The sequence below is a fragment of the Aegilops tauschii genome, chromosome 7 (genome assembly GCF_002575655.3).
Source record: "Aegilops tauschii subsp. strangulata cultivar AL8/78 chromosome 7, Aet v6.0, whole genome shotgun sequence".
Taxonomy (NCBI): Eukaryota; Viridiplantae; Streptophyta; class Magnoliopsida; order Poales; family Poaceae; genus Aegilops; species Aegilops tauschii.
Window position 1 is genome coordinate 182,065,427 of NC_053041.3, and position 71,690 is coordinate 182,137,116.

Below are 71,690 nucleotides of genomic sequence, written 5' to 3' on the forward strand. Positions count from 1 at the left end.
GGTGCATGCGTACACACCATTCATGCATGCATGTACACTTGCGAACTGCTGCCTTCATACATAAACATAAGGCGTACATAAATATAAGACGATTTGAATATGTCAATAGGAACTATGTACAGACTAGAAAGAATAAACAAACACATTAAAACACTTGTGGCATTGGTATTACACTTTCAGAAGAAAAAAAGCTAAAACAAAATCAAAATAATGAAGTTTTCTAAGAAAGAATGAAACCCTTTAAAAGAAAGAAAATGAAAATGAAAAAACTTTCAAAACTTGCACGCAGTTTGCACTGGTATTTCACTTTTTGAAGTATGCACACAATTTTTTGCATTCTACTAATTTCCACAGAGTGTAACTAAAATAATGTATTTCCTTTAAGAAGAAAGAAAACTAAAAAAACTTGCGCACAACTTTGCACTGAAATTGCACTTTATCGTAATATGCAAAAATAATCATATAATCATGAAATTTTGGCACATGTTATATAGTATTTGTTTGTATATAATTACGCTCAGCCAAAAACCCACAAAAAACAAAAATAACCAATAAAGGAAAGGAAAAGGGAAAAAGAAAAACCATAGAAACAGAAATAAAAAATGAAGCAAAAATACCCTTAAATAGGAAAGAAAATGATATAAAAAATGAAAACAAAATAATGACAAAATTTGCACAAGAATAAACACATAATAGTGAATTTTTTCGCAAAAATAAAATTTTCTAAAGAAAGAATGAGTTAGTGGCATCAGTATTTGATCCATGGTGTCTCCACTTCTCCGGATCAAAATAATGAATTAGTGGTATCGGTATTGCCATTTAAGAAGAAAGAAAAGTAAAAAAAAACAATAATGACAAATTTGCACGCGGTTTGAATAGAAATTGCGCTTTTTAATAATATGCAAGAATAAGCACAAATAGTGAAATTTCACAATAAAAAATCCTAAGTAGGAATGAATTAGAGGTATTGGTATTACCCTTAAAGAATAAAGAAAATGAAATAAAAACTTAAAAAATAAAATAGTGAACTTTTCTAAGAAACAATGAATTAGTGTCACTGGTTTCCCGTTAGGAATAAAGGAACTGAAAATAATAAAACAAATAGAAATATTTTGCAAACAATTTGCACAGAAGTTGCACATTTTTATAATATACAGGAATAAGAATATAATATTGTAATTTTCACAAAAAGGAAGTTTCCTGAGAAGAAATGAATTTGCGGCATTGGTGTTATCATTAAAGAATAAAGGAAATAAAATAATACTAAAAAACTAAAATACCAAAGTTTTCAAGAAAGAATGAATTAGTGGCTTAGATTTTACTCTTTAAGAAAAAATGAAATGAAATAAAAACTAGAACACAATCAAAATAATGAGGTTTTCTAAGAAAGAATAAATTATTAACATTGGTATTACCCTTTAAGAATAAAAAACAAAATAGAAACAAAAACAAAAACAAAATAATAATTTTTTGTAAGAAAAAATAAATTAGTGTCATTAATATTACCCTTTAAGAAGAATCAAAAATAAATAAATAAATAAATATAAGGAAGAAAGAATTAGTAGCATTATTATTACCCATCAAGGAATAACAAAAAAATGTTTGCAAAACTTGTACACAACTTCGTTATTAAATTACACTTTTTTAGTACACAAACAATAATCATATAGTAGTGTAATTTTCGCACATATTGCAAATTATTTATGTGTGTACATTACACTCACCCAACATCTCAAAAATATCCATATAATAAAAATAAAAACAAACTAACAAAGAGAAACATACAAACAAAAGCAAAAGCACGTAAAAACAAAAAAATATTTAAAAACGAAGGGAGAGAAAGGAGGGCTAGATCACACAGTTAATGAGCTTCAGACCGAAAGGAAATCAACTGACCCAAATAAGGAGTCGGTCAAAAATAGAAAGAAGCCCACACAACAAACAACACAAGTCAGGAATAAGAACACAACACGAATCTCAAAGAAAATCCAATGGCCACAAAATCGACTGACCCAAAAGTGAAATTTCAACTTACTGAAATGTAGCTAAAGTGGTTACTAGTACTGTATTTTAGAGGGGATTGAGACATGAACAAAAACATTTGGGGAAATTTCTAGATGGTCTGATGCCCTCCTACCCTCTCTGTTGCTACTCATTTCTTGTGCGCATCTTACATTTTTAGTTCCTATAGAACTATATATATATCTGATCACGTCAGTACACACACAAACAGAAATGCACGTTTGGGATTGTCTAAACAACGATGGATTCACGTGCCATCTACAGGCTTGGATCGATTTGCAGCTACCACCAAGCGTGCAAGAGGACAGAGTCGGTGAGCAACATAGGCAGGCCAAGTACTGCCTCCTCGGTCTGGTGTGTTGCCATATTCCTCGATGCCTTCCAAACATAGACGTGAACTGTGCTCTACTGCCGTGGCTGCCCAAATCTCACATCCATTAGCAAGACAATCTACATGAACTTGCATAAATTATCAGTATGGTCTGCATGAGTGCCAAAGTCCAGGAAAGGTCAATTTCTCTCCGTTGTTGAACCACCAGCTCTCCATCGTCGACTATAAATAAGGAAATCGTCTCATCTCTCCTCTGTCGACTTTAAATAAGAGAATAGTCTTTAACTGCATCTAGTCCGCTCCAACAACCAAGGAAAGGATGCAGCAATGTGAAAAGATATCGACGTACTGATTTATATACTATCATGTCATCGTTTGGCATCAACTGTGGTCTGGGGCGAGCAGTCAGGAGAGTGGTTTTTGACACCCAGCTCAGTGCACCCCCGCAAGAGAACATAAAAAAAAATTCAAAAAAATCTTAACTTTATGAGAATAATAATGAACAAATCCCTCTATAGTTGACGCACGGCTGACTACAAGCGCGTTGAGGCCATCGAACACCCATGTTTCTCTGACGTGTGGGTCCTAGTGTGTATAATGCTTCAATACGTAGTTGTTTGATGGGCCTGATTTTTGTCGGCATTGTTCCGTGGCCTGTGAGGTGCTTGGGTGAGAATCATGCGGTGGTATTTTATCTCTTTGCTCTCCCTCTTGCTACATGCTACCGGTTGAAGGCATCTACAATACTGAACCTTAAATTTGCTCTCACATCTGTCCGTGGATACTGATGTCGAAGCCGGTCATCCAACACTAGCCGCATACAATTGAAACAAGATTTGGACAGACCGGACAAAATTCAAAGATCGGATGGATTTCATATCAAGCGAAGAAAATTCATTATATTTTGGACATATTTTAACTAAATCCGACTCTAAACCTAATCTAAATGATCGCTGGCATCCGTCTGGGCGTGAGCACCGTGAAATGAAGCTCCAGCTCCGCCTTTACAGTCTTCAGCTCCGCCTTTACAATCTTCAGCTCCGCCTCGGCAGTCTCCAGCTCTGCTTTTGCGGCCTGGGCGGCTAATCGGACGACGATGTTGAGCTCACCAAGCTGGCGAGGGCGGCGCTCTCGGCTGGTGCGCCATTTCAATGTCGAATTGCGGTGAGAGGTTGCGTCGCTCTGAGTCGGCATGAATGCAACACTGGTGCTCTGCAGCGGCGCTGACCTTCTCGGGCGAGAAAGCGCGCAGGCACAGGAGGGTTTTTTGGTGGGTCGGGATATTCAAGAGCGGACGTGACAGTGGTCCGTACGCCTGCAAAGCCCCCGCGGTTTCTCTACAGTTTGTGGGAAAAAGCACGTCTAGACTGGCCTGCAGGCCGATACATGCCAATGTTGGATGGCAAAACTCGTTCGGACCGTGTAGTCCGAACGATTGTGGAGGGTTTAAGGGCCAGCGTTGGAGATGCCCTTAACATTTGTTTTAAAGAAGTACTACCGGTTCAGGCCCCTAAGAACTTAAAATACATCCCTCTAAATATTTTACAATTGTTTTTTGAGAAAATGTTTTACAGTGGTAGATTACTAGCAAATCCCTTGCAAGCTTACACCGGACTAATGACCCGTTTGCTCAGGGCCTTTTCTGGCATTCACGCGTTGTCAACTATCACATTGTAACCCCTCCAGTTTACGTTGGACTAAGAGCATCTACATCGAGACTTTGCAAGTCCGGTCCCTCACGCGCCTGCGGACACGTCCGAGCGCATCTACGGACAGGGACGAAGCCAGAAAATAGAGATGGGGGGGGGGGGGGGGGGGGGGGGGGCAAGAACGAAAAACATCAAAATCTTTGGATACATAGTCACATAACTTAGTAAATATTGGAAGATAAAAATAGTCAATGTACGTATGTTGCTCCATAATAAGAATAAAAATTACATATCTATTAATTTGAAGTCGGATTTACGAGCACCAGTATCAAATATCTCAATAATATCGTCGGAGCTAAACTTGGCTGCTATTTCCTTCTCAATGTAGACTATAGTGCAATGACGAAGAAAATCATCTCCCAATTTACTTCGAAGACGTGTCTTGACAAGTTTCATTGCGGAAAAGGCTCGCTCTGCTGTTGCAGTTGACACCGGAAGAGTTATTACTAATCGTAACAACCTCTCAACCATAGGATAATCAGAAGACTTGCCAGTTTTAATTATCCCTTTTGTCATATCAGCAAGTGATTTGCAATTTTTGATCTCTGGATGGTTCAATGTATCAAGCTGAAAATGTGGTAATTCACACTCCAACCGATCTCTTTCTTGACTAGTAAAATCAGTAGGATAAAAAATTTCCACTAGAGTGCATATCTTTGACTTGTCGAAGGCATCATGTCTAGGGTCCAATGATGAACAAAGATTTAGAAGCTCCGTAACTTGAGAACTGAATCGATCATTCAACTCTATCACTTGTTGATCTATTGCAACATTAAACACATCTACTTTGTAATGATGGATAACGGTGGTGTTGTGATGCTTATTTCTTGATTTTGTTACATCAACATACCTATAATTGCAATATATATGAAAAACATGAATTAGTTGCATGATTTAGACAATAATGAGTAAGTTTGTAAGTGACTAAATCTCTACATTGGCATTTAATGAACATAGAGATAGGGAAAGAGACATACCTTTGATCCATGTCCGGGATATCAATCTCATGTTTCACACAAAATGATTTGACATCTTCAAAAAGACTTTCCCATCCATCTTGTCTCAGTTCAGCAAGCAACGACTTTGTGTTAGAAACACAATCCAGTGCATTAGCAATATCCAAACTTTTATTTTGAAGTTTAACACACAAGATATCCGTGATTTTCATAATTCTTTCCATTAGGTGCAGAATGAAGACAAAATCAAATGTGTTTAATATCTTCAGGGCACCTGCAGCGTCTCCTCTTGAATTCCTTGTAGCTGAGCGATCAGTTGCTACACTTCTTAGAACTGAAATAGTTGCAGCAAACATCTTGAGCAAACTTTTGATTGACTTATAGTGTGAACTCTATCTCGTGTCCCTGGCCCTTTGTAAAGATCCTATTTGATTAGCCCCTCTTCCAGTGTCAAGCTCTCCCAACTCAATCTCTCTAGCAATTTGAGCTGCCTGGTTTTCTAGTAACTCATCATTACGTTTGGGAGATGCACTAACTGTATTCACAACAAAATTTGCATGTTGGAAAAAATTGTGAACCTCATTTACCTCCCTTGAAGCGGCAACCAAAGCCAATTTGAGTTGATGAGCTAGACAATGGATATAATAAGCATAAGGACACTCTTGGAGAATTAGAGCCTTTAGCCCATTCCACTCCACTCTCATATTACTTGCTCCATCGTACCCTTGGCCTCTAATATCTTGCACATTCAACCCATTATCAACTAGGACAGCAATGATTTTATTCTTGAGAGTCAAAGCACAAGTGTCACTAACATGAACAAGATCAAGGAAACGCTCCCTTATCAACCCTTCTATGTTCACAAACCGAACAACTACTGCCATCTGCTCTTTTTTAGACTCATCCCGACATTCATCAACCAGTATTGCAAACTTGCTGTTACCCATTTCTTCTTTAATTGAGGTTTGCACTTTTCGTGAAATTATGCTAGCAATTTCCTTCTGAATAGTTGAGGAGGTGTACTTTGCATTTTTAGGAGCATTCTGTACAACTTCTTGTACATCCTTATTATAAGAAGCCAAAAGCTTAATCATTTCCTTGAAATTACCTTGATTCTTGGAATCCTCAGATTCATCATTTCCTCTAAATGGACATGCTTGAAACATTAACCACCTGATGCAATCAATAGAGAATAATTATTAGATGTAATGTATTAAGAAAATTGTCTTAAATTAAATATATGTTTCTTACCTCATGGCATCAATAGAAGTCTTAAGCCTCAGTCTTGCATCAAGAACCATTTGCTTAGTTTGCTTTTTCATCACCTTGTCAATATGAATTGGATTATTTTTCAGATTTTCGTAACACCGAACTGCAAAGTTATGAGCAGAGCTGGGAGTAGTGCCCATATGTTTGAGAAAAGCACATTCTTTTCCATTGTTAACCTTCTTCCACTTATCAAATCCTTTGACAGTGAATGTGTCCGAACCACACTTCCCAACTGGCTTCTTCGAAAAGAGAAAACAAGGCAAGCAATAGGCACATTTTGTATCAGTCGAATATTCCAACCGCCAAAAATTTGTGTACCAATCTTTTTGGAATCGCCGACGAACAGCACTTCTATCATTATATTCATAATTATCCAATTCGGGCTGATAGGCCCCCTCACATATGTAAAAACGCCTAGCATCATCTTGCTTTTCTGGAGGGAGTTGCCAAATTTGAGGGCGCCTCCCTGGGTCTCGATCATATTTTGTGGTTATGACTGTAGCTTCTTCTGTAACTTCTGGCACTGGAACATCCTGAGCATCACCTTCGGCATGACTAGGGTTGTTCTCTTCGCTAGGCTGCACATCATTTGTATTAGCACCATCACCATGTTCAGATGGCTGGGAGATTGGACCAATTGGCTTGAAATAAGTATGGATTGATTGAGCTCTCTTCCTCTTCATGTCTACAGAACACAATTTTGGACAATAAAAAAAATTCTAATTAGTTTTTAATGTCTATATTCTTACAATTACATTCCAAGGCAGAAATTATTCTAATGCTGGTGCTGCAAAAAAACTAACCTTTCTTCCTTGTTTGGTCGCTCATCAGTGTGGCCGGCCAGAATACGCCGGGCCGCAGGGGAGTGTGGCTGTCTGGGTCTCAGGGACGATCGGACGGAGGCCTTCCCTTCTGAACGGAACGGATGGAGAGATTACATAGAGGATAGACTATAGAGGCGGCCGGCGGCAGCGAGCAAGTTTTTCGGATCGCAAGAACGAGCAGATTGAAAAGGAAGCAGAAGACCTGGTACACGCCGCTGCGGCGCTGCGTAGGTCGTGCGTATTGCTTCCAACTCCTTGTCTTCCATCCACGGACCACGGTGGGCTGTGTTTTCTTTTCCCTTTTGCTGATATATTTGGGCCTTTGGTGTTGTGTGTACCGTGTATGTACATGCGGCCTGCGTACATGACTCTGGGCCTCTGCCTATGAGAGCGCGGGGGGGGGGGGGGGGGGCGAGACAACTAGAAATTGTGTGTGTACGAGGAAAAATATCGCTCCTAACTAATCGCTATCAAGGGATAACGAGATCGTTGGGGGGGGGGGGGGGGGGGGGGGTCTGGCCCCCCCTTAAAATCGTCCCTGCCGTGTATGTACATGCGGCCTGCGTACATGACTCTGGGCCTCTGCCTATGAGAGCATGGGGGGGCGAGACAACTAGAAATTGTGTGTGTACGAGGAAAAATATCGCTCCTAACTAATCGCTATCAAGGGATAACGAGATCGTTGGGGGGGGGGGGGTCTAGTCCCCCCTGGCCCCCTCCTTAAAATTGTCCCTGTCTACGGATACTGACGGTCGAGCCTTAAATTTATCTTTTCATAACCGAACACCTTAATTATCATATCTTAAATCCATACAAACTCATGCAATTACGTTGATGTATTACACACATCGTCTGGCTACTCCATCACTACTAACATGCCATCGGACTATTAAAATTTAACATGTCTGGCTATGGTGGAGATCATCCACGGCTGCCCTTGCCCTTGCCATCTTTCTCGCGGAAGTACCGGTCAAAGATGCAGTAGGGATCGAGCCGGATCTACTCGCCGCTGGAGCTATCCTCGCGTCGTTGCCCTTCTTCGATGGCAGTCCGGCCATGGCACGGACCGTCCGATTCTACTCTCCGACGAGGGTGCGCGTGTTCCTCCGATGTTGTTTCTTCATAATGCGGGCGCGGATGGCTTCCTCCACTGCGGCCGCCCGTGCCACCGCATTTGCTGCCTCTACCATCGCCATTTCCACCGCGATACGGGCCTCGGCGACCCTTATCCTCTCCTTTCCATGGCGAGCACACCGGTCCTGGTGGGACTCATAGTCTGCCCGACTAATGATGGGGAAGGAGAGGTTCTCCGCCTACCAGGACCGCGATGATCCAGTCCTGGAGAGCCCGAGCGCCCGTTGAGCCAACACTATGGAGTCGCGCCGTACAGATCCTGCCGTCGGTCGGGCGCTATTCTCCGGAGAGCGGTGGAGTGTAATGCGGACCGCCCTCCTCCAACCCGCGCGGGATGACACCCCAGTCGATGGATCCGGACTGGTCAGTCAGATCCACTGCACGTCATGCCGGAGACGGCCGAAAATCGACGAAAGTGAGCTTGGGTGGCGGAGGGAGTGGAGGAGAGTGGAGTGTGAAGTGGCTAGGATTTGATCTGGCGAGCGGATGGGAAAGAATATAAGTGGGGTCGGATGGACCAGTGTGGACCGAGTCCGATGTGACGGGCGCGCCCGGGCGCCTTCATATCCGCCTCATATTTGGGCTAGCTATAAGGGGTGCCGATCAGCCCGGATGTTTGCGGCCCGTTTAAGACGCTCGTCTGGGTCGAAATTTTATGACCGGTCAGTGATCGAGCGACCCATCCGGAAGTATGAGACGGGTTTAGGACGCTCGGCTCTAACGACCTACCTGATGAGTGCTTCTTCCAACATGACCGGTTATCAATTGTCAGACTAGGAGCCGTTTGAACTGTTTGTTTCGACCGATGAAATTGGTTTCTGTGTTACTCTATCTTTCCTCAAATTTCTAAGTGCCGGCCGGCCCGGTGCTTCGCCTGCAGTCGAACGACTAGGACATGAATAAGCCAGTCTACCAATGCAAACCAATGATGAATGACCTAAGTCCACCTAAAACCACATGCGAAGAATTCGGCTACGTACAAAGAAAACAAAATTACTCAAAATGTATGTGCATTGTTTGAGCAGAATCTGAAACTTTTTTTTTGTATGTGCAGTTGGGGGTCGACGACGATGGATGCTCTCCCCCTGACCCTATCACAACGTAACTGAGATGACTCCACCACTCGCAGCTCACAGCACCATGCTCACTCAGGTTGTGGTAACATTGCACCTGCTCTAATGCCATTTGTTGAGACTTGAGGATATTGGTGGTAGGATTTGAGAGGAGGGACACGAAGAACATTTGGGAGCATTCCTATGGTATGTTGGTATGTTGCCCGCCTCCTCTCTCAGCTTGCATTTTAGTCCCTATCGAACTATATTTCCTCGCACCACACCAACAAGAGGGTAGAAGCAGCAAGCAACATGAACAGGCGAAGCACTGCCTTGTGTACGATGAGCGGTTAGTGTTCCCATATTCCTCGATGCTTCCCAAACATAAGACATGAAGGGCGTGTTTGGTTGCCTGCATAAAGCCCAACCAGGCCCGCGCGGGAAGGGAACGGGCTGTTTGAACGCCTGGTTTTACTATTGGGTCTGCACAGCACGAAACTTAAAGCACCTCTGGGCCTGGCTCACTGTAAACGCACGAATGGGCAGTTTCTCCAGGGCCAGGCCCGAGCGGTGCACGTGGGCGGCGGCGGCTGCACGCGTGCGGCCACGCTCGAGAAACCGCGTTGCTTCCCGAAGCGCCGGCAGTTATTAGCCTCACCGCCCCTCACCGCTCCCTCTCCCCACTCTTCCCCACTCTCCCAACTCTCACCGGCGGTGGCGGATCGAAGCAGAGGAAGAAGACCACCTGACTCCATCACCGGCGAGCGGATCAGTAGTTGGCCCGCGGCAATGGCGGTAAGCACTTCTCTCTCTTCGACATGCACGCTAGATTCGATCCACGGCGGAGGGGAATGGGGAATAGAGGTAGATAAGCATAGGGGTAGTTCATACTAGTTCATAGCAGTTCATATGAGTTCATATGAGTTCATAGTTGCAAGATCGGAATGCAGAAGGGGGATTGGGGGATAGGGGGATAGGGGATACACAACGGACACCGGCTGACCGCGGCGGCCGTCACCGGCGTGCGGAGCGGCTGGTCGAGCCGCTGGCCTTCATCTTCTTCTTCATCGCCGTGCGGGCCGACGGCTCGTTGTCGTTGTCCTCGGCGGAGTCGAGGTCGATCTGCCAGGTATGACGGCCTGGTTCTGGCACCCTCGCTGCCATCTGCACTGCTTCTTCTTCCTCCTCCTTAGGCTCCCCACCGATGACCGCCGACAGCGCGATAGGCGTCTCCCAGTACACTGCGGCACGGCGGTCATTAGGAGCCCAGTAGGTCTTGTAATTGCGCCACTTCTTCCTCTGTTTTGCGTCGTCGGAGACGGCCTGATTCATGGCCCAGCGAATGATGTCAACTTCCATCGCGTCCTTCGCAGGGTCAGGAATCAGTGTCTTCAGCTCTTCTTTAGTGGCCTTCATGAGCACTGCATTGGATTCGTTCTGCATGTCAGGCATGGAGCCGAAGTTCGAGCACACCTCCATGGTGTTCTCGAACTTGGTGCGGTCACCAGCCGACCACCTGAGGAAGAAGGCCCTCCAGCCAATACCCCAAGGGAAGGGGTTGGCGTTGGAGTTGGAGCTAGAGCTCATGGCGATGGGGAGGAGGAAGTTGACAGTGAGAGAAGAGAGGGGGTGGGTAAGTAGTGGTGGGCAGGGTGAGTAAATATAGGAGGGGATGGAGAGGAGGAGAAGAGTGACAGTCATGCCGTTTTAACTACATGCTCTTCAATTAGCCATGAACTCCGTGTTGTGCTTGACTCCATGAATTGTGTGCAGATCGAGAAGAGCAATGAGATGGGCACAGAGGTGCTCCCGACCATTGACAACAAGGGCAAGCAGCCCCTTCACCCAATGTCCGACGAGGTTGTGCTGCCGCCCACCGCCAAGGAAGACCCGAAGACGCCTGAGGGTGGCGACGACGAGGGCATGGAGGAGCCCCCCAGCAACAAGCGCCGCAACTACGACCACTACCATCAGGAGGATGGCACAACTCACTTCTGCAAGGTCATCCTTGCACCAAAGCTTGAGTGCATCCCCATGCCCCTGGACTTCACCAAGCACTTCGTCGCGGTGCCGACAAAGTTCAAGCTCGGGAACAACACCGGCTGCTCCTGGAAGGTGATGATGAAGCTGATGAATGGCAGGGTGACCCTGGATCAGGGTTGGGCCACCTACGCAGCCGTTCATCAGATCAAAATCGGCTACATGGTGACGTTCAAGCTCCTCACTCCCGACACCCTCAAGGTCATCATCTTCGACGACGATGGAATTAAGGTCGTCAACAAGTGCGGGAAGCACGACGAAGCCTTCGCCGCCAAGGAGTAGGGCCGAGGCCTCCCTAAGTACTATCAAGTCTGCTTTGAACTGTTTATGTTTATGGTTTATGCGTAGAACTGTTATGAAGTGTGGTACTGCTTATCTGAAATATGTTGTTAAGTAGTTGATCCTCTGTTTATACTTTGCTCTGCTTATGATGTGTGCTACTGGTTGTGCCAAAGTGTGCTGGTAACCTCACCAACTAGCCAAAGAGGTTACCACACACCAGGCGTTGCATATAACCAAACACCATGCCTTGGGTTTGTGCACTAACATGCAAGCAACCAAACACCAGGCAGTGTGGTTCTGCCCATGCAGGCAAGAGGGCATGCAGGCAACCAAACAACATGCAGATGGTGCATTTGAGGCTGCATTTGCATAACCAGGTTGGGTGGAGAAATGTATGCAATGCGGGTACTGTAGCGCACGGCAACCAAACACGCCCGAATGTTCTCTACTGCCACACCATGGCTGCTCAACCTCACAAGTCACAACCAGGGACGATTTTAAGGGGGGGCAGGGGGGCTAGACCCCCCCCCCCCAACAATTCGTTATCCCTTGATAGCGATTAGTTAGGAGCGATATTTTTCCTCGTACACATACAATTTCTAGTTGTCTCGCCCCCCCCCCCATGCTCTCATAGGCAGAGGCCCAGAGTCATGTACGCAGGCCGCATGTACATACACGGTACACACAACACCAAAGGCCCAAATATATCAGCAAAAGGGAAAAGAAAACACAGCCCACCGTGGTCCGTGGATGGAAGACAAGGAATTGGAAGCAATACGCACGACCTACGCAGCGCCGCAGCGGCGTGTACCAGGTCTTCTGCTTCCTTTTCAATCTGCTCGTTCTTGCTATCCGAAAAACTTGCTCGCTGCCGCCGGCCGCCTCTATAGTCTATCCTCTATGTAATCTCTTCATCCGTTCCGTTCAGAAGGGAAGGCCTCCGTCCGATCGTCCCTGAGACCCAGACGGCCACACTCCCCTGCGGCCCGGCGTATTCTGGCCGGCCACACTGATGAGCGACCAAACAAGGAAGAAAGGTTAGTTTTTTTGCAGCACCAGCATTAGAATAATTTCTGCCTTGGAATGTAATTGTAAGAATATAGACATTAAAAACTAATTAGAATTTTTTTTATTGTCCAAAATTGTGTTCTGTAGACATGAAGAGGAAGAGAGCTCAATCAATCCATACTTATTTCAAGCCAATTGGTCCAATCTCCCAGCCATCTGAACATGGTGATGGTGCTAATACAAATGATGTGCAGCCTAGCGAAGAGAACAACCCTAGTCATGCTGAAGGTGATGCTCAAGATGTTCCAGTGCCAGAAGTTACAGAAGAAGCTACAGTCATAACCACAAAATATGATCGAGACCCAGGGAGGCGCCCTCAAATTTGGAAACTCCCTCCAGAAAAGCAAGATGATGCTAGGCGTTTTTACATATGTGAGGGGGCCTATCAGCCCGAATTGGATAATTATGAATATAATGATAGAAGTGCTGTTCGTCGGCGATTCCAAAAAGATTGGTACACAAATTTTTGGCGGTTGGAATATTCGACTGATACAAAATGTGCCTATTGCTTGCCTTGTTTTCTCTTTTCGAAGAAGCCAGTTGGGAAGTGTGGTTCGGACACATTCACTGTCAAAGGATTTGATAAGTGGAAGAAGGTTAACAATGGAAAAGAATGTGCTTTTCTCAAACATATGGGCACTACTCCCAGCTCTGCTCATAACTTTGCAGTTCGGTGTTACGAAAATCTGAAAAATAATCCAATTCATATTGACAAGGTGATGAAAAAGCAAACTAAGCAAATGGTTCTTGATGCAAGACTGAGGCTTAAGACTTCTATTGATGCCATGAGGTAAGAAACATATATTTAATTTAAGACAATTTTCTTAATACATGACATCTAATAATTATTCTCTATTGATTGCATCAGGTGGTTAATGTTTCAAGCATGTCCATTTAGAGGAAATGATGAATCTGAGGATTCCAAGAATCAAGGTAATTTCAAGGAAATGATTAAGCTTTTGGCTTCTTATAATAAGGATGTACAAGAAGTTGTACAGAATGCTCCTAAAAATGCAAAGTACACCTCCTCAACTATTCAGAAGGAAATTGCTAGCATAATTTCACGAAAAGTGCAAACCTCAATTAAAGAAGAAATGGGTAACAGCAAGTTTGCAATACTGGTTGATGAATGTCGGGATGAGTCTAAAAAAGAGCAGATGGCAGTAGTTGTTCGGTTTGTGAACATAGAAGGGTTGATAAGGGAGCGTTTCCTTGATCTTGTTCATGTTAGTGACACTTGTGCTTTGACTCTCAAGAATAAAATCATTGCTGTCCTAGTTGATAATGGGTTGAATGTGCAAGATATTAGAGGCCAAGGGTATGATGGAGCAAGTAATATGAGAGGGGAGTGGAATGGGCTAAAGGCTCTAATTCTCCAAGAGTGTCCTTATGCTTATTATATCCATTGTCTAGCTCATCAACTCCAATTGGCTTTGGTTGCCGCTTCAAGGGAGGTAAATGAGGTTCACAATTTTTTCTAACATGCAAATTTTGTTGTGAATACAGTTAGTGCATCTCCCAAACGTAATGATGAGTTACTAGAAAACCAGGCAGCTCAAATTGCTAGAGAGATTGAGTTGGGAGAGCTTGACACTGGAAGAGGGGCTAATCAAATAGGATCTTTACAAAGGGCCGGGGACACGAGATGGAGTTCACACCATAAGTCAATCAAAAGTTTGCTCAAGATGTCTGCTGCAACTATTTCAGTTCTAAGAAGTGTAGCAACTGATCGCTCAGCTACAAGGAATTCAAGAGGAGACGCTGCAGGTGCCCTGAAGATATTAAACACATTTGATTTTGTCTTCATTCTGCACCTAATGGAAAGAATTATGAAAATCACGGATATCTTGTGTGTTAAACTTCAAAATAAAAGTTTGGATATTGCTAATGCACTGGATTGTGTTTCTAACACAAAGTCGTTGCTTGCTGAACTGAGACAAGATGGATGGGAAAGTCTTTTTGAAGATGTCAAATCATTTTGTGCGAAACATGAGATTGATATCCCGGACATGGATCAAAGGTCCCTATCTCTATGTTCATTAAATGCCAATGTAGAGATTTAGTCACTTACAAACTTACTCATTATTGTCTAAATCATGCAACTAATTCATGTTTTTCATATATATTGCAATTATAGGTATGTTGATGTACCAAAATCAAGAAATAAGCATGAAAACACCACCGTTATCCATCATTACAAAGTAGATGTGTTTAATGTTGCAATAGATCAACAAATGATAGAGTTGAATGATCGATTCAGTTCTCAAGTTACGGAGCTTCTAGATCTTTGTTCATCATTGGACCCTAGACATGATGCCTTCGACAAGTCAAAGATATGCACTCTAGTGGAAAAATTCTATCCTGCTGATTTTACTAGTCAAGAAAGAGATCGGTTGGAGTGTGAATTACCACATTTTCAGCTTGATACATTGAACCATCCAGAGATCAAAAATTGCAAATCACTTGCTGATATGACAAAAGGGATAATTAAAACTGGCAAGTCTTCTGATTATCCTATGGTTGAGAGGTTGTTACGATTAGTAATAACTCTTCCGGTGTCAACTGCAACAGCAGAGCAAGCCTTTTCCGCAATGAAACTTGTCAAGACACGTCTTCGAAGTAAATTGGGAGATGATTTTCTTCGTCATTGCACTATAGTCTACATTGAGAAGGAAATAGCAGCCAAGTTTAGCTCCAACGATATTATTGAGATATTTGATACTGGTGCTCGTAAATCCGACTTCAAATTAATAGATATGTAATTTTTATTCTTATTATGGAGCAACATACGTACATTGACTATTTTTATCTTCCAATATTTACTAAGTTATGTGACTATGTATCCAAAGATTTTGATGTTTTTTGTTCTTGCCCCCCCTATCTCTATTTTCTGGCTTCGTCCCTGGTCACAACCATGAAAAAGACAATGTACATGAACTTGTAAAGATGATTGATTGGTATGGTATAGATGAATATGCACCTCTTCAATGACAAAGTCCAGGTAAGGTTAATTTCTATCGGCTGTTGAACCACCAGCTCTCCTTTGTCATCTTTAAATAAAGGCAGTCTTTAAGTGAATCTGATCCAATCCAAGTATCCAACCATGCAAATGATGCACCAATGTGAAAAAATGGCGTACTGATTTATGAGCTATCATGTCATCAATTGGCATCAAATGCGGCGATCACTCAATAGTCCTTTCTCCTTTGCCCAAGAATATGCTAGTTTACAAGTCAGATAGTATAAACCAACAATCAGTGACCTCTAAACCAAGCCACTAAAACTTTCTTTAAATTTTACATTATTTGCTGCGGCAGGATACATTTGCAAAGAAACAAAAGGGTGGCCACTTGAATCGACCACGGGATTTTATGATGACATTAGCAGCTTAAGAATGCTACAAAATGTTAGTGGCAAAAAAAAAACTATGGGTGTATATAATCTGGTAAGTTGCCCGTCATCTGTGTTTTCTATACAGCTGCTGACGGTGACCCATAAAAGAATGAAGCGCAGAGAGATGTTGCTCATCTGCGTGTATATCCTCTCTTTTATGGGGGATTATGGAGAAATACAGCAAAAAATACAACTCAAAAGACATGAGCGCATGCGCACATGTTTTATATGCTTATTAGTTGTGACCAGCTGTCCTTTCACGCATGGAGGCCCATCATCATCAAAAAGCATTGCCGGGAATTATCGGCAGCAGCTAGGCACACATAAGCAGTTGAATAAATACTGACTGCTCATTCTTACCACTGATCCACTCTGAATTTTGTGCACGAGCTTGAAATTGACCTTTGTTATTCGGAGCCTGTGCAACTTTCAACATTGCATCTGTGACAGCTGATCACTTAATGCCATTCAATGGGTTCCGCATTTTTGTTAGTTTTTCCCTTTGGTCGACCAAACTTTTTGACATTTTTACCCGTCAGATACTTCAGTGCACGCTCAAGTGTAACCTTCTTTGGGTCGTGAGTCTGCCATCAGTCATTTTCAAGGCATTGTTAGACTTGCAATGAGAAAGTCCAAACTGAGAACTGTATAAATGTAACTGCATATGATTTTTATTATAGAAAATTGTAACCAATTGACAACAATGCCACCAACATGGGAATCCCATTTCATATTGTGTCTGGCATAAATGATAAAAACCTTATAATAATACAACAACACATACCTTTGGCACTGGAGCAAGGCTTCTCCTGTGCCGGATGCTAAATCCAGCTTTAGAATGTGTCATAAGTACAGGATGCTCATCATCAGGATGTTTCCCCTGTTAACAACGATATTGTCATGATTCAACTGAACAACGCGTACAGAATGTTAAAATCTATAGAAAAGCATACCAGAACTTTTGGATACTGCAATAGCTCAATTGCATCTTCGATGGTGATAGAGTTAATATCTTTGACCTGAAAAGTAGTTTAAAAGATATTTGCGGTAAGTTTATGGAAGGACAATTTTCAAAGTACCGTAATAATTACCTCGGAAATAGGAGCCCTTTTCTGGGACGCTCCTTTCCTATCCTCTCCAACCTGGATGTAGTAACCATAAGGACCTTGTTTTAAGAAGACCTGTAGAACGAGCAAAAATGTTATACACTTGGTTCCTGAGAAATAAATAAAGCCAGATACCATACAGAATGAAAAAAACCTTTTCGTTTGTATCAGGCTTGACACCAAGTAACCGAGGTTCAAAAGACTTCGGAGTTTCCTCGGAGGTTTCATTTTCGTCATCTTCATCTGATAATGTGCGGGCGATGTACCTATCATAGTTAGTTTAGTCATTAGGTATGATTGCATTATCCTCATACAAAAGATATGATGAAACTCTATTATAATCAAGAAACTGCAGTGGGAACTACAACTTGTAACAAGAGAAAACAAGAATTGCAGCAGGTATTGAGCTCCAACTTCAAGGCATTTAATTCATTAGTAGGGATAAAAAGATCATACTTGCATTTCGGATGTCGGTCACAGCCTATAAAATAGCCTTCACCGTACCTACTAACTTTAAATCTCAGGGTCCCTTCAGAACAACTGCAGATATTCAGCAAGCATGTTAAGTACTTGTATTAAGGAAGAAACATGGTTAATACATTGCATAATAGGGTAACATCCTATTTCCCGTGCCAAATGAACATGTACGAATTGTGCAAACATTTATGTTTGGGAAATGGCCAGCATTAATATTTGAACTTCCTAAACAGCATAAAATACATTCAAGGTACGATGATGGTACGCATTACCTAGGGCAAACCCTACTATCGGTGTCAAGGTCAGGAAAGAGGATAGGAAGGAATTTCTCTTCAAGCATTCTCTCTACCTGCAACGAGGTTGGTAATTCAAATCCAGATTCAAATTTCAATACTTAGAAGTAACAGTAAGATAATATGGTAACATATTATTTGCTAAACACTAACAATGATCTCTATCAAAAGGATTAGACATGCTAAAATGGGTGGGATGATGTCAGGTGGGATTCAGCAACCTACTGGGGGTTCAGCAATCCCAGCTAGGACCAGTATGCCATTTACCTGGGGTGGTCAGTGAGCTGACTACATCTTACTTTGTACATCTATAAGCCTGTTACCATAATATTATAATGAGCACTGGAAAAATGGCAATTACGTAATATAAATGAATTTTTGTTTGGACAAGAATAATCTATAACTGTGATTTACTTGGGTGATAGAAACGAAAGTGCTGTTCTGACCCGAGCTCGGGTGTTCAGTAAAATAAAATAAAAATGATTTTGTTTTGGAGCATCGTTTTTTTTTTCCCACGTTTTCCACAAATGCCATCTGGTGATGAAACTTTGTAACCAATCAAAACATTTGTCAAAGTTCGGTACAAAAAAAATCAGATTTTTTTTTTTATTTTACAACTCAGGATCAGAACAGCCGCGTCCGTGATAGAAAGCATTTCATCCGATAATGAAAACTATCCATCCAAAATAAGATGCACCCGTAGGTATAGAGAATGATCTCAGCCCAAAACTTATCATTTATATATCCCTGGAAGAAACGCAAAATTTGCTACATTCAGGAAATGTAACGAAAGGAGAGAGTGGCTACGAGATAGAAAAAACATTGAGCAATAGCACCATGCAAGTAGTTATTCTAGGTGAAAAAACTTAGTGCCAGGGTGCAGATTTTCCCAGAAACCACAAATAAAATTACCTTTCTAACATCCCATTGACTAGCATCTGTGCAGTATTTGCTGAATCGTTCCCAGTAATCTGTCAGGAGGCCCTTCCATTCAGTTGAACCAGCAGAGACATTGTCTAGCTGTTTATGTGCAGAAAAAGAAACAGTAAGAGGATTAGTACAACAACTGAATTCTCATATGCTTAGTTACTTACTGTTAACAACAGAAAGAAAAAACTTTATATTCCCACATCTATTCGGCAAATCATCCCCGTACTCATCTTTAAGGAAAAGGGCAATCCAGTTAAGAATCATAGCCTTAAGGTAGAATTCCATCTTGACTCTGTACCCTCAGTTCCATTATGAATTTATGATTATAATCCTCTTTAAGGAAAAAGGCTATCCGGTTAGGCTCCGTTTGGGAAACCATAAAACTTGCAAACCTGTAAATCACATGCCCCAGTATTTTACTGAGCACCAACAAAAACTAGTGTATACATTTGTATTCCTTTGCCCATGTAAATGTCGTTTGGATACAAGGTATTTAGTTCGCTTGTAAATGGGAATCCCGAGTTAAACATGGAACTAAGTGAGCTCAGACATGAATACAGCAACAGGGGGACAAATAGAAGTCTCAGTATTCAACAAACAACAGGTGTGTGCTCTGAAAACACCAAAATTTAACCTAAACAACTCTGAATGTACACACGTACAAGAAGTTTAGTATCTGAATCCAAGAATATTCAAGACACGGAGCAACAAATTTGGCAACCTAAATCCTAGTATCAAAAGCGATCAAGATGCTCAGACTGAGTGACACATCTGACAATTATAACACCCCGCAGATCTTACTGGCGGAGGTCAAGCATTGAGGAGCTGGGGAGGGAGTTGTCCGTGAGAGCGGCAGATAGAGAAGACATGGTCAGATCAAGCGACGTAGAGAAGGCTCTGTGCCGTCGGTGAAGGAGACTCGGACGGCGACAGTGGAAGGGTGGAGGAGCAGCTCAGTGCCGCCGGTGAGGGTTGGGAGAAGGGTGGCGCTCGAGCAGTGAGGAGAGTACATGGCCATCGACAGCCGGAGAAACAACGAAGGAGGGGAGCTTGTGGCGGACGGCGTCTACCTCAATACCTCATTGCCTGTGGTGATCAGCAGCTGCATCTCACTCTGCCCCCGATATTTGTCATATTTATATCCAGACGTACCTCTACCTACCAAATTATTACTTTCCTGATGTATCGAGGACATATGGCGGACCAGGGCTCGACTAAAACAGGGGATCCAATCAAATTTTGAAAGGCCCGGACTAATTTATTCACGGGCCTGTAATTTAAGCCTTTATTAGGATCAAAGTTGGGCTTCCAGACGGGGATTTATAAATCATAGCCCTAGGGTAGAATTCCATCATGACTCTGTAGCCTTGCCATAACAAGTTTTCTTATATGGATTCAGAATCACAATTCCAAAATTATTCATTCTGCAGCCATATTGCTGGCTGAACCTGAGGTAACAGCAGGCCAAAACCACTCAATTTTGCATATTTTGAACCAGTTACACGTTTCTAAATAATAATGTTGATAGTATTATTTAAAGCAACAAAAGAACTATGAGCATGGTGTAACCTTTCTTTCAAAGTATGTGGATCTCACTTTCTACTGAAATCAACCTGCAGATTTCCTGGAATTTCATATTTGCCTAAGCCGCTACATAAGCTGGTTTCTGAAACCATGGTAAAGAACAAGCACATACAAAATGTACAGATAAGCTATAGGTTGGAAAGTGTTTAGTACCTCTGTCTCCATGTTAGCAGTAAAGCTGTAATCGGCAATCTCAGAGAAAAGATGTGAAAGAAATGCTGAGACCTGAAAAAACATATGGTTGAGCATATTTAAAATTAAAAGACACAAGAAAGCTGAAATATCAGACACAAGAAAACTGAAATAGTGCAACCTCAGCTAGGTGAACTGAAAGAATGCCCTAAAACACAGTCTAAAACAATATGCAACAAAATTAAACAGCAGAAAAATGAAATAACAGGTGAAGTGTACTTGAGCATTTGCAAAACCATGAAATGTATAACGTTGTAATGAGCAAATGGTTTGCAGAGCAATATGTGTACGTTTTAGTGAGTTAATCCATCTTTGTCATCTTAAAGACATAAAAAAGAGTAATAAAGGTACAATGACAAGATGAGTAGATGACGCGTTGGTAAAATGCATACAGATGCACTGGAAGTGGAGATAATATGATACAAAAACAATGCACTTAACTGTCAGACATTATTTCTATGCAAATCAACATAATGGTTTCAGATGGCAATCAGAACAGAGGTTGTTTTGACAAAACGGGATCTTTGTAGAAGGGTGAAGATGGCATCAGGAACAAGAACATACCATTCGACCACGAAACTCAGGGTGCAGAACTCGACTTTTTATTGTCACGTATTTCCGGTCCTGGATGGCACAAGTATGGCAAAAACTCTTATCCACTCGCACAAGTAGTTGATAATGATAATGAATTAAGAAAGTACCGCCGATAATAATGAATGAAACTACAAATTGGCATATGGTGAATCCATAGGCCTTCTCAACTACTGGTCTTGGCCATGTGTTATTGTTATCAAAACATAATACCTATATATCTAGCCTGGATAAAACTGAAAACTAATCATTTGTGCATACTAGTAACCGCCGAGGGGATCTGTTAGTCTGTGCCAGAACTCAAAAGAGTAGGCCAGTTCTAGAAAATCGAACCCGTGTTGCAGACCACTAAAAAAGTCGCTTTCCCAGCAACCTAAAAGTCAACTGTGACATGCATGAGGACATATGCAGCAGTTGAGGGGCAACTACATGAGCCAACTAACCCAAACATGTCATTCAGAGACTCGACTCAGAAATCATCAGATATACTAGAAAGAGCTAAATGGACATTCTAGAAAGGGAATGTGATGTATTTTGGGCATAACAATAAGTAGCACGTTACGCTACCTGCAACACCCTCATTATAGAGGCGTACGTAGACGGCCTTCCAATTCCAAGTTCCTCCATCTTTTTTATCTGGAGATTACAAGGCACGCGGTGAAAATCTTATGTTACAGAACAAACCAATACTAAGGAAACCTTCTTATTTCAGGCATGTACAATTATAAGAGGAACAACAAGTGAAAAATCCAAACCGTAGGTTATTACTGACCAATGCACCCTCAGAATAACGGGATGGAGGTTTAGTAAAGTGCTGCCCGAGATTCACGTTAACGGGAGACGCCAAATCTTTCATCTGAGAAAAAGGATATATGCTATGACTTAGTTCAATGACGGCCAGCAATATGTGGTCACATAAAAAAAGTGTAATCAGCAGCTGCTAACCTTTAATTTGGACAAGGCCTCAAAATTATCCTGATGTGCAGCTTCTCCTTCAGGGCTTTCACTGGACCCACTTGCTTCAGTGTCCTACAAGCAACACATTCTCATTAATGGGTTCAGTAAGCTCATAAAACTGAACACCAGGCACACAGACATTTTATAAAATACAAACTTTAATTAACACATTCACATTCTCATTCTATCCATGCGAAAGCTTAAACATCAACTCCTTAGGAAAACTAGATGCTGATGAATTAGCAGAAATTCACGCATTTAAGCAAAAGTAGGAAATAAGACGTCCTATGGAGAAAAATAGATAAGAAACTCTACAGGGAGATTACATGATTACGCACAACGGCACAACACAAAACACTACAACGAAAAATCAATATAAATAAGCTATTCGGTAGATTTACTGGTGAAAAACAGGGCATATTTTATTCACATACATAATATAAGAATACGGAATGCAAAAAGATCAAAATTGCATCAGTGGAAGATAAACAATCAAGCAAGTTCAGTTAAAAAAATCAGTAACAGACTAGCAAGTTAATGATCATACTTAGCAATGTATAATATTTGTGCGTATACTTCACAGATTCACACCATAAATGAGTCAAAACTTCCCCACAAAAAATGTGTCAGGACATGTTAAATTTGTAGAAGATGCCAAACTAACCAGGAAGAACCTGCTGAAAATGGTCGGGTTTTCATACCAGGCCAAAGCCCAATTTTTCAAAAACAAGACAGTTGAGAGTTGAGACCATTAAGCACACCCTCCTGATATGCATCTTATGAAGAACACGTGTATTAGTATTATCATTGTTGCATACAATGATCCTTAGGTCTTACAAAAAAATAAAATGGTCCGTTTACGCCAGCGAAAATTTCCCAGAAAACCGGAAGCGTCCAACTGGGAAATTTATAGCCAGTCTCTGGAAATCAAACCCTGATGCCACATAAGAGTTTATAGAAAAGGAGGAACATAGGTACTATAATTCATGTACTCCACAAGTATTGCCAAAAGTAAGATTTCTATGAATGGGAAACATACAGAGGAATAATCAGAAAGAACTATGGGATGGACTAATCATATATCAATTCTTAGTTTGGCCCCTGTATTCTAAATTATATCCACATCTAACTGAGAATACATTTGTCATCTATGTTTATATCCAAAAGAATAAAGCAGTGGATCAGAAAGATTGTATTTGAGCCATCACCCCAATAATGCACACATAAATATATATGCGGTGTTATGAAGTAGGGTTTGTGGAGGGAAGAGAGGGACATGCGTCGTATTTGGGACAAGGCTAAAGGTAGAAACTCCCTAATTCTTGCTTAATTCAACTCAATTGATTGCCTCCTGTTTCGAACAGGGTGGGAGGCCCTGACAACTTCAAGTAATAGAGAGAAAAGAATCTGTTCATATCTTAAACAATTCGCTTAAGGCCTATGAAATTAACTGAAAGGAACTTTATCACGTCTACATCTTGCAGCAGGCGCTGAGCACCTCCTTTGATGTTGGTGTGGACCAGCTCACGTCGTAACAGATACAAACCAAATTAAGGTTACGGAGATGATAAAGACCAACCCAATTATGCAATCATCCTCATCCCTTGAAACATGAAATGTTGTCATGAGTGAGATGAATACAGCATATTTTCTACTAAATCTACTCATAGGCTGGCCAAAGTAGCATAAAGGAAAGTGGAGAAGGCTACATTAGAAGACAATCAACATATTTTCTTACCTGGGCAAACATAAGTGACAGAAGATCAAAAAGCCTAGATGGATTAAAATTATAACCTACCTCATAGACGGCTTGGTACCCCTTGAAGTCAAGCCTTGATGCAGATGAATGAAAAATCATGTCGCCTTCAGGATTACTAATGTCAACTTGAATCTACAATGCAATTATTAACGCGCACACAGAATAAGAAACTAAGCATAGAATTTTATAGGACATAAAATAATGAAAATCTAAAACAAAAATGTAAGAATTTAGCATGTCTTTAAGTTGCATATCAAAGAAAATGGATGTCATTTTCATTAACTGACACAGCAACAAAATGTATATATTTAGCACAACAATCAGAAATCTGTTCGAAGAGCCACAATAAATTGGATGAAATTTCTCCCCCTTAAGTTATAACAAATTTTAATAGGTAGATGCCTCATCATGATGTTCTTGTACTCAAATACTCAATCATATCATATACAACTAATCTCAAAAGATGACCACCACATTTATTCTTGCACTTCGCATAGATTCCTGTAGAATGCAGACATCCCTTTTTAAAGCGCTGGGCCGGACTTGCCCCTTACTCTCAAAAAGAGCTGGAGGTTTTATTGACATCCCTTTTAATGGTTAAAATAGTTGCATTCTCTCCGGTTTTTACCATTATTTAAAAAGGGGGGGAAGGTTCACGGGTAAAGCATTTCACTTCATATGGCCATCAGACAGCTTTCTATACTGACTTGGTTCTGTTCATAAGATGGCTTGGTGAAAGTCGTGAAAGGTGAAACAGATGGCTTAGCTGGTAATTAAAAAACAGACTGACACAACAAAGAAATATCGATACATTTAGGCACAATGCTCTGTCATAAACACAGCTGCCTCATTTATCGACAGAAAGGAACTGAACATAGGTTAGCTTGATTAGACGTCAACTTACAAATCCCTCTTAATTCTATACCTGTCAATCTGTCATGATTTCCATAGACGGATGAGAGGAGTTTCCTAAACCTACGGTCAACTGAACCAACGATATAGCATACAAATATGAGCAGCAAGCTACCAATGCACTGCAAACTTGTTGAATTCATATTTCTTTCAAATTGGAAGCATATGTTATTCGTGGTTTTTAATGAGGAAAGAGTAGGGGGCTGATCGCCAAATTATTTGCAATCTTGAATCTCAAAAACATGTGTACAGTGAGATCCTTTGGTCTAGCTGAGCCAAGGTTCAGAAAAACATTACTGGAGACAATATGGCTTCGTAAAAATGCACATAGTGGCCAGCCATCCCAAAGAATGGAGTAATAAACAACAGATAAAAATGAAGACAGTAACCAACCAGCTCAGTCCTTGAAGCTTCCATTTGGCAAGCCATTGTTCTTCTCCATATTAGAGTGTACAGTTTCAAAGAATCCTCGTCAAGTATTCCAATCAAAGATGCTGAAAGAGATACAATGATAGTCATAGAACTAAAAATCGAAAACAATAGACCAAAACTATAATGCTCAAATATATATATGCAAGTAAGAACAGCAGATGCTACAGAAGATTTGGCAAAACAAAGAAACATTAGCAATTTTTAATTCTGAAAATGGAAAACGCGCGCTTCAGGTACTCTTTCAGCCGTAGAGCGCATGCAGACTTCAAGCATAACCATCATTCATTATGAATGGGTCAATTATAAAGCATGTACACAACAGATGGCAAAACCCTGCTGATTACAAATCAAGAGGTGATATAAAGAAGGTTGTGGTAGATGTGGAACAACGAGTACATGAGAACTTACATGAACTAGTAAACAACACCAAGCATGCCATTAAAACACACAACATATATCACCTCTTGATTTGTAATGAACTACTCCTTTCATTCCAAAATAAGTGTCGTGGTTTTAGTTCAAATTTGAACTAAAACAACAACACTTATTTTGGAACGGAGGGAGTAGTAAACAACACCCACCATAGGGAAGAGAGAAGGGTGGGTCGAAGGAGCTAAGGTTTGGCCTGTCGGTGTCATCAATACGGAGTGGGGGGAGGGTGCAAGTGTCTAGCCCGATGGTCCCTAAAATCCTACAATTCTCTTGCCATTGATTGTCTATTTTCGATAGTCTCTTTTGGATGTATTCCTGACCCAACAGCGGCTCTCCGTCACCCAACGCCATTGTACTTCAAGTCTCCTTGTCCCAATTCTCTCCATCGGAACAAATGAGAAATGTTAAAAGTATTAAACAGGCAGAGAAAGGACAATAAGTAAAGGAAACACCTTTAGTTGATACTCAATAAAAACTTTAGCAACCAAAGATTGCAATGGGCTTGAACTGTCAAATAGAGTATATAGATGAAATCTGCAACTCACGAACCACTAGCGCATACCAAGTATGTTTTTCGGAACCCCCCCCCCCCCCCCCCTGGCGCACACCACCAACAAAAAACACACTAAAATGATTTACGGTAGTGCAGCATCGATAATTGAGTGAACACAGAAGTACAGGAGGGTTTATTACATGGCAACCTCCTTATGCTGGTGGGCCTTATGGCTTCATGGGCCTCTTGAGCATTTTTCACCTTATTCAAGTACTTCCTAATATCCTCTGGTGCATACTGCTTTCCATACCTAGAACAAATACTTGTTAGCAAGAATGGAAACCCCAGGTGACATACTGATAAACAGGAAGGTAACATGTTGAACTCCCAAGATACTGATCTCTCAAACTACTCCCTCCGTTCACTATTATAAGATAATTTAACTTTTTTCTAAATCAGATGTATGTAGACACGTTTTAGTGTGTTTGTTCACTCGTTTCAGTTTTATGTGGTCCATATTGAAATATCCAAAACATAGTGAACGGAGGGAGTAGCTTCTAAAAAACAAGATTAGACAAGAAAAGAAATAAACTCATAAAAATGATACCAGAAAGCTCTCTAGCCATTCCATCAAAAATGCAAAACAATTGAAAGGTTATAAATATTTAGTAATATAGTATCAAATATTATGTCTCACAATATCAATCCCATATATCCTGACAACGAGAAAGAAATGTTGAAATTGGTCACTCAAGCACAAATCAGATTATTGGGCACAACGTAACTGATCAACTAAACATGAAACAAGATAGATTAGCAACCCAGAACAAACTTAGTTAAACAAGCTTCACAAAATATTCCAATAGAGTGTTACCTTTCTTTCACTAACGAACGAATATCTTCTGCGGCTCCATCAGAAATCTTCAATGGGAAGGACAGAATAAACAAATAAGGTAACAGTTTCAGGCTATTAAAACAAGTACAGCATAACAATCAACTATCACTGATAACTGACAAGAAATTCTCAAATCGAAGGTTAGAAAGTAGTATCTTTCATGCACATATCACAACTAAGATTTTGTAGCCAAATTGAGTATCTGAGTTAATAATGTTCACATATAAACCATTATGTGTTTCATGTAATTGAAGTTGGTGTAAAAGTTAACTCACTTGGGCGGGAGTGGATGTACAATCTCACCACCTAAGTTCAAATCATCACTGCTTGAAAAACTCATGCATATATTTCTTCATTAAAATGCACATGAGTTCCTCCTTCTTGTTCGTTTGTGATATTATTACTACTGTAGCTACCCAGGGTACTAGAAATATACATGAATGGAACTAAATAATGAGAAAAGCAAGTCAAGAAATAATAGAGCAGACAGTTTATTTGGAATAGCAGTAAGGACCTATAGAACTCCATTTTCCTGATCAGATGTTTGAGCTGATAACTAAGTTTTTTCTTCTACTAAGCAAAAGCATCCATATTTTGGCCGTAGCATCAAGCTGGCATCTCTACTTGAAAAACTTATCAGCTTCCAATCCAGGGATGAGTATTGTCACTGTGTCAGCATCAGATTCAAGCAAGAAACAAGATCATCCCACTCTATAATCTCCCTCCTTTATCCAAGTGTCACTCCCCTTAAAGACAAAGCCATGTGGAATCTTTATCTACAGTCACTTGTATATAGAGTGACCAACCTGATGGTTTTTTGTGTGAATGCGCCAATTTTAACCAACAACCACAGATCACAGAAAAGTGACCGAGAGATTGTTTTACCCTACCAACATGATACATTTATAAACAAAAAGACTACTTTGGCAATCAACTTGAGACATTTACAAACAAATACTACTTTGGCAATCAACTAAAGCAGGATGGTACGTACATGAAACCCGTCTGTTCTGAGGTACGTTATTAACCCCGTTGTTTGTTCTGACGAAAGACTGATCCCTTCATAAAGCTTCTGGGCTACCTGCATTCAGACAGTGAACCACATGAGTCAAAAGATCACTACATGTAAATGACAGTATTATAATAGTAAAGCTATGCATCTAAGTTCTTATTAGGTAGAAACAACCTTCATGGTACGCCCTGCACCAAAATGTAGTTTGTTTGCTGCATCCTGCTGAAGGCTGGATGTTATATATGGCATTGGAGGATTCTTGCAAATTTTGCTTCTCTTAACACCTCTTACTTCGAATTGGCAAGAATAAATCCTCTTTTCTATTGCTCGTGCTTCTTCTTGAGAGCTTATAGAAAGCTGATCCAACTTTTTTGAATTGAGAAGCTTTATCCGGGATGTAAGACATAGGCCTTTTGAAGAATCCGAACACTGGGTTTTGAATTCAGTATCAACAGTCCAATATTCCTGCGGGCTAAACCGTTCTATTTCAGTCTCCCGATCACATACAAGAGCCAAAGCTGCAGATTGGACTCGTCCAGCTGACTGACAACCAGGCAACTTCCTCCATAAAAGTGGTGATATGCCAAACCCAATCAAATAATCAAGGGAACGACGTGCAAGGTAAGCATTAACTAAGTCCATATCAATATATCTTGGAGACATTAAAGCGTTTTTAATAGCATCCTCCGTAATTTCATGGAAGACAACTCTTGCAACAGTAACATGGGAACCCAACACATCCTGCTGCTGTTCAAGCATTTCCTTTATGTGCCAAGCAATTGCTTCACCTTCACGGTCAGGGTCAGAAGCGAGAATCAAATTTTCTGCTCTGGAGATAAGAAATAAGCAATAATAACAGAAGACAATCAGCAACAACTTCATAAAGCAGGGGAACTCAACATAGAAGCTTGCACAAGACAAGTTTAGCAAATTTATGTAATATATACAGTTAGCCCTAGTTTTAAGTAAGAATTAACCCAGACACATGTATGACACTTACTATAAGCTGAAGGCAGATCTAGAGAAAAAAAGGTTTAACTAATTAGCATATACTTAGATGTGGCAATGAAGAATATAGGCATAAATACTTGAACACAAAACTATCTGCAGGAACAGCTTAACAATAAAAAATCTGCATATGAGACGAATCAACCATCACCAACGCCATATTATTGTTATAGTTTCTGTCCATGTGTCCCCGAAAGGCTCAAGTTTAGATAGAGCATAATAAATCTAGGAGATTTAAGACATGATACTGTTTATCACACTGCACACTTCACGGACAATCTAATTTATGCTCAAAGGTGAATGGCTCATACATCCCAAAAGATATTAGTACTCACAACATTACATTACGTCCAAGAAAGGGTATGAACTACATGTTGTAAAACAGAAACCAAGACGACTATCATGTGTTCACTCAGTTAAGCCTTGCAGAAAGTGACAAGGATATGGACATATGGTATTGCATGGAATACAAGTTTTTAGAGACAAACGTATGACCCATAGAACGTAGAAGTAATTAATTATGTTAATGTGTCATACTTTCCGAGCAACTAATGCATAGCAAACATATATGTCAAGAACGAAATTTGAACAAAGTTAGCGACAACCAAACTATAGAACATACCCTTTCAATGCAACTTTAATGCTTTTAAGGTGTGTCCAGGCAGCAGTAGGCACCTCCCATACCATGCTGAAGTCATCATCAGGGCGGACAGATTTTGACCTTCCAGCTAGATCTCTCACATGACCATAGCTAGGTAATACTTCATACATGTCCCCAAGGTATTTTTGAATAACTTTTGCTTTTGTAGCTGATTCAACAACAACTACTGATTTAGCTACCGGGGGGTAAAGAGGTACAAGTGGCCTCCTCTCGCTACCAGAACTATCAACAGTGGTCTTCATGCAATTCTTGGCTTCAGCGGCTGCAATAGCAGCTGATTCCTTTGCTTTCACAGGTTTCTTCGATCTGGTTACTGTTTTTTTCTCTTTGGAACTACCAACCCCTTTCTTTGGTTTAGATGCGTCGACCTTCTTTTCTTCTTGCTTCGCACTAGCTTTCTCAGTTGTCTTTGCTGCTGTTTTACTAGTTTTAGCAGAAGTGCTCTTTTTCTTGGTAGAAACTTTCTTCTCTTTCACATCTGCACTAACTTCTTTTTTGCTGCCTCTAGAATTCTTCTTCTTCGCAATGTCCTTTTTAGTATCTGTACCACTCTCACTGCACTTGCTAGTAGATGTGGAAGCCTCATCAGCGATGGTGCTACACGCAGCTAGTGTGCTTTTACGTCTCTCAGATCTATGGAAGTAACTATGGGCAGCACTCCCATCTTCCCTATTTATATTTGGATGGCTAAATGAGCTCTTATTTCTAATGAGAAGCCTTAAATTTTTACCATATGCAGTCGAGAAGAGCCGTGAATTAACACTACTGGTAGCCTTTAAAGCAACTCCACGGACAGCTGCAGCCCTGGAACTTACAGAACTGTGGTACCCCGAGAGCCCAGTAGTAAAAAATGCACTGCTTCTGAGCTGTAGGGCGAGCTGAGAGCTATTTCTTAGAGACATTTTCCTCGTTGAACTATTCCGTACTGCGACTCCACACATTTGACAAGGACGGAAAGGCGAATAAGGCATGAAGGAGCATGAGTATCTCTGGGAAGTCCCAAAGTGAAGCTGCAAAGGTAACACATACACAATACTTAGAGAGCATGCGTAAAAATCCGTGTTTGATCATGCTTATTGGACAGAATGTGCAAAAAAAAATACTGTAAAAGAAAAGCATGGTGCAAGGGGAAAAGCATTGTCGGTCTATCAGTATCATATTAATCTTAGTCGTGTTATCAAAAATGAATGATGCTACAGAAGAAGCAGTGGTCTAACTAGAGCAGTATAAAACTAAAGCATTGTGTGTTTCGATACAGTGATTCAACACAGGGTGTGTAGGTAAAGCATGTCTTTTTTCTCGCAACATGAATGCCGGCGTACTAACATAGCATTACACGGTCAAATGAACCATGGACAATGAACAACCACCACTGGCATTGTGCCACTATGGAGGCAATAATGCAAATTGCTCCAATTATTTACTTTTTCTAGACGAAGGCAGGCGGCAAAACTGGTCACACGGGCAAAACGTCGAACACCCATCGCTCACCCGCCAACGCCCCAACAGACGGAGAAGCGTGGTAGTAGTAACGAGCAGGAGGCGAACGGAAATGAATTAATTACCATGGCCGGCGCCGGCGGCAGCGGCTTGGTGGCGAGGGTGACGGCGCGGTGCGCGTAGCCGTGCGGGAGGAGGCGGCGAAGCTGGAGCGCCATTGAGAGGGGCGGGGGCGGCGCTCAGGCGAGGAGGGGCATGGGCGGCTGTGTGAGGGGGGTCTAGCTAGGGTTTTAGGTGGGAGTGGATAGGGGGGTGGGGGCAAGAGGCGTAGGCGGCGGCGGCTTCCAGTCCCAATGGCCGGGGAAGCCTCTTCTCTTCAATCAGGAGCGCTTCTCCCTCGGGCCCTCCCACAGCGCGAGCCTCGCCACCATTCTTTCTCTTCGGCTCTGGCGCCTCGTGGCTGTCCCTGGGCCTCTCTTGCTCTTGGGCCCGCGGGGCAGCCGCCAGCGGGTGTTAATGCCTGTGTGTGGTACGGCGATAAAGAGAACGTGCGTGCTCTTCAAGCCCCAATTTTTCCGCAGCACCTCTTCTCCCGCGACAGAGCAATTAGTTAACGAGGGCTCCTTCGAAAACCTCTTCAAAGATCAGGTCATGCACACTGTTTATACTAAAAGAATAGATCTTGCACACTGTTTGAAGATAGACTAGAGAGACCGGATAAGTTGTTTCAGGACCAAACGTCCCAACGCTAGAGAGACATATACCGATTAAAAATAATCAATCAAGTGTTCTTTATTAATGATCTTTCGATTATATACAAAGATGAAGGGGCTCCTTCTGGATTAGCTTGCCCGGCGATGTGTATGCGTTATGTGTTGTCTTCATACTAAAAAAAATCAACGGCCTTTTGGAGTTGAGACTACCCTCCATTTGTGTGCTAGATTCTTTTTTTTTGGCAGGTGATTTGTGTGCTAGATTCGCTACTAATTTGATCTACTAGAAATATTTTACTATTGTTTTGTATGAAACGACTGTCATGAGCTAGTGTATCCTTACAACTAGCTCTTGTGATTATTGTATAGATTATGTACAATGTAAATCGTTGTTCATGAGTCAGGTCTCTTGGACTAATGGGTACATGTACTTCGGTTTTTTGGAAAACCGATATATTTTGGTTAATAAGGTTTGGTGGCTAGTTTGTGTGATTATTTCAGTTGCCTTTCTCCAAAATCAAAATTATAAAAGACCGAATAAACTGAACCGTATTTAAAGACATTATAACCGAGCACTTTTCCAGCCCTCTCAGGCCATCAACGTTCCCAGTTGTCCGATCGTTACTTTTGAGACTTTCTGACCGTCAGATTAGATGTGAATCCCGCCTAATCTAGCTCCGTTCGCTAATAAGGATCGTTAACAGGCTGGGGCAGCTGCTCCCGCAGCAAAATTGCATTCACGTGGTTATTTGGGCCCTCCTTCTCTCGGGAGGCCCATTTTTTAAACTAACGAGAAACAAGAAACGAGCCAGCCACCAGGCTCCCTTCACTCGACGCCCTCCTTCCTTCCTTTCGCTTCTCTCTATGTCTCCCTCTCAGCGCCTCCTCATCCTAACCACGCTTGGGCAACGGTGCCGGTGAAGTGCCTCCCCCCTTCCAGGTGAATTCTGTAACTCCACAGGCGGCGGTAGTGATGAAGTGCCTTCCCCTTCCAGGTGAGATCTGTTGTGCACCAGATCTCTCTCTCTCTCTCCCTCCCTCTCTCTCTCTCTCTCTCGCTAACCCTAACCATCACGGATCAGCCGCCGCAGCTCGTGCACCTCTTGTTGGCGTGTCCAATCCCACACTGCTCCCTCGTCTGCGCGCTCCACTTTCTCCTCACAATGTTCGCAGATTGCTCCATCTGGTTGTTGTATCAAGAGGAAAAGAAGTGTTGCAGCCCAAGCTGTCAATGTAAATATACAGATGAATCTCCGGGTTTAAGAGCCGAACATTAAGGCAAGGCAAGGACAAGGAAAAAGTAGTATATCATTGTTTGCAGCACTTCTTTTGTCTAACTTTGTACAAGATATTTTTCATATCTCATGAGCCGAACATCAAGGTAAGGCAAGAACAAGAAACAAGAAGTAGTACTGCATAGTTTACAACTAATTTTTTTGTCTAACTTTGTTCAAGATGCTTTCATATCTCACTTAACTTCCTATGTATGACTTGAGTCATCTGTAGGTGATGGTGAACCGAATGCTCAGATTTTTACAAGTTAGAGGGAAACCTATGCAAGTCCAAATGATTAATGTGGCCTCATTGAGTTCTTACATATTGTCAGTGACATGGATCAAAATGTAGGCTTTTGTGATAGGTTTGTGTTTTGGTGAGTGATCTGACCTGAAGAAAAATGTACAGGCTAACAAGAGTATTCAATGATATTTATGTTGTACTTGATGCATGATTATTGGCACAACTTTAACAAGAAACGATAATTATGATGTCATGAAATTTTCAATGTGAAAATAAAAGCAAGAAGGAACATGAAGAACTATCTCAAGTTTTACATCAGGAACCTCAAAAACAAGTTATTCCATTAAATCCAGTTTCTCCATGGTGAGTTTCTACCTGCGCCTGGATTTACCATGCCCTGCTCGTAGAGTGACATATACCAATTTGCTTTATTGTCTGTTCAGTTCCACCGTGGATAATTTGTACCAAACAACGTTGATGTCTTTTGTAACTATTTTCCAAGATTTAATGGTTCTTGAAGATTTAGTATGTTTCACCTGGTACAATCTAGCATTAATATGTTTTAGTGCTATTGAATTCATGCTCCAGCTAACTCATCCAAAAGTCTGAACTGATGGAGGGAGGTGGGCAATATATTTCAACAAGTGCATGATGCCCAACTAAAGTTGCAGAGATTATAGGACCCTGACTCGACCTCTAGATAGGGTCGATTCTGAAAGCAATGCCTAGGGATATGTGCCAGCTCATGAGTTCTGCAGTGAGATTACATATAATGGCAATGAATGTCACTGTAGCTAGCTGACACATGCACTTGCATCTCATCCTTGGACGGGAACCAAAGTTGAGCCCCGTTCCCCCCGTTCCCTCTCAAATGATTTCGTGAGCTTGCAACTCCGTAGCATGATCAAGTCCTTAGTTGCCTACAACCAAAGAATTCTAAGTTCTGTACTTGCATATCCCACACACTATATGTAGAACGAGCTCACTATCCTTCTCTTTTAGTGCGACATATCACCACTTTTAAATATAGATTTGCTAACCCATCTATTAACCGTCGATAAGATTTGTCATAAAAAGTTCTCGAGTTGGCATAACAACCAACCAATGACCACATATATATATATTTTTGAAACAAAGAAGGTGGCTGACTGCCGACCTTATATTTCAAAACAGGCAAAGCCTGGTGAAGTAACAAGTACAAAGCGAGACTTGGCCGTTGCATCAAGGTGCAAGACACAAGCAGAGTCTTAACAGAAAGAAGGAGAGAGGGGGACAGATTACAGCATTTCAAACGCAGACTAAGTGGTAATTTTCTGGCACCAGAACTGTATATCCACCTTTGTGGACTGACTATGGGCTCTATTGCTCCAGAGATGTAGCATGTTTGCTGCATAGAAACGGATGTAAGTCTCAGACCAAACCTTGGAGTTGAAAACCCGGTCATTCCTAGCATGCCATAGAGTGGGAGCACATGCTGCGAAAGCAACATTCCATTTGCGTCTGAAACTGAGCTGGTGCTCTGCTTGTTGGACAAAAACTAGGATGTCAGGCACTGAGCAAGCCAAAGTATGCAGCGCCAGCTTACCCCAAAGAACAGAAGCCGGGGCACATCGTAGCAACAGATGATCAACGGACTCCACCGCAGGACAAGCATCACAGTGTGCAAACGGTGCAACAGCAGACCATCCCTTCTTAACCATATTATCCCTGGTGTTGAGACGACCTTTAAAAGCAAGCCAGAGGAAGATCCTATGCTTTAGAGGGATCAACGAATCCCAGACCCAGGTTTCGAAGCTCGCCAAACCCCCCCGGAAAGTGAGCATATTGTAGAAATGTCTTGTACTAAGCTGACCAGAGCCGGAGAAAGGGGTGCGCTTGTCTTCATTCAGCGGATTAGGAGCAACATCTGACAGCAGATCATGCAAGGCCAACAGCTCGGCCGCTGCCGTTTGAGATAGATTAGGATGTAGTTGTATGACCCATGATCCATTGGCATATTGCGAGAGCACAGAGCAAGCTGGGTGGGACGCGAAGGAAAACAGTGTGGGGAACAGCAGACAGAGATGACCCACATCAAGCCATTGATCCTTTCAGAAGGAGACCAAAGTTCCAGGACCCACATCGCATCTAGAGGAGTTAATGACCAAAGGAATAAGATCCTTGAACCCTCTCCAGATGGCCGTATCTCTGTTGCGGGCACCATGGGGAAGAGTAGCCTGGCAATAGTGTGTGGCGAACCATTCATAGGAAGGTATGTCAGAACTTTGTAAGATCTTGGAAACAAACTTGCACATCATAGCTTGGTTGTGAGCTTGCAGTTGTCGTACACCCAAACCACCATTAATACGAGGTAGAGAGACTGTATCCCAGGCTACTAAACATTGGCCACCTTTGACCTTGTTCTTGCCTTGCCAGAAAAAAGCACGCAGCAGACCCTCCAACTTTCCAATAGATTCCATAGGCCAGGCAAAACAGGTCATGAAATAACTTGGAATACACGCAAGCACTGAGTTAATGAGGGTCAGCCGTCCCCCTAAGGATAAGAAAGTAGCGAGTGTTGGAAATATGCCCTAGAGGCAATAATAAAATGGTTATTATTATATTTCCTTGTTCATGATAATTGTCTATTGTCCATGCTATAATTGTGTTATCCGGAAATCGTAATACATGTGTGAACACATAGACCATAACATGTCCCTAGTGAGCCTCTAGTTGACTAGCTCGTTGATCAATAGATGGTTACGGTTTCCTGACCATGAACATTGGATGTCATTGATAATGGGATCACATCATTAGGAGAATGATGTGATGGACAAGACCCAATCCTAAGCATAGCACTAGGTCGTGTAGTTCGTTTGCTAAAGCTTTTCTAATGTCAAGTATCATTTCCTTAGACCATGAGATCGTGCAACTCCCGGATACCGTAGGAATGCTTTGGGTGTACCAAACGTCACAACGTAACTGGGTGGCTATAAAGGTGCACTACGGGTATCTCCGAAAGTGTCTGTTGGGTTGGCACGGATCGAGACTGGGATTTGTCACTCCGTATGACGGAGAGGTATCTCTGGGCCCACTCGGTAATGCATCATCATAATGAGCTCAATGTGACTAAGTAGTTAGTCACGGGATCATGCATTACGGAACGAGTAAAGTGACTTGCCGGTAACGAGATTGAACGAGGTATTGTGATACCGGCGATCGAATCTCGGGCAAGTAACGTACCGATTGACAAAGGGAATTGTGTACGGGATTGCTTGAATCCTCGACATCGTGGTTCATCCGATGAGATCATCGTGGAACGTGTGGGAGGCAACATGGGTATCCAGATCCCGCTGTTGGTTATTGGCTACAGAGGTGTCTCAGTCATGTCTGCATGATTCCCGAACCCGTAGGGTCTACACACTTAAGGTTCGGTGACGCTAGAGTTATAGAGATATTAGTATGCGGTTAACCAAAAGTTGTTTAGAGTCCCGGATGAGACCCCGGACGTCACGAGGAGTTCCGGAATGGTCCGGAGGTAAAGATTTATGTATAGGAAGTCCAGTTTCGGCCACCGGGAGAGTTTCGGGGGTCACCGGTATTGTACCGGGACCACCGGAAGGGTCCCAGGGGTCCACCGGGTGGGGCCACCTATCCCAGAGGTCCCCATGGGCTGAAGTGGCGTGGGAACCAGCCCCTGGTGGGCTGGTGCGCCCCACCCAAGGGCCCAAGGCGCCTAGGGTTGGAAACCCTTGGCCGTTGCCCCTTGAGGGGGCATGCGCCCCCCTGGTTGGAAACCCTAAGGGGGCCGTTGCCCCCCGAGGGGCCGCCGCCCCCCTCTAGATGGGATCTCCAAGGGGGGCATGCGCCCCCCTAGCCCCTATATATAGTGGAGGGGAGGGAGGGCAGCCGCACCCTAAGCCCTGGCGCCTCCCTCTCCCTCCCGTGACACCTCTTCCTCCTCCAGTAGCGCTTGGCGAAGCCCTGCTGGAATCCCGCTGCTTCCACCATCACGCCGTCGTGCTGCTGGATCTCCATCAACTTCTCCTTCCCCCTTGCTGGATCAAGAAGGAGGAGACGTCTCCGCTCCGTACGTGTGTTGAACGCGGAGGTGCCGTCCGTTCGGCGCTAGGATCATCGGTGATTTGGATCACGACAAGTACGACTCCATCAACCCCGTTCTCTTGAACGCTTCCGCTCGCGATCTACAAGGGTATGTAGATGCACTCCTCCCCTCTCGTTGCTAGTAAACTCCATAGATTGATCTTGGTGATGCGTAGAATTTTTTTAATTTCTGCAACGATCCCCAACAGCGAGCCATCCAGAGAGACGACGATCAACCTTGTGAATGACTGGCAACAACATACCATGAGTTATTTTGTGCAAGGAGAGAGGCAAGCCCAAGTACGTACAAGGAAAGGAGGACACTGGGCAGCCAAGGATCTGAGCAATAGCAGAGGCTGTGGTTGTATCCACTGAGACAGGCACGAGAGTACTCTTGTGGAAATTTATAGTGAGCCCAGAAAAACCAGAGAAAGCCGTTAGGACAGACTTAATGACTTCTGCCTGCTGCGTACTGCCATGAAAAAGAATCAGTGTGTCATCTGCATATTGTAGGACCGGGAAGAACCTGTCTGAACCAAGGGGATGCAGCAAGGAGCCAACTTGAAACATCTGACAACACATCCTTCGCAACACATCAGCTACAAGAATGAAAAGGTACAGGGATAGAGAATCCCCTTGCCGAAAACCTTTCTTGCCAGGATGGGAGCACCCAAATCACCGTTGAGTAGAACTCTAGAGCTGCCAGTAGACAGGAGAGTGTATATCCAGTTTGTCCACACTTGTGGAAAGCCTCTGGCATTAAGGATCTTGCGAAGGCAACACCAACTGACGCTGTCGAAGGCCTTGTGAAAGTCCAGCTTTAGAGCAATGACTGCAGTTTCCTTTTATGAGCATACTGGATCATTTCAGCAGCCAGAGCAAAGTTCTCGATAATCGATCGGCCCTTCAGGAAGCCGGACTGAAGCGTGTGAATCAAGTGAGGGATCCAAAATTTGAGCCGACTAGCCAGAACCTTAGAGGCCAGCTTAGGCACACTATGCACAAGAGAAATCGGCCTAAAATCACGCATTTCCAGAGGCGTATCTTTTTTAGGCAGTAGTGTAATGAAAGCAGAGTTGATAACCGAGAGGTCCACTTCATTCTTATGGAAATCACCAAAGAACCTGAGGAGATCATCTTTTATCAGCAACTTGAAAGCCTTGTAAAACTCATTTGTAAAACCATCAGGGCCCGGACTTCAGTTATTTGGCGAACCATTGATAGCCTGCACAATTTCAGCCCAGGAGAACTCCGCTGTGAGCTCCGACAGGTCGAGCGGAGTATAAAGAGAACCAACATCGACAGTGTCCATCGAGATAGCAGGCTGTCCCAAGATTGCCTTAAAGTAATCCGTAGCCAACCACAGCTTCTGACCAATCTCAAAATGCTCCACCCCATCCTGAACAAGCACTCTAACCTTATTACGACGAGCTTGGCAATTGGCCGCTGCGTGAAAAAACTGGGTGTTCTCATCCCCAGACACACACCATCGTATCTTGGCTCTTCGTCACCAAGCAGCAGTTTGCCAGAGAATCAGCTGCTCAGCCTTGGCAGCAGCAAAAACCCTGAGTGCTATTTCAACAGCAGAGAGTGACCTCAACTCCTCAACAGCATTTAAATAGGCAACGACATGTTTATTGTTATCCACGAGGACCCGCAGGCTAGGCTTCGAACGGCACCACTGTCGCAGAGCAGCACGCACGTGCCTCATTTTGAAGCTGATCAGAGAAGCAGCAGAACGGATCTCGCGGGTACCACGAGACCAAGCTTGAGAAATAATGTTTCGAGGTTCCTCCAACACCAGCCAGTGATTTTCCATGCGAAACAGCTTGTTTTTGGGCATGCTCGTGGAGAAGGACAGAAGCACAGGTGCATGATCAGACGTTGTTGTGGGTATGCAAGAGGCATCTGATTACAGAAAGCTGAGATTCCAGGCTGCGTTGACAAGCACCCGATCCAGACGGACAAGAGTAGGCTGATCTCTCTTGTTAGACCAAGTGAAAAGTCTGTTATTAATCTGAACATCGTCCATACCATGGTCTCGAATCCATGAGTTAAAAATTTCCATCATACTCCAGTTGATCTGACCCCGGGATTTCTCATGTGCATATCTGTACATATTGAAATCGCCCAGCACAACCCAGGGCATGTCGGGCGGACTAGCAACACTGCTGACAGCCTCGAAGAAGCTCGATCTCTCATGGTTCAGATATGGTGCATAAACAGCTGTGAGGAGGAACGTGCTGTTTGTTGATGTAGAAGTCATCTTCAGAGTGACATGGAACTTGTGCAGTGCTACCACTTGGCCTAGAAGCACCGTAGGATCCCAGGCAACCAAGATACCCCCGGCTGCGCCATCAGACAGGGTAACAGCATGCTCCTTGAGGTTTATTGGCAAGAACGCACGCAGCTTGAAGGGGGAAATGGACTGCAGCTTTGTTTCCTGTAGGCAAACAACACCAGGGCAGCAAGAGATTATAGTATCACAGACCAACGAGCACTTATCATCCTCGCCGAGTCCATGAACATTCCAGTTCAGAATCTTCATAGTGCAATAAAGAACACACAGCCCAGAGCAAGAAAAGTAAAGTGCAAATGCGGCCTGATCATGATGAAGCAAACGGAACAGAGCACTAAGATGGATAACCTGAAGTAGCAGCATACAGACTCATGAACGGCTGACCATAACCAACTACGAACCTTGAAGAAAGGCAGAACCAGACTAACTAGAGACCCAAGATAAAACAGATACAAAAGAAGACTGCAGAACACTACGCAAGACAGACACTTGAGAGATACAGCTGCGGACAGCACTGCCCGAAGGCCCAAACGAGAGGCACCCGGCCTAACCATTGAAGGAGTTGAAGACACATGCAGGGGAAGCAGAGGTAGCACCAGCGGAGGCGGAGGTGTCGTCCGACGAGACAAACGGCTTGAGACTTGGCGTGTTCCAGGATGGCACTTGCGTTGAGGTCGCAACACTGGGCAATCTTCTTCAGTTTGCCACGAGTCAGAGGCGACGGCGTGTTCAGCAGTGGCAGCTCGAGCAGGCCGGCCACGGCCGCGGTCTTGGTCTTCTTGCGATGGCGAGAGAGGGAACCAGAGCATCGCGACGGCCCTGAAGTGGAGTCAGATCCAGCCGCCACCGCCTTCCTCTTAGCCGCGCGCTCGACAGAACCCATGCGCATGCCGTCGTAGGCACGGCTGATGCGCGGGCTGCGTCGGGGCGAAGCAGTGAGCACCAGCGACGGTGCCTCCTCCTCCGATTGCTGATCGAGGCCAGGCTCCCTGACCTCCCCATGGCCCCCCTAGTCGCCCGACTCCAGAGGCTGGGGCCCGACCTCCTTATTGAGGTCAAGATCCACGGGGGTGGCCGCGACCACCGGGCCTGCACCCAGAGGTGGAGCGGGGAAGAGCTGGAGCACGACCTTCGGCAGGCGTTCGCCAGCACGAGGCTCGCAGGGCGGCTCACGGCAGCTGCAGAACACGGTGGCAACCTAAGGAGGGAGCGCAGCACATGCCCCGTGCTACAGATCGGTGGAGACGACTGGTGATGGTTGACCACACAACAGGACCCCAGGCTCAGGTCGTGGGATGCGGTGGAAGGGTCTGGAACAGATAGGCCGGGCCACGAGGATCTGGTGGGCCCGGTAGTGCTGCTGGGCTGGGAACTGGGCTTCCGCAGGGAGGACTCCACCGGAAAAGATAAGCGTTGGCCCAACTGCAGGGAGTAGCCCAACATGCACATTCACCTTGGGTGGGTGTCTACATTCGACGGAAGGAAGCAAAGGAAGCGTGCGGGAACATGGCCCACCAGACAGCACTTTGGGCCAAACGCTGAAGAAGAGAGAACGAGAGCTTTCCCGCGCAAGAACCCCCTTGTTGTAGTCAAAGCAAGGAAAGAAGCCATCGTCCATGGACAGCAGGCGGACCGGGATCGCGCCCGTAGCAACTCTGCTGTTGTTGAGCTCAAGCTTGAAGGAGAAGCTCAGGCCCTCCGTGTCGAAGGTCACCGACACCCGCGGCGTGCATACTTCCGCCGCCCACAACGACGAGTGGAGGCATAGCCGGAGCTCATCCTCGTGCAAGATCTGAGCCTCAGAGGGCAGGGAGAAGGCGGTTCCTCTGATGAGCTTGGGCTTGGCCGCCAGCTTGAGCATGGCCAGAAAGTCGGCCGGAGCAGCCGCCTCCGGGTGCAGGAAGGCGCGGAAAGCGCGGTCTGCCATGCCCTCCCCACCACCCACATGCCCGCGGCCCAAGGAGGACCCAGGATGGGCACGCCCCCGCCAAGGGGAAAGCGGGGCAGGGGAGCGAGGGTCGGCGTCGCCCCCATCGAGCCGACCGGGCGGGCGTGGCGTGATCGTGGGAGCGCCGAGGGAGCGAGCGACGTCCCAGATTTCATTGATGATGACATTAGCATAGATGCCATTGCCGTCGACGCGGTGGAAGGTGATGTGGTGCAGAGCCTCCACCTTGACGAGGACGAAGATGCTTGAGAACTCGCTGCCGTGGAGGCAAGCATGCTCTAGGCGAAAAAGGCTGGCGAAGCCGGTGACGCTCGCCACCACCCCCTCCGGTTCCACAGCTCTAGGGGCAACTTCTCAAGCGAGAGACTGACGACGTGGCGATAGGCGAAGCGGAAAGCTTTGTCGCCCGCGTTGTGCGGAAGGATCCAGACGGTGCGGTCGCCCACCTCCATCGGACTAGCACGCAGAGCAGCGACCTGCTCGGACTCGCGCTGGAACACGATGAATGCCGTGCCCACAGCAGAGCCGGCGAAGCGGATCGCGGTGATGCCGAGCCGGTGACGAAAAACCCTGCGAAGCCAGGGAAGGAAGGAGGCCTTTGGTGGAGAGATGGTGACAAGGCACACTTGGGAATTCTGGTCCGGCACAAGAGGGTAGTGGACGTCCAACGAAGAAGGGCGGCCGTGCACCACCGGCTCCATGGCAAGGAGAGGCTGGGTGGCTGAGCTTGGAGGGGTTGGAGGTGTGGGGAGAGGAAGTGAGGAGGCCTGCGTGAGGGAGAACGGCTCCGGGAAAACCGTACTTATAGGTGAACGAGCAGGCCGAAGCGAAGGGCAAAGGGACCTATAACTGCAACGGGCGCGAGTGTGGCCAACTAAGCGGCAGAGCCAGCGGACCACCGGATCCCTGCAATCCCGTCGCCAGTGGCTATAGGAAAGGCATCGGTAGCAGCGATTATGCAGGTTTTTAGGCTTTCCAAACCACAGTCGTGGATACGGTGTGGCTCCCGAGAGATTATCGGCAGCGGCAGCAGCTGGGGGGAAGAGCAACACATCTCTGTAGGGGGTAGAGGTAGGATCTGGCGACGCCGTAGGACGGGAGATGCAGCAGGCAGCTGGAGCGTCGCCAACAGCGCCAGGGGAATCCGCGCGCGGACCGGCAAGCGGTTGGCCAGCTGTAGGCGGCATCAGCGTAATGCAAGGGGCTGGGAGACATAAGCGCGAAGCTAATTGATTGCAGGATGGCTCTACCCCGCATGCGGCAGAGCGCCCTGCCTTCAAGCGTGTCGAGAAATCCCCGGAATCCGGGGCACGCGTGGTCGTGACAGTCAAAGGGTTGCTAACAAGCGCCGGGGGCGCAGCGCACGATGGGCGGGGTCCGAGGAGAGACGGCAAAAGGGAATTAGCCTCCCACGTACGACTACGAGCATGCACCCATGCATGAGCCGGCTCACGACGTACAGAAGAGTCCAGAGCAGAAAGAGACATGGCTACAGCGATAAAGCCTGACCACCATGGATCGCGGAGCACGATCTCCTTAGCAATGCACTCGTGAGCCACGTGGAAACGAAAGGAGCCCCTCTGACACGGTTGGACTCGGTAGCCACTGGCACAGCCCCCGAACCAGGTGACCAGGAGGGAAGCGAACGCTGCTCGAGAGAAAACAACCCCGTCGTTGAGAACGACGGCGAGAAGACCGGTCGGCCGACTACGGCCAGCCACGGCCGAAACGGTGCCGCGGCCATACTTGGACAGCATAGCATCCTCAAACCAAGAACCATCCATGGAACAAGCCAGAAGACCAGAACACAGAAACCCTAAAGCTAGACCTCAAGAGGAGCTACCAGCGCCTGAGCGGCGAGCATGCATCAAAGGAAGGGCTGCTGTCCAGAATGAACACTACGAAGAACTGACCCGAGAACCAAAGGAGAGCGAAGGACGAAGAGCCGTTGATCCTGAACTAAACCTCAAGCAGCGCGGCGGAGCTCGGGGTGGACGCCGAGCCCGAGTGGTGCACGACGGAAGGAGCGGTGAGCTCACGCCACCTAGCAGCTGCAGGCAGATGGTGGACGCCGTGCCCAGGCGGCGCACGGCGGTGAGATGTGGAGGCTGGTGGGTGGACGCCGTGCCAGGGGTGGCACACGGCGGTGCGGCGAGCGCCGACGCCTTGGACAAGTGATTTATGTCTTTACACTTTTGACACCCACGGAGATCTCTGAAGGCTGATCATGCGTCACCCATGGATTTGTCTTCTAACATTACAATTAATATTCTGGCGATGCAACTGAAACTCCTATGGTATTAGAAGTTTAGAACACAATTACGATCTCAAGGTTTGGTAACTAAACTTTACAATTGTATTTGTCCTGCTGAGAAAAGTTCATCTATACCATCCTTCCTAAGATATCAATATTCTAGATCGTAAATGAAGAAAATTTCATCTATATTATCCTCCTAAGAACCAGTACATCTATTATATATTGTTACAAAAAAAAGTTCATCATAACTTCGCCTATATTTACATAAAGGACGGGCGCGGTAACACGCGCCGTCATGGTCTAGTAAACCATATTAACCGAACGCCCAGCCCTAATTTTTGGTATATATCTAATACATTTTTATAATATTTGTCAAATACAAGATTAGCATTTATTAAATACATGGTCAACATTTTTTCTATAAACATTTAACATTTTTCAAATGCTAGAGTGACATATCTGCATTTTTTTAATACATGATCAACATTTTTTTCTATACACATCTAACCTTTTTTAAATGTTTGAGTAACAATTTTCAAATACCATATCTATATTTTTTTAATACATGGTCAGCATTTTTCTATACACATTTAGCATTTTTTTAATGCTTAAGTAACATTTTGAAAACACCAGATCTATATTTTTTAATACTTGGTCAACATTTCTTCGATACACATTTAAAAAAATCAAACGCCTAAGTAACATTTTTCAAATACCAAATCTAAATTTTCTTAATAGATGGTCAACATTTTTTATATTACACATTTGAAAAAAAACAAAGCTTGGTTAACATTTTCTAAATACAAGTTAACATTTTTTTGATACATGATCAACATTTTTTCTACCCAAATTTTAAAAAATTGAAATACTAGTTAAAAAAAATTGGATACATGGTCAACATTTTTTCTATGCAAATTTCACATTTTTCAAATACTTGTTAAACATGTTTTCAAATGCTTGTATTTAACTTTTTTTAAATACATGATCAACTTTTTTCACACAATTTGTCTATTTTTTGTATACATTTTTCGTATACATGAGAAACATTTTCTCTATACACAATTAACATTTTTTAAATTTTTGGTTAGAATTTTTTAAATGTTTTAAGAATAGTGTTTGTAATATATTTATTTAGAATATTTGAAAGTATAAACAAAAGTTTAAAAATGAAAACAAAAAAACGCCTTTAGTCCCAACAAGTTGCGGTAGGCTTGAGGTGAAACCCATAAGATCTCGCGACCAACAACAACAGAGCTTATGAGTGTATTGGTTACAGCTAATTTAGCATCTAGATTAAATCAAGATGACAGGAAGGTCTTCATGCACGTCCTCCATTTTGATTATTTTTTGGTCCATCAAGTAGTTGGTGGAATGAATGAAGTATGGCAATATAATCATTATTATCCTATTATAATCTGCTGTGTGCTACTACTTCGGAGAAGAAATGAAAATTTTACACAATGCCCGTGTGTTTAACTTTTTTTTCCTTTTAATAAAATAGTACTGCATGTTGGGATCTCTAAAAAAACTTTATACTCCGTGCGAAGTACTCCCTCTATTCCGAAATAATTGTCGCTGGGGAAAACTAGTGTACCGAGCGTCACGTTGCGATTTTTCTTCGCTTTCCCGTTTTGCCCTCCCGCTCACTCTCTCCCCGACCGCTCGCAACTCTCACTCTCTCCCTGACCACTTGCTCTCTCTCCCCGACGACTCGCTCTCTCCGACCCCGACCGCTCGCCCTCTCGTTGGCCAGTCGCTCGTCGTCAGTCGCTCGCCGGCCAATTGCCACCCTCTCCCTCTCGTGGCGTCTTCCTCACCGCAGTCTTGCACCTCACCACCCATAACCCTAACAGCCCGCCTCCCTTTCGTGGGTCAAAGGTGACATTTTTACCAGCCGGGGTGCTCGATTCGTGGCGGCGGTGCTCGATTCGGGGGCGGCGGTGCTCGACTCGGGGGCGGCGGTGCTCGACTCGGGGGCGGCGGTTCTCGATCCGTGGGCGGCGGTACTCGATCCGTGCTGGAGCAGCGGGAGGAGGAGGCCAGGGTGGAGATCGTGGTGCGGAAGGGGAGCTCGGCGAGACGGTGGCGATGGCGAAGGGGCGGCTCCGGGCGTCCACGCTCCTCGTCAGCCAGGGACGATTTTAAGGGGGGGGCGGGGGGGGGGGGGCTAGGACCCCCCCCCAACGATCTCGTTATCCCTTGATAGCGATTAGTTAGGAGCGACATTTTTCCTCGTACACACATAATTTCTAGTTGTCTCGCCCCCATGCTCTCATAGGCAGAGGCCCAGAGTCATGTACACAGGCGCATGTACATACACGGCAGGGACGATTTTAGGGGGGGGGGCAGGGGGGCTAGACCCCCCCAACGATCTCGTTATCCCTTGATAGCGATTAGTTAGGAGCGATATTTTTCCTCGTACACACACAATTTCTAGTTGTCTCGCCCCCCATGCTCTCATAGGCAGAGGCCCAGAGTCATGTACGCAGGCCGCATGTACATACACGGTACACACAACACCAAAGGCCCAAATATATCAGCAAAAGGGAAAAGAAAACACAGCCCACCGTGGTCCGTGGATGGAAGACAAGGAGTTGGAAGCAATACGCACGACCTACGCAGCGCCGCAGCGGCGTGTACCAGGTCTTCTGCTTCCTTTTCAATCTGCTCGTTCTTGCGATCCGAAAAACTTGCTCGCTGCCGCCGGCCGCCTCTATAGTCTATCCTCTATGTAATCTCTCCATCTGTTCCGTTCAGAAGGGAAGGCCTCCGTCCGATCGTCCCTGAGACCCAGACGACCACACTCCCCTGCGGCCCGGCGTATTCTGGCCGGCCACACTGATGAGCGACCAAACAAGGAAGAAAGGTTAGTTTTTTTGCAGCACCAGCATTAGAATAATTTCTGCCTTGGAATGTAATTGTAAGAATATAGACATTAAAAACTAATTAGAATTTTTTTTATTGTCCAAAATTGTGTTCTGTAGACATGAAGAGGAAGAGAGCTCAATCAATCCATACTTATTTCAAGCCAATTGGTTCAATCTCCCAGCCATGTGAACATGGTGATGGTGCTAATACAAATGATGTGCAGCCTAGCGAAGAGAACAACCTTAGTCATGCTGAAGGTGATGCTCAAGATGTTCCAGTGCCAGAAGTTACAGAAGAAGCTACAGTCATAACCACAAAATATGATCGAGACCCAGGGAGGCGCCCTCAAATTTGGCAACTCCCTCCAGAAAAGCAAGATGATGCTAGGCGTTTTTATATATGTGAGGGGGCCTATCAGCCCGAATTGGATAATTATGAATATAATGATAGAAGTGTTGTTCGTCGGCGATTCCAAAAAGATTGGTACACAAATTTTTGGTGGTTGGAATATTCGACTGATACAAAATGTGCCTATTGCTTGCCTTGTTTTCTCTTTTCGAAGAAGCCAGTTGGGAAGTGTGGTTCGGACACATTCACTGTCAAAGGATTTGATAAGTGGAAGAAGGTTAACAATGGAAAAGAATGTGCTTTTCTCAAACATATGGGCACTACTCCCAGCTCTGCTCATAACTTTGCAGTTCGGTGTTACGAAAATCTGAAAAATAATCCAATTCATATTGACAAGGTGATGAAAAAGCAAACTAAGCAAATGGTTCTTGATGCAAGACTGAGGCTTAAGACTTCTATTGATGCCATGAGGTAAGAAACATATATTTAATTTAAGACAATTTTCTTAATACATTACATCTAATAATTATTCTCTATTGATTGTATCAGGTGGTTAATGTTTCAAGCATGTCCATTTAGAGGAAATGATGAATCTGAGGATTCCAATAATCAAGGTAATTTCAAGGAAATGATTAAGCTTTTGGCTTCTTATAATAAGGATGTACAAGAAGTTGTACAGAATGCTCCTAAAAATGCAAAGTACACCTCCTCAACTATTCAGAAGGAAATTGCTAGCATAATTTCACAAAAAGTGCAAACCTCAATTAAAGAAGAAATGGGTAACAGCAAGTTTGCAATACTGGTTGATGAATGTCGGGATGAGTCTAAAAAAGAGCAGATGGCAGTAGTTGCTCGGTTTGTGAACATAGAAGGGTTGATAAGGGAGCGTTTCCTTGATCTTGTTCATGTTAGTGACACTTGTGCTTTGACTCTCAAGAATAAAATCATTGTTGTCCTAGTTGATAATGGGTTGAATGTGCAAGATATTAGAGGCCAAGGGTACGATGGAGTAAGTAATATGAGAGGGGAGTGGAATGGGCTAAGGCTCTAATTCTCCAAGAGTCTCCTTATGCTTATTATATCCATTGTCTAGCTCATCAACTCCAATTGGCTTTGGTTGCCGCTTCAAGGGAGGTAAATGAGGTTCACAATTTTTTCCAACATGCAAATTTTGTTGTGAATACAGTTAGTGCATCTCCCAAACGTAATGATGAGTTACTAGAAAACCAGGCAGCTCAAATTGCTAGAGAGATTGAATTAGGAGAGCTTGACACTGGAAGAGGGGCTAATCAAATAGGATCTTTACAAAGGGCCGGGGACACGAGATGGAGTTCACACTATAAGTCAATCAAAAGTTTGCTCAAGATGTTTGCTGCAACTATTTCAGTTCTAAGAAGTGTAGCAACTGATCGCTCAGCTACAAGGAATTCAAGAGGAGACGCTGCAGGTGCCCTGAAGATATTAAACACATTTGATTTTGTCTTCATTCTACACCTAATGGAAAGAATTATGAAAATCACGGATATCTTGTGTGTTAAACTTCAAAATAAAAGTTTGGATATTGCTAATGCACTGGATTGTGTTTCTAACACAAAGTCGTTGCTTGCTGAACTGAGACAAGATGGATGGGAAAGTCTTTTTGAAGATGTCAAATCATTTTGTGTGAAACATGAGATTGATATCCCGGACATGGATCAAAGGTATGTCTCTTTCCCTATCTCTATGTTCATTAAATGCCAATGTAGAGATTTAGTCACTTACAAACTTACTCATTATTGTCTAAATCATGCAACTAATTCATGTTTTTCATATATATTGCAATTATAGGTATGTTGATGTAACAAAATCAAGAAATAAGCATGACAACACCACCGTTATCCATCATTACAAAGTAGATGTGTTTAATGTTGCAATAGGTCAACAAGTGATAGAGTTGAATGATCGATTCAGTTCTCAAGTTACGGAGCTTCTAGATCTTTGTTCATCATTGGACCCTAGACATGATGCCTTCGACAAGTCAAAGATATGCACTCTAGTGGAAAAATTCTATCCTGCTGATTTTACTAGTCAAGAAAGAGATCGGTTGGAGTGTGAATTACCACATTTTCAGCTTGATACGTTGAACCATCCAGAGATCAAAAATTGCAAATCACTTGCTGATGTGACAAAAGGGATAATTAAAACTGGCAAGTCTTCTTATTATCCTATGGTTGAGAGGTTGTTACGATTAGTAATAACTCTTCCGGTGTCAACTGCAACAGCAGAGCGAGCCTTTTCCGCAATGAAACTTGTCAAGACACGTCTTCGAAGTAAATTAGGAGATGATTTTCTTCGTCATTGCACTATAGTCTACATTGAGAAGGAAATAGCAGCCAAGTTTAGCTCCGACGATATTATTGAGATATTTGATACCGGTGCTCGTAAATCCGATTTCAAATTAATAGATATATAATTTTTATTCTTATTATGGAGCAACATACGTACATTGACTATTTTTATCTTCCAATATTTACTAAGTTATGTGACTATGTATCCAAAGATTTTGATGTTTTTTGTTCTTGCCTCCCTATCTCTATTTTCTGGCTTCGTCCCTGGCAGCATGTGGTGTGGGCGCTGATTCGAAATCACTAGCGAGTCATACTTCAACTGCAATGCAATGGTGAGCCTCACTTGCCATCCTCCCTCTCTTTTTCTTTTGTGAGAACTGCATTTCAGTTTGGAGTTCGCTCTGCTGTGTGTGTGAGAGAGAGGTACCATGGTGGCCAGCTATAAGCTGTCCTGTGATTTTGTTTTCACCTAAATCTGCTATATGAACACTTCCTTGTTGTTTGTATACACCGTCGAGTTGAATTGCCTAACTTCTGAATGTCTACATGACCATTCTTTGCTTCTGTCAATGAAAATCAGTGTTAGTAGCAATGTTCAGGTTGTTACCAATGTTCAGTTTTACCAATGTATTCTGAAAATAAAAATCCATTTAGTGAGCACATTTGCTAGGAGTACAGTGTTACACATGCCAATGTTTAATTTTTAGAGGGAGTACTCCATTTAGTGAGCACATTTGCTGGCTTGCAATAAGAGGATTAGCAGTAGTTCAGATTCTCAGTATCTTCTCTGTAGGAGTAGTTTTAGTTAATTAACTGAAACTTTCTACTCCTCTTCTGCAGGAGCATCTTCTTGCTCTCTTCTCTCTTCTTTCTCTCTTCTTATCTCTCCTCTCTTCTCTTATCTTATCCTCTCCTCTTCTTAGATAATTTTAATTAACTGGAAATTAAACCTTTTCTTTTAGTTAAATCTAGATTTAACATTTTAGTTAATTAAACTTAAAATAAACCTTTTCTGTTACTAAATTAAACCTTTTGTGTTAAAATTAAATTAAACTTTTTCCTCTCCTCTCCTATTCCACTCCACTCCTCTCCTCTTCTATTCCACTCCTTTCCTCTCATATTCCTCTCCTAGTCCTTTCCTTTAACAACAGCAACAACAATGTGAAGTCCAAGATTGAAGACAAGGAGGGCATCCCAGCCTACATACTCTTCTCTAATTCACTCCTCTCCTCTACTACTACTCTCCTATCAGAGAATGATCATACAAATGGTGTAGTAGAAATATACACATACAAGTGGAGTATGGAGTAAAAATACTTGGAGTAAAAGTGCAAAATTAAATGGAGTAAAAATTTAAATGGAGTTACACATACAAGTGGAGTTAGACATACAACATACTCCACACAAATAACATACTCCAACATACTCAAATATGGATTATTACAGACATGACAAGCATCACAGCCTCATCGCAAGCATCACAAGCATCATTGTTGGGGAACGTAGCATGCAATTTCAAAAAATTCCCTACGATCACACAAGGTCTATCTAGGAGATGCATAGCAACGAGACGGGAAGAGTGTGTCCACATACCCTCGTAGACCGAAAGCGGAAGCGTTAGCTTAACGCGGTTGATGTAGTCGAACGTCTTCGCGATCCAACCAATCAAGCACCGAACGTACGACACCTCCGAGTTCTGCACACGTTCAACTCGATGACGTCCCTCGAACTCTTGATCCAGCAGAGGGTTGAGGGAGAGTTCCGTCAGCACAACGACGTGGTGACGGTGATGGTGATGTGATCTGCGCAGGGCTTCGCCTAAGCACTACAACGCTATGACCGGAGGAGTAAGCTGTGGAGGGGGGCACCGCACACGGCTAAGAGAACAATTGATGTGCTTTGGGGTGCACCCTTGTCCCCGTATATAAAGGAGGGGAGGAGGAGGCCGGCCAACAAGGGGCGCGCCAGGGAGAGGGGAGCCCTACTAGGACTCCAGTCCTAGTAGGATTCGACCCCCCCTTTTTCCTTCTTCCGGAGGGCGAAAGGGGGAAAGGAGATGGAGTAGGAGAAGGAAAGGGGGGTGGCGCCCCCTTCCCTATTCCAATTCGGCCTCCTCCCTTGTGGGGGGCGCACCAGCCCCTTGTAGGCTGGTTAGCCTCCCTCCTATGGCCCATATCTTTCCCCGGGGGATTCCGGTAACCCCTCCGGTACTCTGGTATGTACCCGATACACTCTGGAACCCTTCCGGTGTCCGAATACTACCTTCCAATATATCAATCTTTACCTCTCGACCATTTCGATACTCCTCGTCATGTCCGTGATTTTATCCGGGACTCCGAACAAACTTCGGTCACCAAAACACATAACTCATAATACAAATCAGCATCGAACGTTAAGCGTGCGGATCCTACGGGTTCGAGAACTATGTAGACATGACCGAGACACGTCTCCGGTCAATAACCAATAGTGGAACCCGAATGCTTGATATGTCCCCAACGTATCTATAATTTTTGATTGTTCCATGCTGTTTTATTATCAATCTTGGATGTTTTATAATCATTTTATAGTCATTTTATATCTTTTTTGGTACTAACCTATTGACATAGTGCCAAGTGCCAGTTGCTGTTTTTTTTTCATGTTTTTTACATCGCAGGAAATCAATATCAAACGGAGTCCAAATGCCACGAAACTTCACGGTGATTTTTATGGGCCAGAAGAAAGGCAATGGGCCCTGGTTGCACCTAGGGGTGCTCCGAGGTGGGCACAACCCACCAGGGCGCGCCAGGAGGCCCAGGCGCGCCCTGGTGGGTTGTGCCCACCTCGGGTGCCCCCTGGACCGCCTCTTTGCTCTGTAAATACCCCAATATTCCAGAAACCGTAGAACAAGCATCAAAATATTCATCCAGCCGCCGCAAAGTCCAGAATCACTAGATCCAATCTAGACACCATCATGGAGGGGTTCACCACTTTCATTGGTGCCTCTCCCATGATGCGTGAGTAGTTCTTCGTAGACCTTCGGGTCCGTAGTTAGTAGCTAGATGTCTTCCTCTCTCTCTCTCGCTGGATTCTCAATACAATGGCTCTTGGAGATCCATATGATGTAACTCTTTTGCGGTGTGTTTGTTGGGATCTAATGAACTTTGAGTTTATGATAAGTCATATCTTTTTATATCCATGAAAGTTATTTGAGTTTCTTTGATCTCTTATATGCATGATCTCTTATAGCCTCGCATTTCTTCTCTGATATTCGGGTTTTGTTTGCACTACTGCAGGATCCTGCTAATGCGACACTACGATTAGAGACCCTTCGAGAAACTGTGTGCGATGCAATAAGCGCAAACGGTGGTGTATGAAAACCGTCAGAAATGTATAAAACATTTGCGATGACGGATGCATCAAACACGGTTCAGGTTTTAGTTGCGTGTGCAATGAAGTGCATACGGTTCAGTTCAATTAACTGTTTGCGATGAGGAGGAACAAAAGAAACAGGCAGACAGATGAAGGCATGTGCGATACACAGCATATGGTTCACTCGGATGAACTGTTTGTGATTAGGCAACACAAAAGAAACGGGTAGCCAGATGAAGGTGTGTACGATATACGGCATGCGGTTCACTCGGATGAACTGTTTGTGATTAGGCAACACAAAAGAAACAGTCAGCCAGATCAAGCTGTGTGCGATATATGCATGCGGTTCACTCAGCCCTTGTCGTCAGTGTGTGACCTCTGTGGCAACCGTTCGCTCCCGAGGCGCCACTTCGTGTACTGTGGCAACCGTCCACCGCCTCTTCGCCTTTCCCTCTCGATTTGGAACTGCTGTCGCACGCTCTTCCTCCCTCCATCTGCCTTCACCCTTCCTTATGCCATTGTTCAATCATCTTCTCCATGTAGGGAACAGGCCAGAAAAGACCCCGTTATTCTTGCCCCGATCTGAAAGATGACGTGGTGGAGGAACTCATTGATCGGTGCGATGTCATCACCTCGGCTAGCATGGAAGGTTCGTTCAAGACCATTCTCGACTCAACTAATAACATCATTACAAGGAACCCAAGGGTCCAGGAGCGGTTTGATCTCCCCTATCTTCTTCGCTGTGACCCTGCTGACTGGCGCGGGGGCGAGGGAAGCCTCGCCTTGTGCAAGTTGATGCCGCTTGATAATGATACGTATGATGTTAAGATGCCATCGCTTGAGGGCAAGTCTTGGGCAGGCGCAAAATGGAGATTGGGTTGTTTATATTGGGTACAACTGCGAGTGGGAACTTGTGAATGTGTACACTCATCACCGGGTTCCACTTCCAAAAATCTCAGACGACTGCCCAGAGGTTGAGTACACCGGTATTCTACGTGAGTTCAAATACGATCATGGTGACTGTCATCTACGGAAGATAGCAATTTGTCGAGTTCCCAACCGCTCTTGGGATTACATGAACTATGAAGTTGTTGCTATCTTCGACAAGCTTGTTGCCTTCCTTACTTCCACGCCTCGATGGATATTGCTCAAAAATCATTTTCTGTACATGGATGAGTACTGTGATGCAATTTAATACGAGGGTCTTGTGTTTGCTGCCACCACTCGTGGCACTGTTTTTGCATGGAATCATCATGATTTCGGTACGTTTGTCTTCCACCGTAATTATAATTGTTTCGTCCACATGCATGCGGGTTAGCTAGTTTCCCTTTACTAATTAATTAACCTTCTTGTGTTTCCAAGGTCCTGTGAACATTCCACCACCTATACTTCAAAAAAATTATAACCAAGGGGGAGATGACGATGCTGATGATCACGAGCAGGACCCATATACTCAGTGGCGCCTGGCAACTTATTCTGATGGATCACCTCTTCTTGTATGTATACAGGGCACTGCTGATGTTACTAAGGAACCAGGTGTTGTCTCGCATGGTCGCACTCTCCGGACCTATTCCAATATCCATTGCAGGGTATTCGGGATGGATACTAGTGTACTAGCGCCAACACGTTCTCCCTGGTTCAGTATTGAAATTCTTGGAGGAAACTCACTCTTCCTTGGACAAAACTATCCAATGATGGTGGAAGGTGATCCAGCTGTTGTTGACACAACGTTACTACCATTTATGAGAAGCAACTGTATTTATACCTCGGACATTGCTATGCTTCCCTACCATCCCAATATGAGTCCTGACATAGGCCGCTTTAGCTTGGATGATCAGTCATGCGTTGGTCTCGAGATTGACAGTAGCTGGCCCTTCCCAGAGAATCACTTCTGGTTCAAAGCAAGCGTTTCCAACGCCGACGAGTGGTTGAGCTGAAGTTCATTTCATCGCTTTGTTATTTGTTGTGTGAGAAAAACTTTACTAGAATGTTTTGTTGTAAATGATCTATAATCCAACGTGCATCCTCGTTGTCGTTGCGGGCAAATAACTTGTTGTATGTAATCAATGGTACATTTGCATATGCGTCCATCAACTCACGCTTGCTAGTGGTGTCAATATGAACAGTGCCAGTGATTTTATTTGCAAAAATTAGATAGTGCTAGTGAACTTTAGCTGCATATTTTGACAATTTGTAGTGTTACAAGGTTGGCAAATGGCAATGTTACTAGATAAAAAAATGTCAATCTTTCCAGTTTGACAAATGGCAACATACCCAAAATGACAGATATGCAAATCTTACCCAATTGTTTGTATGTGGTTGCACACGGGTCATGCAAAACAACCGTTTGCGTTGAAGGAATGCAGAAATCTTGCTCGACACATTTTCCCTTGGCTTCCTGGGGAAGCTGTCGGTTTGCACCCGGGTGTTCTAACTAAAACGTTTGCGATGAGTGTTTTATATTTGAAAACCATTGACATTTTTTTCAAAATAAAATAATTTGATAAGTCTATACATTAAGAGAGAAAAACGCAAGTTCGTTCAGACCATATCTTTCATTCAGTCACACTGCGAATTTATATTCATATGATCGAGAATTCGAGATACAGTATTAAACCCCAAAAAAACTATTTCCGGCGGCGGCGGCGTGCCGCGCCGTCGTTGTCGTCCTCCGGGACGCTGTTGTTGAAGTGTCCAAGGCAACACAAAATGTTCTTCACTTGTAAATCAAACATCATGTCGTCGCGCGATCGACGGGCGGGGCGCGGGAGGACGGCAACTGGCGCCGCTGAGAGGTAGCGGTCGACGGTAGCGTCCCATGCTGCTAAGGGGGGCGCTGTTGGGGAACGTAGTAATTTCAAAAAAAATCCTACGCACACGCAAGATCATGGTGATGCATAGCAACGAGAGGGGAGAGTGTGTCCACGTACCCTTGTAGACCGAAAGCGGAAGCGCTAGCACAACGCGGTTGATGTAGTCGTACGTCTTCACGGTCCGACCGATCAAGTACCGAACGTACGACACCTCCGAGTTCAGCACACGTTCAGCTCGATGACGTCCCTTGAACTCCGATCCAGCCGAGCTTTGAGGGAGAGTTCTGTCAGCACGACGGCGTGGTGACGATGATGATGTTCTACCGACGTAGGGCTTCGCCTAAGCACCGCTACAATATTATTGAGGTGGACTATGGTGGAGGGGGGCACCGCACACTGCTAAGAGATCAATGATCATTTGTTGTGTCTATGGGGTGCCTCCCTCCTCCGTATATAAAGGGGGCAGGAGGAGAGGGCCGGCCAAGGGGAGGAGGCGCGCCCAAGGGGGGCAATCCTACTCCAAGTAGGATTCCCCCCTCTTTCCTAGTCCAAGTAGGAGAGGGGAAGGAAGGGAAGGAAAAGGAGAAGGAAGGAGAGGGAGGAAAAGGAGGATAGGGGGGCCGGCCCCCTAGTCCAATTCGGTTTGGGCTAGGGGGGCCGCGCGCCCTGCCTCCTCTCTTCCACCACTTGGCCCATGAGGCCCATTGCTTCTTCCTCATATTCCCGTAACTCTCCGGTACCCCTGAAAAATACCCGAATCACTCGAAACCTTTCCGATGTCCCAATATAGTCGTACAATATATCGATCTTTACGTCTCGACCATTTCGAGACTCCTCGTCATGTCCCCGATCTCATCCGGGACTCCGAACTATCTTCAGTACATCAAAACACATAAACTCATAATATAACCGTCATCAAACTTTAAGCGTGCGGACCCTACGGGTTCGAGAACTATGTAGACATGACCGAGACACGTCTCCGGTCAATAACCAATAGCGGAACCTGGATGCTCATATTGGCTCCCACATATTCTACGAAGATCTTTATCGGTCAGACCGCATAACAACATACGTTGTTCCCTTTGTCATCGGTATGTTACTTGCCCGAGATTCGATCATCGGTATCTCAATACCTAGTTCAATCTCGTTACCGGCAAGTCTCTTTACTCGTTCCGTAATACATCATCCTGCAACTAACTCATTAGTTACAATGCTTGCAAGGCTTATAGTGATGTGCATTACCGAGTGGGCCCAGAGATACCTCTCCGACAATCGGAGTGACAAATCCTAATCTCGAAATACACCAGCCCAACAAGTACCTTCGGAGACACCTGTAGAGCACCTTTATAATCACCCAGTTACGTTGTGACGTTTGGTAGCACACAAAGTGTTCCTCCGGTAAACGGGGGTTGCATAATCTCATAGTTATAGGAACATGTATAAGTCATGAAGCAAGCAATAGCAGAATACTAAACGATCGTGTGCTAAGCTAACGGAATGGGTCAAGTCAATCACATCATTCTCCTAATGATGTGATCCCGTTAATCAAATGACAACTCATGTCTATGGCTAGGAAACATAACCATCTTTGATCAACGAGCTAGTCAAGTAGAGGCATACTAGTGACACTCTGTTTGTCTATGTATTCACACATGTATCATGTTTCCGGTTATTACAATTCTATCATGAATAATAAACATTTATCATGAAATAAGGAAATAAATAATAACTTTATTATTGCCTCTAGGGCATATTTCCTTCAGGCGCGTGCACGGGCATGGGCGCAGCCAAACGCATGGGGGCCAGCGCCACGGTGGGTGGAGGGGCGCGCACGGGCACGGGCCCTGGCATGTACACGAGCTCATGCGGGTCCGCGGAGACCTCGCTGACGCCCGCGGCTTCCAGCTTTGCGATAGTGCTCGGCGACCAGCCTGTCAATGCTACGGGGATGGGAGCTGGGACGGGAGCGGGGGCAGCAACCGTCGCGGCCAGCTCGTTCTAGGCCATGTCCATGAGGCCCCATTCCTCCTTATTTTCTATCTCCTCCGGCTCGGAGTCGACTTCACCAAACTTGAAAACTAGTGGCAGATGATCGTTCTGCTCCATGGCGTTGGTGGAGGTCTGTGGGAGGGAGGGGAATGGGAGGCGAACAGTAAGGCCGCCCGTATTAAATAGCAGTTCGGGCGCCATTAATGGAAAGGAAGGTGGGCGGCCATGGAAGTCAAAGGGCTCGCTTCCCAGTGAGCCTGCACAGCATACAACTCGCATGCTTCCCGGTGAGCCTGCGCATTGGAGGACAGCTTGCACGCCTCTCGGTCAGCCTGCGCACTGGCCTGCGCTCGCACGCCTCCCGTTCAGTCAAGGTCAAACAGCTGTCCGTACGGCACCTCCTATAGCCATTAAAACCAAGACACGTGGCGTCACGTGAATGGTTAACACAACGCACAAGGTTTGAATTCTACAAACGTTTGAGATATTAAGGTGGCAACTATTTTTTCAAAATGCCTTTGTTGGCTGTCATTATCCGAGTGCGCCTTCTCTCAGAATGGACACGAAAAATGCCATAGCATGTCGGGTGCAATTCCATGATAGCATGCCAAGTTTCATGAATTTCAGACGAGTTTTGGATTTACTAGAATTTAAAAATCAGACATCTAAATGTTTTGCCGGCAATCAACGGTGCCCTAGTGTTTGAAATTCATTTCCATTTCTTGCATGGGACCTAAGCATGCACCCAATGACACATATTTGATTTTTCAACCAATTTATATGCACTGGAGCTTGTGCATGTAGTTCAAACTTGAATTATGCGCAGAAATGCATTGAAAACTCAGTTAATGCATAAAAATGTCCAAATGAACCCCAAAAAATCCCAAAAATTGACACAACACTCCCGTTGTTCTATCTTGACACGAGATTTTTTTTGAAAGAAATAAGAGGCAATGGATATCGTTTCATCCCCAAAGGTGGGACATTCCCTACCGAAACCATCATGCTTGTTGTGAGAAGCATATACCCGAACCTGCCCCGAATGGGACAATTTTTTTTACCATGGCATGTTGATGCCGCTCTATGATAGCATGCCAAGTTTCATGAATTTCAGACGAGTTTTGGATTTCCTAGAATTTCAAAACCAGGCATGTCAACATTTTGTCGGCAATCAACAGTGCCATGGTGTTTGAATTTCATTCTCATCTCTTGCATGGGACCTAGAAATTCACCCAAGGACACAGATTAGATTTTTCAACCAACTTTAGTGCATTAATTGGAGCATGTGCTTGTAGTTCAAATTTGAATCATGCACATAAATGAAGGAAATATGCCCCGGAGGCAATAATAAAGTTGTTATTTATATTTCCTTATATCATGATAAATGTTTATTATTCCTGCTAGAATTGTATTAACCGGAAACTTAGTACATGTGTGAATACATAGACAAAACAGAGTGTCCCTAGTATGCCTCTACTTGACTAGCTCGTTAATCAAAGATGGTTATGTTTCCTGACCATAGACATGTGTTGTCATTTGATGAACGGGATCACATCATTAGAGAATGATGTGATGGACAAGACCCATCCGTTAGCTTAGCATAATGATCGTTAAGTTTTATTGCTATTGCTTTCCTCATGACTTGTACATGTTCCTCAGACTATGAGATTATGCAACTCCCGAATACCGGAGGAACACCTTGTGTGCTATCGAATGTCACAACATAACTGGGTGATTATAAAGATGCTCTACAGGTGTCTCCGATGGTGTTTGTTGAGTTGGCATAGATCAAGATTAGGATTTGACACTCCGTGTATCAGAGAGGTATCTTTGGGCCCTCTCGGTAATGCACATCACTATGAGCCTTGCAAGCAATGTGACTAATGAGTTAGTCACGGGATGATGCATTATGTAACGAGTAAAGAGACTTGTCGGTAACGAGATTGAACTAGGTATGATGATACCGATGATCGAATCTCGGGCAAGTAACATACCGATGACAAAGGGAACAACGTATGTTGTTATGCGGTTTGACCGATAAAGATCTTCGTAGAATATGTAGGAGCCAATATGAGCATCCTGTTCCGCCATTGGTTATTGACCGGAGATGTGTCTCGGTCATGTCTACATAGTTCTCGAACCCGTAGGGTCCGCACGCTTAACGTTCGATGACGATTTGTATTATGAGTTATGTGATTTGATGACCAAAGTTTGTTCGGAGTCCCGGATGAGATCATAGACATGACGAGGAGTCTCGAAATGGTCGAGATGTAAAGATTCATATATAGGACGATGGTATTTGGACACTGGAAGTGTTCTGGGTGATACCTGGTCACCGGAAGGGGTTCCGGGCAACCCCCGACAAAGATATGGGTTTAATGGGCCAAGTAAGGGAACGCACCAGCCCACAAGGGGCTGGTGCGCTCCCTATATGGCCAGCCACGTGGGGAGAAAGGGAAAGGAGAGGAGGAAAAGGAAAGTATGAAGTAGGACTCCTACTTCCTTCCCCTCCCCCTCCTTCCTTTCCCCCTTGTCCAAATATGGTAAGGAGGGGGGGGCGAATTGGACTAGGGGCCCAAGTAGGATTCCTCTTACTTGGGCGCGCCCTAGGCTGCCTCCCTCCCTCTCCCTCCTTTATATACGTGGGGAGGGCACCCCTAGAACACACATCAATTGTTCCTAGCCGTGTGCGGCGCCCCCTCCACAGTTAACACCTCGGTCATATCGTCGTAGTGCTTAGGCGAAGTCCTGCGCCGGTAACTTCATCATCACCGTCGCCACGCCGTCGTGCCGACGGAACTCTCCCTCGTCCTCAACTGGATCAAGAGCTCGAGGGATGTCATCGTGTTGAACGTGTGCTGAACACGGAGGTGCCATACGTTCGGTACTTGGATCGGTTGGATCATGAAGATGTTCGACTACATCAACTTCGTTACTATACGCTTCCGCTTTCGGTCTACGAGGGTACGCGGACACACTCTCCCCGCTCATTGCTATGCATCTCCTAGATAGATCTTGCATGATCGTAGGTAATTTTTTTGAAATACTACATTCCCCAACAGTGGCATCCGAGCCAGGTCTATGCGTAGATGTTATATGCACGATTAGAACACAATGAGTTGTGGGCGATAATAGTCATACTGCTTACCAGCAATGTCTTACTTTGATTCCGTGGTATTGTTGGATGAAGCAACCCAGACCGACATTACATGACCACGTTCATGAGACTGGTTCTACCGACGTGCTTTGCACACAGGTGGCTGGCGGGTGTCTGTTCCTCTAACTTTAGTTGAATCGAGTTTGACTACGCCCGGTCCTTGTTAAAGGTTAAAAGAGCACACTTGACGAAAAATCATTATGGTTTTGATGCGTAGGTATGAACGGTTCTTGCTAGAAGCCCGTAGCAGCCACGTAAAACTTGCAACAACAAAGTAGAGGACGTCTAACTTGTTTTTGCAGGGCATGTTGTGATGCGATTGTTGGGGAACGTAGTAATTTCAAAAAAATTCCTACGCACACACAGGATCATGGTGATGCATAGCAACGAGAGGGGAGAGTGTTGTCCACGTACCCTCGTAGACCGAGAGCGGAAGCGTTAGCACAATGCGGTTGATGTAGTCGTACGTCTTCATGATCCGACCGATCAAGTACCGAACGTACGACACCTCTGAGTTCAGCACACGTTCAGCTCGATGACGTCCCTCGAACTCCGATCCAGCCGAGCTTTGAGGGAGAGTTCCGTCAGCACGACGGCATGGTGACGATGATGATGTTCTACCGACGCAGGGCTTCACCTAAGCACCGCTACGATATTATCGAGGTGGATTATGGTGGAGGGGGGCACCGCACACGGCTAAGAGATCAAGAGATCAATTGTTGTGTCTAGAGGTGCCCCCCTGCCCCCGTATATAAAGGAGCAAGGGGGGAGAGGCAGCCGGCTAGGAGGAGGCACGCCAGGAGGAGTCCCACTCCCACCGGGAGTAGGACTCCCTCCTTTCCTAGTTGGAGTAGGAGAAGGGGGAAGGAGGAGGGAGAGAGGAAGGAAAGGGGGGCGCCGCCCCCCTCCTTGTCCAATTCGGACTAGAGGGGGAGGGGGCGCGCGGCCTGCCCTGGCCGCCCCTCCTCTTCTCCACTAAGGCCCATGTTGGCCCATTAAACCCTGGGGGGTTCCGGTAACCCCTCGGTACTCCGGTAAAATCCCGATTTCACCCGGAACACTTCCGATATCCAAATATAGGCTTCCAATATATCAATCTTTATGTCTCGACCATTTCGAGGCTCCTCCTCATGTCCGTGATCACATCCGGGACTCCGAACTATCTTTGGTACATCAAAACACATAAACTCATAATATAACCGTCATCAAACTTTAAGCGTGCGGACCTTACGGGTTCGAGAACGATGTAGACATGACCGAGACACGTCTCCGGTCAATAACCAATAGTGGAACCTGGATGCTCATATTGGCTCCCACATATTCTACGAAGATCTTTATCGGTCAAACCGCAAAACAACATACATTGTTCCCTTTGTCATCCGTATGTTACTTGCCCGAGATTCGATCGTCGGTATCTTAATACCTAGTTCAATCTTGTTACCGGCAAGTCTCTTTACTCGTTCCGTAATACATCATCCCGCAACTAACTCATTAGTTGCAATGATTGCAAGGCTTATAGTGATGTGCATTACCGAGTGGGCCCAGAGATACCTCTCCGACAATCGGGGTGACAAATCCTAATCTCGAAATACGCCAACCCAACAAGTACCTTCGGAGACACCTGTAGAGCACTTTTATAATCACCCAGTTACGTTGTGACGTTTGGTAGCACACAAAGTGTTCCTCCGGTAAACGGGAGTTGCATAATCTCATAGTCATAGGAACATGTATAAGTCATGAAGAAAGCAACAACAACATACTAAACGATCAAGTGCTAAGCTAACGGAATGGGTCAAGTCAATCACATCATTCTCCTAATGATGTGATCTCATTAATCAAATGACAACTCATGTCAATGGCTAGCAAACGGAATGGGTCAAGTCAATCACATCATTCTCCTAATGATGTGATCCCGTTAATCAAATGACAACTCATGTCAATGGCTAGCAAACATAACCATCTTTGATCAACGAGCTAGTCAAGTAGAGGCATACTAGTGACACTCTGTATGTTTATGTATTCACACAAGTATTATGTTTCCGGTTAATACAATTCTAGCATGAATAATAAACTTTTATCATGATATAAGGAAATAAATAATAACTTTATTATTGCCTCTAGGGCATATTTCCTTCAGTCTCCCACTTGCACTAGACTCAATAATCTAGATTACACAGTAATGATTCTAACACCCATGGAGCCTTGGTGCTGATCATGTTTTGCTCGTGGAAGAGGCTTAGTCAACGGGTCTGCAACATTCAGATCCGTATGTATCTTGCAAATTTCTATGTCTCCCACCTGGACTTGATCCCGGATGAAGTTGAAGTGTCTCTTGATGTGCTTGGTTCTCTTGTGAAATATGGATTCCTTTGCCAAGGCAATTGCACCAGTATTGTCACAAAAGATTTTCATTGGACCCGATGCACTAGGTATGACACCTAGATCGGATATGAACTCCTTCATCCAGACTCCTTCATTTGCTGCTTCCGAAGCAGATATGTACTCCGCTTCACACGTAGATCCCGCCACAACTCTTTGTTTAGAACTGCCAACTGACAGCTCCACCGTTCAATGTAAACACGTATCCGGTTTGCGATTTAGAATCTTCCAGATCAGTGTCAAAGCTTGCATCGACGTAACCATTTACGACTAGCTCTTTGTCACCTCCATAAACGAGAAACCAATCCTTAGTCCTTTTCAGGTATTTCAGGATGTTCTTGACCGGTGTCAAGTGATCCACTCCTGGATTACTTTGGTACCTCCCTGCTAAACTTATAGCAAGGCACACATCAAGTCTGGTACACAGCATTGCATACATGATAGAGCCTATGGCTGAAGCATAGGGAACATCTTTCATCTTCTCTCTATCTTCTGAAGTGGTCGGGCATTGAGTCTTACTCAACTTCACACCTTGTAACACAGGCAAGAACCCTTTCTTTGCTTGATCCATTTTGCACTTCTTCAAAACTTTGTCAAGGTATGTGCTTTCTGAAAGTCCAATTAAGCGTCTTGATCTATCTCTATAGATCTTGATGCCCAATATATAAGCAGCTTCACCGAGGTCCTTCATTGAAAAACTTTTATTCAAGTATCCCTTTATGCTATCCAGAAATTCTATATCATTTCCAATCAGCAATATGTCATCCACATATAATATCAGAAATGCTACAGAGCTCCCACTCACATTCTTATAAATACAGGCTTCTCCAAAAGTCTGTATAAAACCATATGCTTTGATCACACTATCAAAGCGTTTATTCCAACTCTGAGAGGCTTGCACCAGTCCATAAATGGATCACTGGAGCTTGCACACTTTGTTAGCTCCCTTTGGATCGACAAAATCTTCCGGTTGCATCATATACAACTCTTCTTCCAGAAATCCATTCAGGAATGCAGTTTTGACATCCATTTGCCAAATTTCATAATCATAAAATGCGGCAATTGCTAACATGATTCAGACAGACTTAAGCATCGCTACGGGTGAGAAAGTCTCATCGTAGTCAATCTCTTGAACTTGTCGAAAACCTTTTGCAACAAGTCGAGCTTTATAGACAGTAACATTACCATCATCGTCAGTCTTCTTCTTTAAGATCCATTTATTCTCAATGGCTTGCTGATCATCGGGCAAGTCAACCAAAGTCCACACTTTGTTCTCATACATGGATCCCATCTCAGAGTTCATGGCCTCAAGCCATTTTGCGGAATCTGGGCTCACCATCGCTTCTTCATAGTTTGTAGGTTCGTCATGGTCTAGTAACATAACCTCCAGAACAGGATTACCGTACCACTCTGGTGCGGATCTTACTCTGGTTGATCTACGAGGTTCAGTAACAACTTGATCTAAAGTTTCATGATCATCATCATTAACTTCCTCACTAATTGGTGTAGGTGTCACAGGAACCGGTTTCTGTGATGAACTACTCTCCAATAAGGGAGCAGGTACAGTTACCTCATCAAGTTCTACTTTCCTCCCACTCACTTCTTTCGAGAGAAACTCCTTCTCTATAAAGGATCCAAATTTAGCAACAAAAGTCTTGCCTTCAGATTTGTGATAGAAGGTGTACCCAACAGTTTCCTTTGGGTATCCTATGAAGACACATTTCTCCGATTTGGGTTCGAGCTTATCAGGTTGAAGCTTTTTCACATAAGCATCGCAGCCCCAAACTTTAAGAAACGACAACTTTGGTTTCTTGCCAAACCACAGTTCATAAGGCGTCGACTCAACGGATTTCGATGGTGCCCTATTTAACGTGAATGCAGCCGTCTCTAAAGCATAACCCCAAAACGATAGCGGTAAATCAGTAAGAGACATCATAGATCGAACCATATCTAGTAAAGTACGATTACGACGTTCGGACACACCATTACGCTGTGGTGTTCCGGGTGGCGTGAGTTGCGAAACTATTCTGCATTGTTTCAAATGAAGACCAAACTCGTAACTCAAATATTCTCCTCCACGATCAGATCGTAGAAACTTTATTTTCTTGTTACGATGATTTTCAACTTCACTCTGAAATTCTTTGAACTTTTCAAATGTTTCAGACTTATGTTTCATTAAGTAGATATACCCATATTTGCTTAAATCATCTGTGAAGGTGAGAAAATAACGATACCCCCTGCGAGCCTCAACATTCATCGGACCACATACATCTGTATGTATGATTTCCAACAAATCTGTTGCCCACTCCATAGTTCCGGAGAACGGCGTTTTAGTCATCTTGCCCATGAGGCACGGTTCGCAAGTACCAAGTGATTCATAATCAAGTGGTTCCAAAAGTCCATCAATATGGAGTTTCTTCATGCGCTTTACACCAATATGACCTAAACGGCAGTGCCACAAATAAGTTGCACTATCATTATCAACTCTGCATCTTTTGGTTTCAATATTATGAATATGTGTATCACTACTATCGAGATTCAACAAAAATAGACCACTCTTCAAGGGTGCATGACCATAAAAGATATTACTCATATAAATAGAACAACCATTATTCTCTGATTTAAATGAATAATGTCTCGCATCAAACAAGATCCAGATATAATGTTCATGCTCAACGCTGGTACCAAATAACAATTATTCAGGTCTAAAAATAATTTCGAAGGTAGATGTAGAGGTAGCGTGCCGACCGCGATCACATCGACTTTGGAACCATTTCCCACGCGCATCATCACCTCATCCTTAGCCAATCTTCGCTTAATCCGTAGTCCCTGTTTCGAGTTGCAAATATTAGCAACAGAACCAGTATCAAATACCCAGGTGCTACTGCGAGCATTAGTAAGGTACACATCAATAACATGTATATCACATATACCTTTGTTCACCTTGCCATCCTTCTTATCCGCCAAATACTTGGGGCAGTTCCGCTTCCAGTGACCAGTCTGTTTGCAATAGAAGCACTCAGTCTCAGGCTTAGGTCCAGACTTGGGTTTCTTCTCCTGAGCAACAACTTGTTTGCTGTTCTTCTTGAAGTTTCCCTTCTTCTTCCCTTTGCCCTTTTTCTTGAAACTGGTGGTCTTGTTGACTATCAACACTTGATGCTCCTTCTTGATTTCTACCTCCGCGGCCTTTAGCATTGCGAAGAGCTCGGGAATCATCTTATCCATCCCTTCCATGTTATAGTTCATCACGAAGCTCTTGTAGCTTGGTGGCAGTGATTGAAGAATTCTATCAATGACGCTATCATCCGGAAGATTAACTCCCAGTTGAATCAAGTGATTGTTATACCCAGACATTCTGAGTATATGCTCACTGATAGAACTATTCTCCTCCATCTTACAGCTGTAGAACTTATTGGAGACTTCATATCTCTCAATCCGGGCATTTGCTTGAAATATTAACTTCAACTCCTGGAACATCTCATATGCTCCATGACGTTCAAAACGTTGTTGAAGTCCCGGTTCTAAGCCGTAAAGCATGGCACACTGAACTATCGAGTAGTCATCAGCTTTGCTCTGCCAGACGTTCATAACATCTGGTGTTGCTCCTGCAGCAGGTCTGGCACCTAGCGGTGCTTCCAGGACGTAATTCTTCTGTGCAGCAATGAGGATAATCCTCAAGTTACGGACCTAGTCCGTGTAATTGCTACCATCATCTTTCAACTTTGCTTTCTCAAGGAACGCATTAAAATTCAACGGAACAACAGCACGGGCCATCTATCTACAATCAACATAGACAAGCAAAATACTATCAGGTACTAAGTTCATGATAAATTTAAGTTCAATTTAATCATATTACTTAAGAACTCCCACTTAGATAGACATCCCTCTAATCCTCTAAGTGATCACGTGATCCAAATCAACTAAACCATGTCCGACCATATCTACTATATGATTCATGCTCGACCTTTCGGTCTCAGTGTTCCGAGGCCATATCTGCATATGCTAGGCTCGTCAAGTTTAACCTAAGTATTCCGCGTGTGCAACTGTTTTGCACCCGTTGTATTTGAACGTAGAGCCTATCACACCCGATCATCACGTGGTGTCTCAGCACGAAGAACTTTCGCAACGGTGCATACTCAGGGAGAACACTTATACCTTGATAATTTAGTGAGAGATCATCTTATAATGCTACCGTCAATCGAAGCATGATAAGATGAATAAAAGATAAACATCACATGCAATCAATATAAGTGATATGATATGGCCATCATCATCTTGTGCTTGTGATCTCCATCTTCGAAGCACCATCATGATCACCATCGTCACCGGCGCGACACCTTTATCTCCATCGTAGCATCGCTGTCGTCTCGCCAAATTATGCTTCTACGACTATCGCTACCGCTTAGTGATAAAGTAAAGCATTACAGGGCGATTGCATTGCATACAATAAAGTGACAACCATATGGCTCCTGCCAGTTGCCGATAACTAGGTTACAAAACATGATCATCTCATACAATAAAATATAGCATCATGCCTTGACCATATCACATCACAACATGCCCTGCAAAAACAAGTTAGACGTCCTCTACTTTGTTGTTGCAAGTTTTTCGTGGCTGCTACGGGCTGAGCAAGAACCGTTATGGACCACCCAGCACCGGGGGGCTCTGGCGGCTTACCTTATGAGGTGGGCTGCTCGGCCTTTACCCGTGATCTACGGCAGTTCCAGTGGCCGTCCCACCGCACGTTCAAGCCCGACGTCGGCGAGAAGTACACTGGCAAGACCCATCCGTCCGAGTTCCTCAGCATCTACACCATCGCGATGCAGGCGGCCGGAGCTCGCGACGATAAGGTGCTTGCCAATTATTTCCCGTTGGCGCTGAAGCCCAATGTTATGCCTTGGTTGATGCACTTGCCAGCGGATTCCATTTCTTCTTGGTTGGATCTGTGCCATGAGTTCGTTGGCGCCTTCACAGGAGGCCACCAGGCTCATGGCCAGGCCAGTGATCTGCACATCATTCCCCAGAAGGAAGGGGAAACCCTGCGCAAGTACATCCAGAGGTTCAGCCGGGCACAGTACAACATCCCTGACGTTCATCCCGCCGCTGTGATCAGCGCGTTCCACCAGAACGTGCGCAATCGCAAGATGCACGAAGAGCTGGCGATGACCAGGGTTAGGGATGTGGCTGAGCTCTGCGTTCTGGCCGATAAATGCGCCCGGGCCAAAGAGGGAAAGAAGTACCCTGGCGAAGACGCCGGTGCGGAAACCGACTCTACCGACGAAGACGCCGCCACCACGACGAAGAAGGGCCGGCATCGCAACAGGAAACGCAAGGGCAAGGTCGTACTTGCCGTCGAGGGGTCTGACGACACCGGCGCTGCCAAGAAGGTCAAGGCAGACGGCCCCGGCAAGGAGATTGCCGGGTGCGCCGCCTGTCGGGCCTTAGCAGCTGCCGACAAGCTAGGGGGCTCCGGCAAGCAGTACTGCAAGATCCACCGCACCAAGGGCCACGACCTCCAGAACTGCCGACAAGTCGAGCTGCTTGCTGAAAAGCAAAAGGCCGAGTATGAAAGGCGAGACAAGGAGAAAGGTCAGGACAGTGCCGAGGGATCCGGCAAGAAACGTGGCGGCCAAGGAAGCCGCCCTGGCAAGGACAACCAGCAAGAGAGGCCCGCCCGGGGCCGTGACAAGAAACAAGAAGATGATGATCACGACGACGACGACGAGTCCGGTGAGCAAGAGTTCCAGAAGTCTACGGAGGCCATGTGCATCGATGGTGGCGCCTCGCTGCATACTTCTCACCGCCAGCTCAAGCAGTGGGCGCGTGAGATTACAGCAGCGGAGCCGTCGTTCGACGCTCAGTAGCCGCTGAAGTGGTCCAGCACGCCCCTCATCTTTGACGCCGAGGACCACCCTGACCGCACGACCGCGGTCGGGTGTTTGCCATTGTTGGTCTCACCAACGGTACGCAACCTCAAGGTGAACAAGATGTTGGTTGACGGCGGGGCCGGCCTGAACTTGCTCTCACCCGTCGTGATCAAAAGGCTGAAAATTCCTGATGAAGACCTCGAGGAAACGGGCACGTTTCAAGGGGTCAATCCGGGGAGGAGCCAGCCGAAGGGGAAGGTCACACTGCCCGTGACGTTTGGAGGAGAGTTGAACTACAGGACGGAGAGGATCATCTTCGACGTGGCCGAGATCCCCTTGCCCTACAACGGGATCCTCGGCCGCCCGGCACTAGCCAAGTTCATGGCGGCATCACACTACACCTACAACATGCTAAAGATGCCCGGGCCGTTGACCATCATCTCCGTCCCCTTCGACAAGAAGGACGCGCTGATCTGCGCCGACCAACTCTACCGGGAAGCAATTGCAGCAGCTACCGTCAAGGCACCTACTCCTGCCACTGAAGGCCCGGGAGGGAAGAAGAAGCCCGGCGGGACCTCTCGCACCCACTCCGGCAAGCGCACCTCCTCGGAGTGTTGTGCTACCGTCGAGGACGTGCCAAAGAGTTCTACCGGCAAGAGCAAGAAATCCAGAGCTGAGTCGCCGCAGACCAAGAAGGTGTCCGTCAGGGAGGATGGCACGGGAGGGGCCTTCACCATAGGCTCCACCCTCGACAGCAAATAGGAAGGCGCGCTCGTCACCTTCCTGCGGGCGAATGTCGACGTGTTTGTGTGGCAAGCATCCGACATCCCCGGTGTTCCCAGGGAGGTGATTGAGCACCACCTAGCTGTCTGTCCTCATGCGCGGCCCGTCAAGCAGGTCAGAAAGTAGGCTCCGGAGAGGCAGGAGGTCATCACAGAGGAGATTAGGAAGTTGGAAGCGGCAGGTTTGGTGAGATGAGTGCTCCACCCGACGTGGTTGGCCAATCCGGTAGTGGTGCGCAAGGCAAATGGGAAGTGGAGGTTGTGTATTGACTACACAGATATCAATAAGGCTTGTCCTAAGGACCCCTTCCCGTTGCCGCGCATCGACCAGATTGTCGACTCCACGGCCGGGTGTGATCTGTTGTCATTCCTCGACGCCTACTCGGGCTACAACCAAATCTTCATGACAAGAGAAGATGAAGAGAAGACAGCATTCATCACCCCATGTGGTACGTATTGCTTTTTACGGATGCCTTTCGGGTTAAAGAGTGCTGGCTCGACATTTGCAAGAGCAGTCCAAATTGGTTTTGAACCCCAGCTCCATAGAAATATGGAAGCATACATGGATGACATAGTGGTCAAAACCAAAGACAGGACAACTCTTGTGCAAGATCTGGAAGAGACATTTGCCAACCTGCGCAAGATCAACCTCAAGCTGAACCCTGAGAAGTGTGTCTTCGGCGTTCCGTCCGGCAAGCTTCTCGGGTTCTTTGTGTTGCAGCGCAGGATTGAGGCAAATCCAGACAAAATCAAGGCTATTGAGCTGATTGAGGCGCCCAAGCGGATCAAGGATGTGCGTCAGCTCACCGGCTGCGTCGCCGCCATGAGCCGATTCATCTCCAAGTCCGCCGAGCGCGCCCTTCCTTTCTTTAAAATCTTGAAGAAGGCAGGCCCGATGGAGTGGACCCTAGAAGCCGAGACAGCATTGCAGGATCTGAAGAAATCCGCAGACTAAGGCATAGCCTAGTGGTTGGAAGGGGCTGATGCCTTCCCACCCACCCAGGTTCAAGGCATGGTACTTGCAATTTGGGTTTGTTGCACCAATTATACTGTAGGGGGTTCCCTTACAGTCTTTCTGTCAAAAAAATACTGGTTGCGCCTAAACCACAAGAGCCGTTGCTGCTGTATCTGGCGGCGACGAATCAAGTGGTCAGCGCCGCACTGGTGGCACAGAGGGAGGTCGGCGAGGAGGCAGTGACGGCGGTAGAACCAGCGGATGGCAAGCCAAAGATTCCCCCAGCAGGGCCTGGTGCCGGCAAGGCGAGGCCCCCGGCGAAGTTTATTGCCACCAAGGCAGTGCCCCCCGCAGTCAAGTGAGGTGGTGCAGAAGAAGAAGATGATGCAGCACCCGGTTTACTTTGTTAGCTCCCTCTTGCAGGGAGCTAGGTCGAGGTACTCCGGTGTGCAAAAATTGCTCTTCGGCCTCCTTATGGCCTCGAGGAAGATGTGTCATTACTTCCAAGCCCACGAGATCACTATCGTCACCCGCCTCCCATTGCAACGGATACTGCATAACCCAGATGCAACCGGAAGGATTGTGGAATGGGCCTTGGAGTTATCAAGTTTCGGTTTGAAGTTTGAAAGTACCTCGACAATTCAGAGCAGGGTCTTGGCGGAGTTCATTGCAGAATGGACCTCAACGCCTGACGAAGAAATCCAGGAGACCACTCTCCCCGGCAAGGAAGCAGACCGCAACTAGATCATGTACTTTGATGGCGCTTTCTCGCTGCAAGGCGCCGG

The 71,690-nt window shown here is 44.8% G+C and overlaps 4 protein-coding genes across 5 annotated transcripts; 2 read left to right on the top strand and 2 right to left on the bottom strand.

The window, feature by feature from the left end:
- Positions 1–4,287: 4,287 nt before the first annotated feature.
- Positions 4,288–7,115, bottom strand: LOC141027009 (uncharacterized). The gene is made up of 6 exons (XM_073503918.1): positions 7,091–7,115; positions 6,785–6,972; positions 6,270–6,526; positions 5,728–6,191; positions 5,040–5,352; positions 4,288–4,912 (listed from the first exon to the last, which is right to left on the bottom strand). Exons 1-6 carry the CDS (start codon positions 7,113–7,115, stop codon positions 4,288–4,290), a joined length of 1,872 nt encoding a protein of 623 aa, XP_073360019.1.
- A 5,516-nt stretch (positions 7,116–12,631) lies between these two features.
- Positions 12,632–15,449, top strand: LOC141027010 (uncharacterized). The gene is made up of 7 exons (XM_073503919.1): positions 12,632–12,656; positions 12,775–12,962; positions 13,221–13,477; positions 13,556–14,005; positions 14,101–14,141; positions 14,194–14,707; positions 14,825–15,449. Exons 1-7 carry the CDS (start codon positions 12,632–12,634, stop codon positions 15,447–15,449), a joined length of 2,100 nt encoding a protein of 699 aa, XP_073360020.1.
- A 481-nt stretch (positions 15,450–15,930) lies between these two features.
- On the bottom strand, positions 15,931–31,769 carry LOC109744400 (uncharacterized). Of its 2 annotated transcripts, XM_020303518.4 has the most exons (21): positions 31,380–31,769; positions 29,776–30,824; positions 28,320–28,974; positions 28,128–28,214; positions 27,113–27,159; positions 26,439–26,548; positions 25,275–25,375; positions 24,009–24,101; positions 22,199–22,282; positions 22,026–22,109; positions 21,821–21,889; positions 21,227–21,286; positions 20,624–20,695; positions 18,869–18,976; positions 17,936–18,012; positions 17,643–17,726; positions 17,341–17,452; positions 17,172–17,261; positions 17,034–17,099; positions 16,865–16,960; positions 15,931–16,664 (listed from the first exon to the last, which is right to left on the bottom strand). In XM_020303518.4, the coding sequence occupies exons 1-21, from the start codon at positions 31,470–31,472 to the stop codon at positions 16,539–16,541; spliced, it is 3,363 nt and encodes a 1,120-aa protein (XP_020159107.1). In that variant the 5' UTR covers positions 31,473–31,769; the 3' UTR covers positions 15,931–16,538. The 2 variants fall into 2 exon arrangements, with proteins under 2 accessions (XP_020159107.1, XP_040253075.1); XM_040397141.3 differs by lacking the exons at positions 15,931–16,664; positions 16,865–16,960; positions 17,034–17,099; ... (2 more) ...; positions 17,643–17,726; positions 17,936–18,012 and adding an exon at positions 18,164–18,272.
- A 15,144-nt stretch (positions 31,770–46,913) lies between these two features.
- LOC109744441 (uncharacterized) lies at positions 46,914–48,339 on the top strand. The gene is made up of 4 exons (XM_073503920.1): positions 46,914–46,938; positions 47,057–47,244; positions 47,503–47,759; positions 47,838–48,339. Exons 1-4 carry the CDS (start codon positions 46,914–46,916, stop codon positions 48,337–48,339), a joined length of 972 nt encoding a protein of 323 aa, XP_073360021.1.
- The last annotated feature ends 23,351 nt before the right edge of the window (positions 48,340–71,690 follow it).

Coding starts and splice junctions, on each gene's coding strand:
- LOC141027009 (XM_073503918.1), bottom strand. CDS start 7,115: ATGAGCGACCAAACAAGGAAGAAAG. Junction 6,527..6,784: donor AAGTTACAGAAGAAGCTACA/GTCATAACCACA, acceptor CTCTTTTCGAAG/AAGCCAGTTGGGAAGTGTGG. Junction 4,913..5,039: donor ATCCCGGACATGGATCAAAG/GTATGTCTCTTT, acceptor TTGCAATTATAG/GTATGTTGATGTAACAAAAT.
- LOC141027010 (XM_073503919.1), top strand. CDS start 12,632: ATGAGCGACCAAACAAGGAAGAAAG. Junction 12,963..13,220: donor AAGTTACAGAAGAAGCTACA/GTCATAACCACA, acceptor CTCTTTTCGAAG/AAGCCAGTTGGGAAGTGTGG. Junction 13,478..13,555: donor ACTTCTATTGATGCCATGAG/GTAAGAAACATA, acceptor TGATTGCATCAG/GTGGTTAATGTTTCAAGCAT.
- LOC109744400 (XM_020303518.4), bottom strand. CDS start 31,472: ATGGCGCTCCAGCTTCGCCGCCTCCTCCCGCACGGCTACGCGCACCGC. Junction 17,727..17,935: donor GATAGTAGGGTTTGCCCTAG/GTAATGCGTACC, acceptor GAATATCTGCAG/TTGTTCTGAAGGGACCCTGA. Junction 17,100..17,171: donor AAAGGGCTCCTATTTCCGAG/GTAATTATTACG, acceptor ACTACTTTTCAG/GTCAAAGATATTAACTCTAT.
- LOC109744441 (XM_073503920.1), top strand. CDS start 46,914: ATGAGCGACCAAACAAGGAAGAAAG. Junction 46,939..47,056: donor CGACCAAACAAGGAAGAAAG/GTTAGTTTTTTT, acceptor TGTGTTCTGTAG/ACATGAAGAGGAAGAGAGCT. Junction 47,245..47,502: donor AAGTTACAGAAGAAGCTACA/GTCATAACCACA, acceptor CTCTTTTCGAAG/AAGCCAGTTGGGAAGTGTGG.